The 72,089-nt window shown below is 34.8% G+C and overlaps 5 protein-coding genes and 1 non-coding gene across 9 annotated transcripts; 3 read left to right on the top strand and 3 right to left on the bottom strand.

Annotated features, from left to right (window-relative positions):
• Window positions 1-17,854: 17,854 nt before the first annotated feature.
• On the top strand, window positions 17,855-18,702 carry LOC145824073 (uncharacterized). Its single transcript, XM_082923662.1, has 2 exons — window positions 17,855-18,432; window positions 18,672-18,702. The coding sequence occupies exons 1-2, from the start codon at window positions 17,855-17,857 to the stop codon at window positions 18,700-18,702; spliced, it is 609 nt and encodes a 202-aa protein (XP_082779788.1).
• Window positions 18,703-26,825: 8,123 nt separating this feature from the next.
• On the top strand, window positions 26,826-45,044 carry LOC114266564 (uncharacterized). 4 transcript variants are annotated; one of them, XM_082866289.1, is made up of 12 exons: window positions 26,826-27,148; window positions 27,256-27,384; window positions 28,942-29,136; window positions 30,034-30,081; window positions 30,153-30,281; window positions 32,639-32,763; window positions 34,781-34,891; window positions 39,143-39,251; window positions 39,718-39,836; window positions 40,497-40,650; window positions 41,613-41,757; window positions 44,617-45,044. In XM_082866289.1, exons 1-12 carry the CDS (start codon window positions 27,035-27,037, stop codon window positions 44,688-44,690), a joined length of 1,452 nt encoding a protein of 483 aa, XP_082722415.1. In that variant the 5' UTR covers window positions 26,826-27,034; the 3' UTR covers window positions 44,691-45,044. The 4 variants fall into 4 exon arrangements, with proteins under 4 accessions (XP_082722415.1, XP_082722418.1, XP_082722414.1 ...); XM_082866292.1 differs by having other exon boundaries at window positions 26,883-27,148; window positions 30,174-30,281; XM_082866288.1 differs by having other exon boundaries at window positions 26,883-27,148; window positions 28,942-29,145.
• A 2,561-nt stretch (window positions 45,045-47,605) lies between these two features.
• On the bottom strand, window positions 47,606-50,717 carry NDPK2 (nucleoside diphosphate kinase 2). The gene is made up of 7 exons (XM_028207480.2): window positions 50,357-50,717; window positions 50,216-50,272; window positions 50,020-50,106; window positions 49,286-49,366; window positions 49,071-49,183; window positions 48,877-48,926; window positions 47,606-47,967 (listed from the first exon to the last, which is right to left on the bottom strand). The coding sequence occupies exons 1-7, from the start codon at window positions 50,597-50,599 to the stop codon at window positions 47,900-47,902; spliced, it is 699 nt and encodes a 232-aa protein (XP_028063281.2). The 5' UTR covers window positions 50,600-50,717; the 3' UTR covers window positions 47,606-47,899.
• Window positions 49,578-49,677, top strand: LOC114266605 (U6 spliceosomal RNA). The gene has a single exon (XR_003630693.2). It is a non-coding gene; the product is annotated as a U6 spliceosomal RNA (small nuclear RNA).
• An 8,080-nt stretch (window positions 50,718-58,797) lies between the features above and the next one.
• LOC114266590 (uncharacterized) lies at window positions 58,798-59,631 on the bottom strand. Its single transcript, XM_028207517.2, has one exon. The coding sequence runs from the start codon at window positions 59,629-59,631 to the stop codon at window positions 58,798-58,800; it is 834 nt and encodes a 277-aa protein (XP_028063318.2).
• Window positions 59,632-60,096: 465 nt separating this feature from the next.
• LOC114266591 (uncharacterized) lies at window positions 60,097-69,679 on the bottom strand. Its single transcript, XM_082923660.1, has 3 exons — window positions 69,523-69,679; window positions 63,862-63,984; window positions 60,097-61,268 (listed from the first exon to the last, which is right to left on the bottom strand). The coding sequence occupies exons 1-3, from the start codon at window positions 69,677-69,679 to the stop codon at window positions 60,097-60,099; spliced, it is 1,452 nt and encodes a 483-aa protein (XP_082779786.1).
• Between the last annotated feature and the right edge of the window lie 2,410 nt (window positions 69,680-72,089).

Genomic DNA, 72,089 nt, shown 5'->3' with positions numbered 1-72,089 from the left:
GATTCTTATGAAGAGTATCCTGCTATACTCCACTAGGTTAGCCTAGATATAAGAATCATTAAAAGTTTTACTTAACCTAAAATGCTGTAGACATCATTATTTTATCATAGAAATGGGTAGGAGTTAGACTCCTAGTGATCCTTCTGAGTCATTCACAACTCGGTTGTCCCTTTTAACCTAGATCTTGGGATCTCCAGTCAACTAGGTTGGGTTGCCGTTGTGGTAACTCTTATTTAATAGGCTTAAGTCCCATTCTTCTCGATGAATTTTCAACTAACTCTCTTGCTAACCCTTTGGTTAGTGGATTCGCTATGTTGTCTTTAGACTTAACATATTCTATGGAAATAATTCCATTAAAGAGTAGTTGTCTCACGGTGTTATGTCGACGACGAATGTGTCGTGATTTACCGTTATACATATGAATCTGTGCTCTACCTATAACTGATTGACTATTGCAATGTATGCATATAGCAGGCACCGATTTTGGCCATATTGGAATATCTTTAAGGAAGTGGCGAAGCCATTCTGCCTCTTCCCTTACTTTGTCTAAAGCTATGAATTCTGATTCCATAGTAGACCTAGCAATACAAGTCTGTTTGGAAGATTTCCAAGATACAGCCTCCCCACCAAGAGTAAAGACATACCCACTGGTGGACTTCGAGTCTCTAATATCCGATATCCAATTTGCATCACAGTATCTTTCAAGTACTGCTGGATATCTAGTATAATTCAGCCCAATGTTACGAGTAAATCGAAAATATCCTAGAACCCTTATAATTGCTTTCCAGTGTTCTACTCCCGGATTACTCGCATATCAACTTAATTTACTTACTGCATAAGCTATATCTGGGCGAGTGCAGTTCATCAAGTACATTAAGCTTCCAATAATTTGGGTATATTCTAATTGAGAAATACTTTCCTGTACATTTTTAGAAAGATACAAATTAATATCTACAGGTGTTCTAACAAGATGATCATCATCTTTGCTGAATTTGTCAAGTATTTTCTCAATGTAATGAGATTGTGACAAAGCATAACCTTCTGATATTTTGGTAATTTTCATACCAAGAATTACATCAGCAATGCCCATGTCCTTCATGTTAAAATGTTTATTCAACATTTTCTTGGTAGTTTTAATCATGTCATTATTACTACCAATGATGAGCATATCATCTACATAAAGACATACAATGACATAACCTTTATCTGTGTTTTTAATATAAACACATTTGTCACACTTATTAATTTTAAATCCATTTGACATCATTGCCTTGTCAAATTTCTCATGCCATTGCTTTGGCGCTTGTTTTAAACCATATAATGATTTAATCAATTTACATATTTTCTTTTCTTTTCCTGGAACAGAAAAACCTTCTGGTTGTTCCATGTAAATTTCTTCATTTAACTCACCATTTAAGAAAGCGATTTTCACATCCATTTGATGAATTTCTAGATTGTATAGAGATGCAATGGCAATTAGCATTCTAATGGATACTATTCTAGTAACCGGTGAGTATGTGTCAAAGTAATCAAGACCTTCTTTTTGTCTAAAACCTTTGACCACAAGTCTTGCCTTGTATTTGTCTATTTATTCATCTGCTTTCAATTTTCTTTTGAAAATCTACTTGTAACCAAGAGGTTTACAACCTGGTGGCAATCCACTAATTCCCAAGTGTGATTTTGCAAGATGGATTCAACTTCACTATTGATAGCTTCCTTCCATAAAGGAGCTTCAGGACTGAACATAGCCTCTTTAAAAGTTAAAGGCTCATTTTCTAACAAAAATGTTAGAAAATCTGGACCAAAAGATTTTGAGGTTCTGGCACGTTTACTACGCCTAGGTTCTTCTTCCTCATTTTGATCTAACTCTTGTTCTTGATCATATTCTTGATCCTGACTAGTAATATCATTATGAGATCTTTTATTGTTACTAGTCTCTTGTCCAATCTTATTTGGAAATACATGTTCAAAGAAAGATGCATTCCGAGATTCAAAATAGTATTTACGTGCATTTCGGAATGTTCTGATTTATGAATCAAAAATCGATATGCACTACTATTCTTGGCATAACCAATGAAAATGCAATCAATGGTCTTAGGACCTATCTTAGTCTTTTTAGGACTAGGAATAGCCACTTTAGCCAAACACCCCCACACTTTTAAGTATTTGTAGGATGGTACTCTTCTACGCCACAATTCATAAGGTGTTTGATTCACTTTCTTTCGGGGTACTTTATTTAAAATATAATTAGCAGAAAGTATTGCTTCCCCTCACAAGTTCTAAGGCAATCCAGAACTGATTAACATGACATTCATCATTTCTTTTAAAGTCCTATTTTTCCTTTCAGCAATTCCATTTTGCTGATGTGAGTAAGGAGTGATGGTTTGATGAATTATTTCATGTTCTTTACAAAACTCACCAAAAGGTGATTCATATTCACCACCTCTATCACTTCTAAGTTTCTTGATTTTCTTACCAAGTTGATTTTCAATTCTTATATTGAATGAAAGTTTCCAAAGCTTCATCCTTGATTCGAATTAAATAAACATAACTATATCTAGTATAGTCATCTATAAAAGTGATAAAATACTTTTTCCCACCTTTAGTTTGAATTGATTTAAAATCACAAATGTCACTATGAATTAATTCAAGTGGTTCCGTACTTCTTTCAATTGAATGAAAAGGAGTTTTAGATAATTTTGCCTTAACACAAATTTCACATTTATGATATGAATCAATTGCAAATTTAGGTAAACATTCCATATTAATTGATCTACGCAAAGATCCATAATTAACATATCTTAGTCTACCATGCCATAAATTTGAAGACTCAAGCAAGTAAGAAGAAGATGTATTATTATTAATAACTGAGGGTATAACAGTCATTACATTCATTTTGAAAAAGCCATCAGACATGTAACCTTTTCCTACATACACCCGTTTTTGGTAAGTACAAATTTTTCACTTTCAAAAACTAGCCTAAACCCATTCTTACTCAACAAAGATCCGGATACAAGATTCTTGTGAATGTCCGGTACATGCAGCACATTGTTAAGAGTGAGTTCCTTTTCTGATGTCATCTTGAGAACAATCTTTCCTTGTCCTTCAACTTTGGAAGTTGAGAAGTTGCCCATAAAAAGTTGTTCACCATTGCCCACTGTAGAATAAGATGTGAACATCTTTTTGTCGGCACAGATATGGCGAGTAGCACCAGTGTCCAACCACCATTCTCTAGGATTTCCAACAAGATTTGCCTCGAAAACAACTGCAGAAAGATTTATGACATCTACACCATTGGAAATTTCATCCATTTCGGTCATTTTGGCTTTAGCAACCTTCTTACTTGATCTTTCTTTGCCTTTACATTTGTAACGGCGATCTTTGGCCCGATGTCCCTCTTTGTTACAAATGTAACACATGCTATTAAACTTGTACTTCTTAGTTTCCCCTCCTTTAGATAGCATTCTCTTCTGCCATCTTTTAAAAACAGTTCCTAAGAACTTCTCTGGTTTTCCACCATGATTCACTGGCACAGTCCCAACATAAGGAGAGGTTGGCGTAATGGCAATCACCATACCAGTACTGGTTTGAACATTGGTTTGACCAGTTTTAGTAGCCATCAATTCTAAATTATAAAATAAAATTATAATTAGAATTTTATACTACACAAAAAATTTAAACCAAAAAACACAGAATTTTAAATTCTGTGAAAATAAAAGAAACAAGAATTGTAACTTTTATTTCCAATTAATTTGAAAATAAAATAAAATTTTATTTAAACAAATTAAACCAAAACTACAGAAATAAATTCTTGTTAAAATAAAAGAAACAAAACAAAATGTAACTTTTATTTTCAATTAATTTGGAAATAAAATAAAATAAAATATATTTAACCAAATTAATTTCAAATTTAGAAAATTAATCCAAATTCACAGAATTAAATTCTGTAAAAATAAAAGAAACAAGAATGTGACTTTTATTTCCAATTAATTTGAAAATAAATTAGAATTTTATTTAAACAAATTAATTCTACACAAAAAATTAAATTCTGTAAAAAAATATATATATATAACTTTTATTTTTTCAATTAATTTGGAAATAAAATAAAATTTATTTAACCAAAATAATTCCACACAGAAAATTAAATTCTGTAAAATAAAAGAAATAAGAATATAACTTTTATTTTTCAATTAATTTAGAAATAAAATAAAATTTTATTTAACCAAATTAATTTCACACAAGAAATTAAATTCTGTAAAATAAAAGAAATAAGAATATAAATTTTATTTTTCAATTAATTTAGAAAAAAAATAAAATTTTATTTAACCAAATTAATTTCACATAGAAATTTAAATCTCTTGTTACACTTCAATAATTAAAATGCTGAAACAGAATTTTAATTAATGAAAACTCAGAAAATAAATTCTAAAAACCAAAATTAATTTTTTGACAAAATTCCACAAAAATATATTCTGAATTGTTAATGACACCAGTATCGTACTACTAATTGTCAAAGAAAAGAGATAGTATATTACTACTATCTGTCAAATAACATATAATCACTATTTGTTTTTCCAACCAGAATATTATTTTGTAAATCCACAGAAAATAATTTTCTTAAAAGAAGAAAAGGAAAAGGAAAAGGAAACAAACGAAAAATTCTGTAAACAGAATAATTTGAATCTGTCTTAAGATTGTTGGATTAATCTTCTGTGTAAATAAAATAAATTGAAACTAATACAAGCAAAATAAATAAATAACATACCGGATTTATTTTGTCGAACCAAATAAAAATTACAAGACCAAGTCGAGTGTGTGACACTCTGTCCTTAAGACAGATTCGCCCCGCTACGGTGCTTACGGTTGAGTGGCGTCTATCTCCCAAGATATAATGATCTTCAAAAACTTGTAGTAGCACTCCACACAAATTTTTACGGCGAACCAAACCTTGTGTTCTATACTCTCTTAATATTATTCTAAAACTAATAAATGATGAATAAATGCAGTAGAGCAAATGGACAGCAAAAAGACCAAATTCAGACTGATTTTCGGATTGGAAAACATGCTGGACAGTGCTGGTATATATAGAGCCGAACAGGTGTAGAATTCTGAACTGAACAGATGGGTATTTGAATTGAACATGTGCTGTTTGAATTTAAACAGATTTCCAAACTGTTTCAATAGATAAACTGCTGCACAGTTATACCCGGAACTACTGGGCAGTTTCTGAAAGTTAAACAACTGAAAACCAGTTTAAATTTGTTGAGAAATTTCGAACAGAAGTTGTCTTAAATGTTGGACAAAAAATTAGAATTCAAATTTGAATTAAATTCTTGCAATATTATTTTGAAAAAATTCAAATGAATTTTATCCAAAAAATTAATACAAGAACCGACCCGACCCACACTCGTGCCCAGCATGGCTCGGCGACGTGTGTGGTGGTTTGGGCTAAAGTTCACTTTGTCCATAACTCTCCCATTCTACAAACTTGGGGTGCCCCTTGGGCCCAACCCACGTATTGTAGGCTAGAGCTTATAAACTCAACAAAACTTTCTTCAAGTTTCAATGTGGGACAAGTCTCACAAGGAAACCAACATTCAAAACTTAAATGTTCAATTCCACGAACCCGAAAACGACGTTATATTCTCATTTACCCATAAATGGTTTTGACAAACCGTCTTTACGTGTGACTTGCCACGCGGCAAGGAACACTTCACCTTTTCGGATCCGCCCCAAAAGACGTTCGGGGCCCACTCAATTTTGGACTCAAAGTCGGTTCAAAATATGCCTATATTAACCATTTTTTCTAACATAAAAACATTGATAACATTTTATTTAAAATGATAAGATCTAAAATTACATTATTTTAAATAAATATTTTGTATATAAATTTTATTTGTATATGGTTATGATTACTATAAACTTAACATGAAAAATATTGAGAGAATTACATTACAGTTTTGTATCAGAAAAATAATTACATAATTATTGAAAAATGTATAACTTTAATTATTAATGTTGATAATTTTTATAGAAATAATATTCCCCAAAATATTTGGGTAAAATGCAACAACAGTGATAATCTAACAGAGTTAGTTCCACATTGCTACACCAAAATGTTAACAGTCACTTTAAATAAGGGAGTAACGAGGGGTGCTCTTTGTAAGGGAGTAACGAGGGGTGCTCATTTCTTTTAGTCCTTGCCTTATCTGCATGAGAGGGAGTAGAGCTGGAAATGAATATAGTTGTCAGGGCATCCCATCATACTCCCTACAATAGTTTTGAAACTATTACAGAGAGCATCAGTATTAAATTTATTTTTCATTAGTTTTAATAAATTTTTTCTAAATTAATTTTTTGTTAAATTTACTATAATATCTCAACAACTTTGTTGAGCCACTGTTCATTAACTACACGATTTTTTATTATATTTTCTGGAGTAAAATTCGGTCAAAATCTTTAAACCGGTCGTCCACCCGGATGTCCCGTGAATACTTGTAACAGAAAAAGAAAAATGTCTAAAATTAGCCTAACCGGTCGACCGGCTAGTCAACAGGTCAACGACAATTTTTTTTTTTTTTTTTTTTTTATAGAATTGTTTAGGTAGTATCTCATCAATTTAATAAAAAAATAAAAAATAAAAAATACAATAAGAAATTAATATTTTAATAAAATTGAGTTAGAATAGAGAATTTGATACAGTGAATACTAAAAAGGTGACTAACTAAAATAACAAAAGTGAATTTTGGGTTCTAATTTGACTCAAAATTTGTTGAGCTTGATGTAGATACTCTTAATAAATAGGTTTTTGCCCGTCTAGTTTACAAAGGTCTTGTTTAGCATATAATAGTTTTAGTTTAAAAGTCAAAAAATTATTAAAAAAATCAAAAATTTTATAATTTATACCAAAAAGTTAAAGATTCTTTTTTTTTTTTTTGGCACATCTTTTTATAAAAAATTAAAAAGTCATTTTAGATATACTAGTTTTTTTACCTCATATTGTAGTTAAAAAACCAAAATATTACTAAAAAAGTTTGTTCTCAAATGAGGCCTAAGTTGTTTGGAAATTGGTTTTTTTAGTTAGTTTTTTGTTTTTTTTATAACTATTTTGGGTTATTTTAAGAAGATGATTAAAAATCATATTTTAACTTTTAACCAATTTTAGGTCATATCATCTCTCATATTTTTATACGTTTTTTTTTAAATAGAAATTAAAAAATCAACTTTTAACTATCTTTCCAAAACAATCCTTTAGCTTGGGACTAAAAGTTTGTTTGGTTTGGATTTTTTTATTTTTGTGGGAGAAAAAGTGAAATGATTATGATTTAGACGTGACATTTTGTTTTATTGATTTATTTAGCCTATTTTATTTTTTTGTGCTTTTTTAACCAAAAAGTTCTTCCCAAACAAGCTCTAAATAAATGTGTCACGACTCGCTCCCCGTACTCAAGGGTTAAGTATCGTGATGACCAGTAACTGAGGTTACTTCCGGCCAATTCCTAAACAAATTAATAAACGCAAGCGAAATAAATATTTAAATGAGGGTACCAAAATAATTCTCAGAGTTTTTGTTTTCATTACAAAATTTACTGACAAAAAAGGTCCATATTTACATATAAAAAATATCATAAAAGTGTTGTGTGTGTTTATTCTGCAGCCGCGGGGTCTAAGACTTTGCAAAAGCTATTTCTGAATTGCACTGTTTCCTGAAAATTAGTAAATAGCTATAAGCACATGGCAGAGTGAGAAACATTATACTAAGAGTATAAAGGACACGAAATAACCATAGATAGTTAATTAGGCCAAAACATTTACATAACTCAGTTTGGTAAATAAATCATTGGTAAACAAATCATTTAAATGGTAGAAACTGAAATACAAAAATTATATAAGTAAATAACCATAACCATGGTACAGAACAGAACAGAGGTCGCATGAGTAACAGAACACAGGGACGGATTCAAAAAGTGGCTCGTACGGATTCTAAAGGTGGCTCCCACAATAGTGTAGCACTTAGTTTCGCACAACACTTTGTTCCGTACAGAACAGAGGTTAATGGATCTATGACAAACAAATGATCACAAAGTGGTCAAACAGAGGCCAATGATTATTTAAGTCCCCCAAGGCATGGGACCCCCGTGGTGATACTTACACAACATAATTGTTTATAAGGATATAGTCAAATATTGTTTAAAACATAAACAAACATATCCATGAGTTTCCTTTTAAGCAAATAGAGTTCAGAAAATAATCTACGTAACTGAAATAATAATATAGTTTATAATAATTTATAAAATATAACTTGTATAATATAAATATGGTAAATCAAAACATACATAAAATATATTATAATAATTCAAAATATAATATAACTCACCTTAATTTTAATACCTCACTTTTTCTTTATACTATCAAAAATCCTTTCGACTTTCATTATTTTCTTTTCCTTTTCTTTTACTTCTTTCTCCCTTCTTTTTCCTTCTTTCTCTCTTCTTTCTTTTCTTTTCTTCTCTTCGTTTCATTCTTTCACAGGTTGATCAACTCTCCCTATAAATAGGGAGATGAGACCACTCATCAGCCAACACGTGGCCGATTCAAATACTCCTCAGATTCTTTTTGATTCACTCGTAAATTCATATTTATCTTAAAGAAATAATTAAGATAATTACACTTTGACCCAAGTTTTTAATATAATTATATAAATAATTTAATTCATAATTAAATTACACTTTATTTTATATTAACAAAAAATTAATTATTTATTTTACTACCACACTTATTATTATTATTATTATTATTTATATTTTAATCCCTAAATTTTTAATAATTATATTATTTTACAAAATTACACATAATAATATATAATAAATTATATATTTTTCCAACTGTGATTCAATAATATTAGTATAAATTCTACAGAATAATTAAAAATTTGAGTTGTTACAATCTTCCCTCCTTTCAAAATTTCGTCCTCAAAATTTGCCATAGGTATAAGCTATTCGCTGCGTATTCTGATAAATATGTATATATATATATATATATATTAAATGATTAATATGATAGAAAATATTACCTAAAAAAAAAAATTTTTACCAAAAATCACCCACTGTCTATTGGTCAAAATTTGTTTTGGGTCATAATGAGAAATAAGGAGCGTCTTTAAAAACTTTTGACTCGTTTTATTTACGATAAAAATAAATTAAAAAAAAAAATAGAATGAGGACACAATAACAAAATCATATGCAAGAGCTGAAAAAAATTTAAGATGAATTTTTCATTGATGGGAAATAGTTTCAAAATTAGTATCTTTATAATTTGAACCCATTTTTAAAAAACGTCAAAATAAATTTTTTTTTAAATACTGAACTGAAAATTATATGTATTTAATTATATTATAATTTTGGTGGATGCTTGAGCCCGACATCCTTCTTTTCTTATCCTTGTTTTACTCTACCAAATATAAATTATATATAATATCTTTCACAAATTAAGCACACTAAAAAAAAAATTATTATATATATATAATCATATAAAATTATAATATAATTAAATCGACTAACAAAATGTAATATTTAGGTACTAATTACCCGCTATCCTACTTCTTCAATGTGCGTGTGTTCTATACTCCAATGATAATTTTTATTTTATTTTATTTATAAACCATTGCTCTGATACCATTTGTCACGACCCGCTCCCCGTACCCAAGGGTTAATCATCGTGATGGCCAGTAACTGAGGTTACCTCCGGCCAATTCCTAAACAAATTAATAAACGCAAGCGGAAGAAATATTTAAATGAGGGTACCAAAATAATTATCGGAGTTTCTATTTTTATTACAAAATTTACTGACCAAAAAGGCCGATATTTACATATAAAAAATATCATAAAAGTGTTGTGTGTGTCTATTCCGCAGCCCCGCGTCCAAAACTTTTCAAAAGTTATTTCTAAATTGCACTGTTTCCTGAAAATTAGTAAACAGCTAGAAGCATATGGTAGAGTGAGAAATATTATACCAAGAGTATAAAGGACACGAAATAACCATGAATAGGTAACTAGGCCAAAACATTTACATAACTCAGTTTGGTAAATAAATCATTAGTAAACAAATCATTTAAATAGCAGAAACTGAAATACAGAAATTATGTAAGTAAATAATCATAACCACGGTACAGAACAAAACAGAGGTCATAGGAGTGACAGTCAGAACAGAAGTACAGATTCAAGAGGTGGCTCGTACGGATTCTAGAAGTGACTCCCACAATAGTGTAGCACTTAACTCCGCACAGAACAGAGGTCAATGGATACATGACAAATAGAGGACCACAAAGTGGTCAAACAAAGACCAATAGTTATTTAAGTCTCCCAAGGCATGGGATTCCCGTGGTGGTACTTACACAACATAATTGTTTATAAGGTCAAAGTCAAATATTGTTTAAAACATAAACAAACATATCCATGTGTTTCCTGTTAAGCAAATATGGTACAGGAAATAATTCACGTAACTGAAATAATAATATAGTTTATAATAATTTATAAAACATTATTTGTATAACATAAATATGATATATCAAAACATACGTAAAATATATTATAATAAGCCAAGATATAATATAATTCACCTTAACTTTAATATCTCAATCTTTATTTCTACTACCAAAATTCCTTTCAACTTTCATTATTTTCTTTCTCTCCTCTTTTTCCTTCTTTCTCTCTTCATTCTTTTCTTCTCTTCGTTAGACCACTCATCAGCCAACACGTGGCCGATTCAAATCCTCCCGGGATTGTTTCTGATTCACTCGTAGATTCATAGCTATCTTAAGAAATAATTAAGATAATTATATTTTGATCAAAGTTTTTAATATAATTATATAATTAATTTAATTCATAATTAAATTATACTTCATCTTATATTAACAGAAAATTAATTATTTATTTTATTACCACATTCATTATTATTATTATTATTTATTTATATTTTGACCCCTAAACTTTTAATAATTATATTATTTTACAAAATTATACATAATAATATATAATAAATTATATGTTTTCCCAACTGTGATTAAATAATATTAGTATAAATTCTACAGAATAATTAAAATTTTGAATTGTTACAAAATGAGCTTGACTTCAATTTTTAGGCTCATTTATTAATCGACCCGAGCCCGAGTAACTCTAAACTCGACTCGATAAGGCTAGTGAACATAAAAATGAATAAATTAATATTTATTTTTAATAACATATCAAATAAATTGTCAATAATTTATTTTATTTTTCTCTTGTATTTGGTATTTGTATAAATTTACATATTTGATTGATGAAATTTGTGATTAATATAAGTATTAGTATATATTTTACTCATAATTTTATAATTTTATCTTTAGTGAGTAAATTAATTTAAGTTTTTTTTTTTTTTTTTTAACTCAAACTTGGCTAGTTTATGTCATCGAGTTAGCTCGAACCGAGCTTGAGTTCATTAAATATTTGACAAACCGAGCTCAAACTCGAGCTTGATTATTTGAGCTTATTTTTAATAAACAAGCTTGAACACTCAAAAGCTCGGCTCGACTTGACTTAACTCGTCAGTTCAACTTATTTGTAGCCCTAGAAGGGAGCTATGTATGAAGGGATTCATTGCATTATATATATTTTTTGTAATTCGATATCCAGTCCATTGGACTTTATTAATCGGTGATTAGTTGGTCTAGTACTAGTGGAGTTTCCAATTAAAGCCAAGGCAAAATTGCATCTAGAATGGTTCCAATAAATTGTTTGCACTTAGGAAGTTTCAAACTTGAGACTTTGGAGTAAGTACACCCCCATATTATTTATTTATTTAATATTTTTTTTATTTCTCCCCAAAAATAATACAGGGGCAAGTTTTGTTCAATAATTTTTTAAAAAGTATAATTTATCCCAAAATGATGTCATTTTGAGATATTATAGAATACACTACAGACTATCCAAATTCTCATTTGATTGTAGTTTAAAAGTTAATTCTTCAATAGAATAGACAAATTCATTTTTGTCAAAATATCCACTTTAACCACTATGAATCAACTCAAAGTGTATTCAACTTCTAAACTATCGATTAAATTCATTAAATTCTTAAAGTATTTATTCAAACCTATTTAGTCCTTGAAAATATTACAAAAATAAAATATAAGTCTATAAATATTATAAATTAGTAAAAAACCTATCTAATTAAAATTTTATTTAAAAAAACTCTTAAGTTTTTATTGTGTCTTTGAAAAGTGGACGTTTATAAGAGTAAAAATAATTATCTATACTATTTTCTTACTTATCTTCTACAATGACTACATGGCTGTCTTTATCTAGTATTGATAAATTATATGTTAAATTTCATTTATAACCTATAATGGGATTTTTATTGATAAATCCATTTTAGAGTTGTTATAACCCATTAGATCCACAAAGGATTATTATTACCTGATTAGTCCCATATACTTTTCTTTTTATTCCATGAGGTCCATTTTACTAATTTTATATTTTTACCTGGACTATTATGTCCTTATATATATATTGTGTTAATACACATACCACGTTGTCTCTTTTTTCGTTGATTCAGTTTTGGTAGTTTCTATCTTCACGCTTTTGATCATCATTCTAATTCAGATGGATACGTTTTTATTTTGCATGCTCATTTCAAGGCTTTGATGTGCTAGGGTTTCATTGTTACTATTGTAGTATGGTTCGATGATTTTCGAGCGAAGGCGACGAATTGGACGGTGTTCGGTTATCACATTTTTTGGAGTATAACTAGTTCAAATCAATTTTTTTCGAGTTACAAGACGAGTGTAGGATTGCATGATTAAGGTTAGTATCATTTTGGTTATGAATACATATTCAGTTTATGTTTTGATTTGTCTGATGGATCAGATGCTCTATTTTTTGATTGATATGGATCGAATGCTCTGTTTGTTCAATTATATGCATTTTACGTGGTCCTGTGGAGGAGAGGTCATTCAAATTATGTGAAGAAGGTGAATGTTCTCATTTTATTTTGATGTTTGCTTAATGAGGCTTTGTGTGGGTGATATAATTCAGAGTATATGATTCAATGTGAATGTTTACATATTGTTAATGTGAAGTAATGGAGGGTTGCTTGCATATTGTGTATTGTCACCTTAATGTGGTGTTGTTATTTTGACATTGTAAAATATTTTATGTTGTGTAAAGATGGTGGTGAAAGTTTTCATTATGAATTTAGCACTTGAACTGTGCACATAGGCATTTAATTTTGCACAATGTGAATTTTCATATCGTTTGGATTATTGTTGACTGTTGTATTGTTGTGTTTTTACAAGAGATGGATACTTTTATGATGTTGGTGTGCACATATGGTGGCAGTACAACTGTAATAAATATTACCCTCGCATTGTGTTATTCGTATTTGGTGAAATGTTTGTGTGAAAAATGGGGTGAGTTGTCTACTGGTTTTATTTCATTGTTCTGTCAGCTACCTGGGATTAATATGTATGATTTGGACAATGAGGAAGAATTTCAGAACATGTTATTGCTTGCTAAATCAATGGGGGTACAACATGTAGAAGTTGTCGTTGAGTTGAAAAGTGATGTTGGTCAATCGAGTAGCTCTGGGTCGCTGCGTGTGGGAGGTGAGGAAGAAATTGATGCACTACGGAGATTTTGTCACCATAAGGAGAAGGTGTTGTTGTCAGCTCTTTGGGCAAATGGTATTACGCATGTGGGACAACAGTTTGTTGGAGATACACAAGAATTTCGGGATGTTTTATATAAATATGCCATCCAATGTGGGTTTCAGTTTATGTATATCAAGAATGAGACAACAAGGGTTACTGCGGTGTAACAACCCTCACCACTGTTTACTGATAATACCACTGATTACTGCTAAACTGTGACTGAACATGATTAAGTAACTGATTTGACTGACATTCTGAACTGATTGATTGAGCGTACTAGTTTAAACGCATTTCTATCTGTTTGACTGTTAATTGATCTGTTCATGTTTTAAGTTTAAACTGCAAATTGAAGGCCTTATTAGTGGCCGAATCCGAAATTGATTAGTGTATCACGTTAATTAGAATTTATGTGATCTTATGGTATGTTTAATTGGAAATTGATTTGGTATGATTAAATTAGATTAAATAAAGTTCAATTACATTAGTTTGCATTACTACCATTTTTCCATTGGGTGGGCTAATGCTAGGCCACTACTTGTCACACTTCACACATGATTGATACATCACACTTCAGCTCTCTTCTTGTAAACGTTAGAGTGAGGGAGACATTTGGGAGAAGTTGAGTTCAACAAGGAGTTTTGTTTGGAACTTAGGAGAATTTGAAGCAAATTTGAGAAGCTAGGCCCCTACACCTAGGATTCAAGATTTAAGGTAGGGAGTTCTTCCTCTTAATTATGGATTTGAGTTGATTCTTGCATGGTTCATGAGTCATTGTTGATTTAAGTCTAGAGTTGGTTTTAAATGGTTGAATTGAAGCTTGAATCATGCATGCATGTACATGTTCTAGCATTTTGAGGTTGTTTTCATAGAATCCTCACATGCATGTCCATAGTTGGGCTATAGTTCATGAATTCATCATGTTTTTAGGAGTTTTGACTCATTTGATTATGTATTGGAAGCTTTGATTTCAATTGAGCACATGCAAGTCACATACACTTTATGTTCTTGAAGTTTGTTTGAAATTGTGTTCAATTCACTCATCTTTGGGCTTTGATTTTTGCAAATTGATCTTTGAAACATGTGATATTATGAGTTTTAAAGTGTTTTCCAGTAAATTAGCCCAAAATGATCAAATTTGATGCTTTAAATGTTGAATTTGAGCTTGGAGGTTCAATTTGGAAATTCTAGATTTTGGACCCATGCTCGAGCGTAGGACTTCACGCTCGCGTGTACACTCTGAATACATGCATCTCGCTCGAGCGGAGAAAGTAACGCTCGAGCGTGAAATGCGTGTATCTAGTACTTTGCACGTGTTTACAGTCCGCTCGAGCGAGAGAATTCACCCTTAAGCGAGGACCTGAGTCTCACGTTCGAGCGTAGATCGAGCGCCTATCGAGCGTGATTTTTGTGCATCCAGTACTTTTACTGTAGTTTATAGTCCGCTCGAGCGAAGAAAGTCACGCTCGAGCGGGATCCTTTGTCTGCATGTCCGTTTGAGCGTAAAAAGCCACGCTCGAGCGAGACCCCTGTTTTCTGAAAATTTCGAAAAGTGTTTTAAAGTGCATCTTTGCATCCTCATCCTATCCTAGGCATTTCTAGGCCTAGTTTAAGGCATCTTAATGAGGATATTGATGTAGAACCACGTCGAGTCAAGATAGGGACTAAGTTATTGTTTCCCAAATGTATAACTTAGTGTGTGTTTATCCTGTAACTGTGTAGGGTTGGCATCCGAGGACGCTTACTAGCCTATCTGTAGCCCAGAACTCTGTGAGTAACAATGTTGTAAAGATATGTTCAATCATGAATACTCTCTGAACAATCAACTGTACTGCTTTCTGAAATGATATTTCTTATTGAATGAATGTTTGTCCTATTTGTGAAATGTATTCGTGGCATCCATAGCAATTTACTGTTACTGCTACTATTGCAGAGATCTCTGTCGGTTCACGTGTTGAAACCACTATTGTTTACTGATATGATGGCCATCAACTGACTGTTCGGTCTGTTAAGACCTACTGTATTGTTTGCTATTGGATGTACCACATATGACTATTATGGTTTATAAATGACTGTTATGGCATGAAATATGAGCTACAAACTGAATGACTGATATACTATTACAATTGACTGTTTAAAATACCGAAAGGACATTCATTCTTAACCTCTTTACGCATATGTTATTCACTGGGCTTTAGCTTACTGTTTATATTTATATGTATGTGTTCAGGCACTGGAGCGGAGTTAGGAGCGTCGGGTTAAACTACCTTTTTGTCAAGCTAACCAACGTGCCTCACTACGAGGTTCCAAGTGCTGCTAAGCTAAGGCTGCTTTGGGGTGTTTTAGATTCCCCCTTTCTGTTTATATTTTGTATAGACTGTATAGACTTGTACTGTACTGTTATAGTAGGGATTTGGTCTCTAACCTGAATGTCTGTATATGATGTATGTACATATTGCTTTTGTTTCGAATGGGAATATGTTATGAAAAGTCTTTTTGCATACAGACTGTCACAACTCATTGGACATCTTTTTACTAATGTTTTGGCTTCCGCCAGCCCCTGTACTCTGTATTACTGTTATTATTGTTAAGCAGGCCATCGGTAATCACGGATTACTGGCCAGTTACGGTGCTAAACCCATAGGGACGGGTTTGGGTCGTGACATGCGGTGTGTGCGATGCGTGAGGAGAGAGGCTGCTTGTGGGCTATACATTGTAAAGCACAACGAGCAAATGATTTTTTCTACATCAAGAGGTTTAGTGATATGCATAATTGTGGTATGGATGTCTGAACATCGAAGAATCCGAGAGTTAATTCTGATTTAGTGTCAAGTACCATATCTGAAATTGTGAGGAACAAGCAGCTGGCTCGGCTGTGTGAGGCGGTGACTATTTTGAAGAGGGATTATGGGCTAAATGTGAGTTACCACGTGGTATGGTTGGGTGTAGAGAAAACAAATGCTATTATTCATGGAAATCACTCATTATCGTTTGACCAGCTGCGGTGGTATTCAGATGCTGTGATACGTTACAATCTGGGGAGTTATGTCAATATTGACTATGATGCGAGTAGTCAACAGTTTTGTCGTTTCTTTGTATCATTCACTGTGCGTATTTTTAGGTTCAATTCTTGTTGGCCTTTATTATTCATAGATGGAACATTCCTCAAAGGAAAGTACAAAGGTCAGCTACTTGCGACAACGGCGAAAGATGGAAAAATGGTTAGTATTTTTTTTAGCTGTCTATTCATGTAAATATTCACATTGAGCGGCATAGTGTGAACATATGACAAACGACTACACAGTGTGTTCCACATTTACACTGGTGTCAATGTTTACATCAACACACATTGATGTGAACAACAACATAATATGACTGATTGAGAAATTAATAGTAATGTGAACATTCACATTAGTATACATTGATGTGAATGTTCACACCAGTGTCTACTAATGTGAGTTTATCCATTAATGGACAGTAATGTGAATATTTACATCATTGATGTTTACGAAACCAAATCCAAAAACAACAATAGTAATAGGGCAATGTAGATATAAACATTCATATGACCTGTTTCCTTTATATTGTTTTCTATTTACTTTGGAATATTATGAACAGTTGTTTAATGGTATTGTGTTATAGGTCTATTTCTTGTTGCATTTGCTATTGTTGATTCAGTGACCACGGCTAATTGGTCGTGGTTCTTGCACGAACTTGGGAAGGTTGTTGATGGTAAGTGCCATATTACTTTTATTTCGGATCGTAATCTTGGTCTGTTAGAAGCTATGCCAAAGGTGTTCCCATCGGCTCACCGCGGTTATTGCTTACAACACTTGAAGAGCAATTTAAGAGACCGGATGAAAGGAATTGATAATGGATTTAGGGATCACCTAGTTAGTAGTTTGGGTGACTGTGGTAGGGTTTCATGAAAAACTTGCGAAATTAAAAGAGGAGGGTAAGCAACGAGCACATAATTTTTTCAAGGACTTGGCACCTGAGCACTGGGCAAATTCATACTTCAGGTAATAGTAGTTTCCTAATGTATTCCATTTGTCAAGTTTAGAATGGTAGCGATGTGAATTTTCAGTTATTTTTTGTGGCAACGTGAAATTTCATATTCAGTTTCGAAGAAATTAAATTCAATATTGTACAATGTTTGTGACGTTGTGTAAGGGCATGCGTTATGGGGAGATGACATCTAATGTTGCAGAGTCATTTAATAATTGGATTAAAGAAGCACACAATCTTCCTATCACTCAAATGGTGGACACAATTCGTACTCTGTTGATGCGGCAAATGTCTACACGGCGTGACCAAGCAAACAAGTGGAATGAGCTTATTTGTCCTACATTCGAAACAATTCTTCTTGATTTGTTCAACGACAACAGGTCTTGGCAAGTTAGCAAAGCCAATGAGGATGTGTTTGAAGTTCATTCGATACTATCTGTTACAGTTGATATTGCAAGGCGTACGTGTTCTTGCTTCAAATGGAAAACCAACAGATTCCCATGTGACCATGCTGTGATTGCTATTCAGAAAAGTCGCTACAATCTCAATGATTGTGTGGAACATTACTTTCATGTAGAGACATATCGTGCAGCCTATTCGGGTGCCATATTCCCTATACCATCAGTGGAAAAGCCGTCTTTTGATCCCACAGACTTCATTATATACTCACCAACTGTGAAAAGACCACTCAGAAGGCCGAAAAAGAATAGAATCCCATCAAGGGATGAGCAACTGAAGCAAATAAGGTGCAAGAGATGTGATAAGTTAGGAAGCCATAATCGAAAATCATGCAATGAGCCGATATAGGGTGTATATTTTTCATTTCAACATTGTGTTTTACATGAGATTTTTATATTGATTTTTGAAATAAGATTGTGTTGTGTTGGCAAACATTGTGCTGCAATAAGATTACGTTGTATTGACAAACATAATAATGGTTTGGCAAACTTAGTATTTGATTTGTGTTTTTTCTTTTTCTTTTTAGGTACCAAACTGATATTTTGTTGATGTTTTAATGATGAATACATGATGTGGACATTCACACTTGCGTAAAAGAATCATATTATGTGAAAACTCGCACATGGGTTGAACTTTTTTACATTATTGTTGTCAATGTTGACGTGAATATAAACTGTGATGTGAACTTTCACATGCATAGAGATTGATATAGTGTGAACATTCACAACTGTTATGAATAAGAACAAATGTGAATATTCACACTTGTGTATGTTATCCGTAATGATGGTCATGTAAACAATATGTACATTCCTGCACAAAATATGTGTATTATAGAACAATCGGGTTCAAATAATCGCATAAATTATGCACATCACAACACAACAGTATATCATAAGTGAATATGAACATTCACATCAGTGGTGCAACTGTGAACATTCGCATCTGTAAAACATTGGTGTATATGAACATTCACATTAGTGGTACAGATATGAATGTTCACATTTGGCAGAGATGAATAACATTCACAACTGTTATAAATAAGAACAAATGTGAATATTCACACCTGTGTATGTTATCCGTAATGATGTCATGTAAACAATGTGAACATTTCTACACAAAATATGTATATTATAAAACAATCGGGTTCAAATACTCGCATAAAATAACATAATAACACCAAAGGTAGATCAAAATTCACAAGTGACTTTTTCCCATTAATAGATGTTGTATCACTGATTTACAATCAATTGCTGTGTCAAAATGTCAAAGCAATTGATATTAACATTCATATCGAGTGTTGGTTAGTTTGTAGGTGGACACTCCCTACCTATAGGTTTTAATGATGCTCTGTTTTCTTATGATTCAAAAAACTATGTACTAATAAGTCTCGTAGTCCACACCATTCAGAATTAGTGAGGTTGCCAACAATTTCTTCATGGTATATGTACGCCCGCATGATGTAACATACTGCAGGTCCGCAGTCCACCCTGTAAATGCAAAATGGTTTTGATTAGCACTTGACATGTATGTTTGCATAATAGTTATGGAGGATTTGTGAAAAATGTAGTGAGGCTTATGAGTCGTAGCCCTGCCGAGGCCAGACATCAACTGATATGATTGGTTGTGACGGATATTAGCCTGCTAACTTAGTCTATAGCGGTGATGACTCGCCAATAACACGCACAACGTTCTCGATGTACTTCCTCCATGTAGGAAATTTCACATTAGGCACCAACGAACATATATGTGTGTACATTCATTTTTGGAATTTAACGTATGACAACAATTCATATTTGTGTACATTAAGAGCCACTTACAAGTTCCTATGCTTGGTCGATATACGGGTCATGTATGGCTGTCATTGGGCGTAATGAGTTATAATGTCTCCATAAATTGTCTTTAGCATCATACACAACTATCGTCCAGTGAAAGTCATGGTGCAATGGGACTAGTAGGTATCTCTCTCCTTGGTAGTTTTTCACATGTGCATCAATGTGTTTACTTCTTTTGCGAGGATGGTACTCTCGTATCACTTTCTGTACACATTGGACAAATAATTAATGGACTGTGAAGTTTCAAATTCACATTAGCAAAAATGAAATGATAGATTTTACCAAACACATGCTCGTGAAGATGAATGACGCTTCATCTGAAGTTGGGTTGACCACTTCTTGTTGTTCATGTAATAGTTCGGCATATGCATTTATGAGCTGCACAAACATAGGGTCGTATTATATTATTTGTGGTGGGTGAATAATGTGTGTCTATGACTGTGTGTGTGTGTGCGTGTTTATGTGTATATGCATGAAGAGTGAATCGTCTTCGTAATGGCATACATTGCTGTGTATCAATTCCTCCTTGATAAGGTTCACAATGTCATCAAAATAAACGTATGTGGACTTCGAGTCTCCCTTCCACACAAGCAGCCTGTGCATTTTAAACAAACCAATGTGAATATCAACATTGCACAGTTTTGAACAAATCAAATAAATAAGCACGTAGTGAATATTCACAATTATGGAATGTAAATGTTGACATTAGGCGTTTATACAGTCACTTACTCATCGCCTCCACTCTTTTGTAAAGCCTGGACCTTTTGCTTGTCTTGTTTGGACATCATGCTCCAGACTTTGAACTTGTTGGTCAAGGTCAATAATTTTTTTGGGTGCTTTGCTGGTGGGTGTTTGTCCACATCTTCAACCATTTTGATTGTATGGGGCTGTTTTTGGCCAGGTAAGTCTGGGTATTGGAAGTCAGGCAAGCGATGCTTTTTTCGATCTTTCTTCTTGATATGTTTCACCCTAGAAGGTTGGCTGAGATTGTGCTGCATTGGGGCAGGGGGTTACTTCTGCGTCTCGGCTTGCGTGACAATGTGGACTGACTAGTCATCGTAAAGGTCCTGAAGAATTATTTTCTCGCATTCAAAGTCGATGGCCAGCTGTGTTAAGTTCTTAATTTCTTCATCCTTCTGCTTTATGCACTTTTTTATTTCAGTATTCATGTTGGGTGGGCTTGACTGGTTGAACAATTTATGTTCAAGATAAGCTATGACTTTTACCCTTAACTCCCATGAGAATTGAAGGTGTTTGTACTTTGCTTCCCACAGCCTTATGATGCCCCAAGCCTTCTGATTTTCTTTGACAAGCATATCGATGATGTCGGGTTAGCTTCTGTTTGCTATGACAATAGCTCTTTCATCATGTGGGCTGCTAAACGGAATGTGAATGTCCTCATTACTGTCATTTAGCTCAACTCCATCTCCAGAAAATTGGGAGTTGCTGCCATTGTGTTGTTCTTCCTTGATGTTAGAGAGGTTGGAAGATGTGGTGGTTGGTTCATAAATTTCGGGCTCCACCTTCAATGTTGTACACCTGAACTTCTGTAATTTTATTGGGGTTGCAAAGAGTTCGCCGGCATAAACCCAAAAATGAAAAAGTTATGTTACTTAACGTATATATTTGGGTGGTGTCATAATGTGAATGTTTTGATCAATAGTTGAAGGTCATACCTCATTAAAACCAATATTAGCCAAAAAGGTGGTTTTCATCTTCTTTTGTAAAGGAGTCAGATCCCACTTGACATAGCGAGGAATAGCATTGGGCTTGTGAGGTTTTAGGATGGTTGTGTGCTCACACAACAAATACTTCAATAAAACAACAAAGACATATGTTATTTAGCATTCGCATAGTAATGTCAACATATGTGAACATTAATAAGAGTGACATTGTTGTGAACATTCACAATAGTATACCATGAGTGAATATGAACATTCACATCAGTGGTACAGATGTGAACATTCACATCTGTGAAACATAAGCGCATATGGACATTCTTATCTGTGGTACAGATGTGAATGTTCACAGTTGGCATAGATGAACAACACTCAAGGACATGTGAATGTTATTATTTGAGAACATTGGTACTTACCATTAATAACATGACATAGTCGGTGACTTTTGTCAGCTTTTTGTCGTTTTGGGAAATGAAGGATGTCAACGTTGTTCTAATTTGCTTGGCCCAATCATATTCTTATATGCTTTCCAATAGGACCATATGTGCGCAGTAGCCCCATCCTATTGTCTCATCACTTGTCGAGAAAAATTTTTTTTGGCAAGCATACATGCAAACTAGTTGGGCGACTTCTTCGTTGTCATCTTTCTTTTTGCCTTTCAATGCCTTGGTCAAAAGGGTGCGTATCCATTTTGAAGTCAACTGGCTGACATTTTTGCACCTTTTGTTTATAATGCCAGTCTTTGGTTTCGCACCATATGATATGTCTATTGGCTTGGTGTCACAGTCCACACCAAAAATCAGCTTGATATCGTTGTCGTGTATGTTCATCTTCTTCTCTCCAATGTAGAAAGCATATTTTGAAGCTTTGTACATTTGTAGGACATGCACAACAACATCATCGTACTTCATGCATTTGTCAAGGTCGATCTCACTGTTTCTCAATGCATCTAATAAATGCTAGAAAGGTGTTTGTCACTGGCAGCCAAGCTGTGCTTGTGTGAATTTGGTACTTTTCATTAATTTCACAAGTCCAGTCATGTTAGATCTGTAGTTGACACATCGCATGTCAACATTTCTGCTAGTATTTGATTATGAGCTTTCTTTCTTAACATGGTACTCATCTCTTTTTCTTTTTGAGGTTTTCTTTTGTGCAATATCTGCAAAATGGAGCATTTAAAAAAAATTAAGTTAAGGCTCATGTGATTAGCATAGTGGAACAGATGTGAACATTCACAGCATTGCCATTGATGTGAATGTTCACAGTTGTGTGCATAGGTGTGAATGCCCACAGTTTTGTGTATGGATATAAATATCCACATCTGTACATGGCTGTAGATGTTGACTGTGTCGGCACAAACACAATGTGCATATTGTGTGAGTGTGTAAAAATCAATGTATGTTTATACAACCATGAACAACATTCAAGAAGATGTGGATGTTAACACAAACATATAAAAGGATGTTGTGAACATTTGCAGTCCTAATTTGTATGGCAATGTACGTTCTTACTACAATCATGCAATGCCAATCTTATTATACAACCTCAAAATTGAAATACAATTTGAAACATGGGATAACAAAAGTGATGTATTTCCTCTAAACACAGTGGTTAATGTTCACAAAGTGTCTAATTAATTTACACATGTAATGAATGTTCACAACATAATTATGTATCACAATAACATCTAACACAAGGAATTTTAAATGTGAATGTTCACTACGGTTAATAACAACAATTTGATAGAGGGGGGAAGGATAGTGTTAATATTTGCAGGGACTGTATTTCATGCCATTTTCATGTAAAATAATTAAGAATTGAAGGTTCATGTTATTGGATCACCATTAACAATCAACAATACCAACAAGACAAACATTCACAAATAGGGAAAAAATTAACTACAATATTACAAAATAATGATTGGCCAAACATTTTCAATCCATGTGAATGTTCACAGCTTTCAACAACAACAACAATAATATCTGAAATAATTTGATTATCCAAACATTTTCAATCCATGTGAATGTTCACAGCTTTCAACAACAACCACAACAAAAACAATTTGGTTCGGTCAGCATTCTTCCAAACTGTTTGAATGTTCATAGTTGTGAACACAACATAATGGCAACTGTAATGTTTTTGATTGAAAAAATAATATAATTAGGGATTATGATTGAGGAGTTCAGATTAAAGGTTAGGGTATGAACAATATGGACTCTTATATATTGTATGAATAAAAACAGGGGATATTTGTAAAAGTTCACAATATTGTTTGTTGAAAAAGAGATTTAGGGTTTAAATGCACGAATGAGTAGATTACTTATGTTTTTTGCCCATTTCGACGATTGTTTTGTCACAAATTATTGTCGAAGGTGATTTTGACGAAGATAGACCTTACGGATGTTCAACAATGGTGATTCCATGATTTCGGCGACCGACGGTGTATGGATGGCGAAGAAGATGATGAGGCGATGTGACGCGACGATGAACAAAGACAGTCTTCTGGGCATTGAGATGATATGGAATACGACTTTGGATTTTTGGAATGGTGGAGATATTGTACGTGATTTCCTGCAAGAAGAGAGGGGAAGAGAGACGGTTATTTTGATTCAAAGAAAGGATAGGCGCATGTTTGTTTGAGGGTTTTTTTGGTCTTTTAGTATGAAATGAACCTAATGGAATATTGGCTCTGTTTGGTAGAGCTGTGGGAAAGTGCTTATAGCTTATGCCTAAACAGCTTATAGCTTATAACTATGAACATAAGCTGATTTCTGACTTATAAATTAAGTATCTCCTGCCCTACTCAAAGAATAAGCTGATTTCTGACTTCCAAAAAGCTATAAGTTATAAGCTATAAGCTAAACCAAATACATCAAAATAGCTTAAATTAAGCTGAAAGCTGAAATAAGCAGCTTTTAACCTACACCAAACAGGCACATTATAAAACACTATGGATCTTATGGAATAACACTCTTAGATAATGGATTTACTGAAAAAGCACCCTTTATTCTATGTATGATCTATAATTAGTTTTAAATTTACATCTTATACATTAATTTCAAGATAAAATTTTGATTAACTTTTCACGGTAATTATAGGCAAATTAATTGACTTATCTTGAAATTTAATAGTTATACTAACAATCCTTTATAGGTTGATTAAAATGACAAAAATTAATGCAAATGGTATGAATATACAATGATAAATAAGTTAAAATATATATTTTAGTATAAAAAAAATTAATTAACTCGTTTGCTTTTGATTTTCAGAAAATAGTTTTCAAAAATTTTTACCTTTTTATTTTTTATATTTTAATATTTTCAATGATTTTTTTAAAATATTTTAAGTGTTATATGAATCAAAACATTAATATTGAAAACATCCCTTTTCAGTTTCTAAATAATCAAAAATTTAAAATATATTTAAACTATTTTTGTTATTAAACAAAATTGTACTAAACAGTGGGACAAAGGAGGCTGCTTTCACAGCAACCGCTGTGGCGCCCCGATTGAGGTTTATTTCAATTTTATTTTGATAATTTAAATTGTTCATATTATAAGATTTATCAAATATATTATTTATATAAAAAATGAGGTTAATCGGATATGCATAACCTTATGATCGGACCATAATTAGTTTTTAAAAATTTATCAAAATTATGTTAATAGTTTGTTTTTTTTAAACATAAATGTATTCTTGTTATAAGTTATAAATGTCTAATTGATTTGATTTTTTTGTAGATGGTATATTTGATAAACTCTACAATATGAATTATTCAGATTATCAAAATAGATTTAGAAAACACTTCATACAATGTTGTGCCTAAGGCACAACACCATCACCTGATTCTAACTGTAGTCCATACTCTAAATTAAAATAAATTATAAATAACTCATTTAAGTTGCACTAGATAGACACATTGTATATAAATCATCTTAAATTATAACTCATTTTTCAAAAACTCAACAATTATCTATCTCAAAGTATTATCTTATTACATTTCGTTAAAATTTTGTTATGAATTTAAACGGAATTAGGTTGCGTGTGAAATTCATGACACATTTATTGATTTTTGAGAATAATAATGCACTTATTTAATGGGAATAATGCTTGGGACCCCCTTTTGGGGGTCATCCCTCACCCCCTTTGCCACGTGGCGGGTGGTGATTGGAGGAGCAGGAAAAAAAAGAAAAAGAAAAAGAAAATGTAACCAATGAGAGAGAGAGGGGATCAAAAGGGGTGGGGAAAAAGGGGGGATGAATCATTGTTGTATTTAATGGTCTCATTTGTACTTTGCCTTTCTTATTTTAGTACACAAAATGCAAATAAAATCATTAGATAAGTGTATTATTATCTTAAAAATTGTGTGCAATGTGATTTACAAAAAATCTGCTTATGTAAAAATTCTTAACAAAATTGTAATAACAAAAACCAAATGTAACAAAATTGAAAGATACAAAGTGCAAATTAGTATTAAGATTGTCTCAAATGTTGAATAAAAAATTTCATCAAATTTAAATAAAAACTTGATTTGAGACCGTTCACTCTAATGTTAAAATTAAAATTTTTTATAAATTTTTTTCAAATCTTTGATTGTTCAGAGAGTCGTCCGGACATGAAAAAAAAAAAATTTTTGAGTGGCCATTTGGAAGAATGTCCAACTTTTAATGGTAGCCATTTAAATTTAATGAAAGAAGAAAAAATTTCATTCATCTGATGAATTCTCTATTTGATTGTGAAAGAATTAAAATAAGATTCTCTAATAGCTTAAAGAGGTTACTGTCCTAAAGGCAGTGACTTTGGTTTAATTTAAGATTAAATTAGATTGTGTTGTTAGATTCGTGAGGGTCTACCATGGGTCCCGTTTTGATAATCTGAACCGTTCAATGTGTAGAACTCGTCGAGTACTATATGCCTATAAAAAATCACGTTGATTGGATATCGATAGCTATGTGAACAAAACAGTTTTTTATCAACCGTTAATTGTTTCACCGTCCATTTTTTTTATACAAAACTGATTTGATCACATAGCTATTGATATCCGATCAACGTGATCTTTTATAAATATGTAGTACTCGATGAGTTCTACACATTGAACGATACAGATTATCAAAATGAGTCCAAAACATGAGCCCTATAAACCGAACTAAACGATCTAATTTTGATCTCAACTTAAGACAATCTGAACCCTTTTCTAAAATATTCAAAGAATTCATTGCCTCTTTTGCTTTCTCAGCCACAATTGCCAATGTCAATAACCACTTCTGAACCATGAAGTGAGAGAGAGAAAGAGAGAGAGCCTGCGTCACCAAAACAAGAGACGCACAGGGGCTAATATTAATCCAAATATAGCGCCAAAACACAGACACACACACACCATGCCTTCTCTTGATCTCAAAGAATTTCAAGAGAAGCTCTCCACTCACTTCCGCCCATTGCAACGCTCCTTTCAGTTCTGGGTTCGAGCCGCTGATATCTACACCGGTTACAAGGTCTCTCTCTCTCTCTCTATATATATATGTGTGTGTGTGTGTATGTAGTGGGAATTTCAATGGGTTTTGATTTGATGTTGTTGTTTGAGTTTGTTGTGTGCTTTTAGGTGTTTCAGCTTCGAGTGTGTTTCGAGAAGGATGTGACGAAGCAAGAGGCAATGTGGGAAAGACAACACGAGTTTGCCGCTGAGAAGATATATAACATGTGCTCTGACCTTGGTGGCTTTTTTCTCAAGGTACAATTAATGATTTCACTTCTTATTATGTGGGTTTTTGATTTTGTGCTCTTCAACTTCTTTTCTGGGTGTTGCAAGATGTAGTGTACCAAAGGGGTTTGTTGAATTGTGCACTGTTTATTGGATTTTGCTATTTTTGTTTTAATTCTCCAATTGGGTTTCATGATTTAGGCTCTTTTCAATGTTTTATCTGGTTAATTTTCATGGTATAATCAATGATTGCACTTCTTATTATGTGGGTTTTTGATTTTGTGCTCTTCAACTTCTTTACTGGGTTTTGCATGGTGTAATGCCTAAGGGGTTTGTTGAATTGTGCACTGTTTATTGGATTTTGCTATTTTTGCTTTAATTCTCCAATTCGGTTTCATGATTTAGGCTGTTTTGAGTATTTTATTTGGGTACTCAAGAGACTTGTTATTAATTCTCACGGTATAATCAACGGTTTCACTTCTTATGTGGGTTTTTGATTTTGTGCTCTTTATTTCGTTTCTGGGTTTTGAATGGTGTAATGATGCTAAGGGGTTTGTTGAATTGTGCACATTTATTGTATTTGGCTATTCTTATTTTAATTCTTGAATATTGGGTCTCTCAGATTTAGGCTGTTTTCAATATTTAATTTGGGTACTTGATAAACTTGTTATTAATCTCATGGTTTATTTAATGGTTTCACTTCTTATGTGGGTTTTTGATTTTGTGCTCTTTATTTTGGGGTTGTGAATGGTGTAATGATTTAGGAATTTGTTGAATTGTACACTGTTTATTGGATTTTGCTATTCTTATTTTAATGCTTTGATTGAGTTAACGATTTAACCTGTTTTTAATATTTAATTTGGGTACTGTACTCTAGATACTTGTTATTGATTCTCAACGTATAATAAATGTTTTCATTTCTTATGTGGGTTTTTGCTTTTGTGCTTTTCAACTTCATTTTTGGGTTTTGAGTCATGTAATGCCCAAGGGGTTTGTTGAATTCTGCACTATGTATTGGATTTGGCTGTTCTTTGTTTTAGTTCTCCAATTGGGTTCTGCAATTTAGGCTGTTTTCAATATTTAATTTGGGTACTTGAGTGATTTGTTATCAATTCTCATGGTTTAATCAATGATTTACTTCTTATGTGGGGTTTTGATTTGGTGCTCTTCAATTTTGTTTTTGGGTTTTGAATGGTGTAATGCCTAAGGGATTGGTTGAGTTGTGCACTGTTTATTAATTCTTCAATTGGGTTTCATGATTTAGGTTGTTTTGAATATTTAATTTTGTACTCTAGAGACTTGTTAATTGATTTGCATGGTAAGATTTTACTTCTCATGCGGGTTTTTGATTTTGTGCTCGTTTTTGGGTTTTGAATGGGTATAAATTAATGCCAAGGGATTTGTTGAATTATGCACTATTTATTGAATTTGACTATTCTTATTTTAATTCTCCGATTGGGTTCACTATTTAGGCTGTTTTGATATTTGATTTGGTTACTTGAGATACTTGATATTGATTGATAGTTTCTGTTTAATGATGTTTATGGTGGAGATTAATTTACTTTGTGGGATGGGGTTTTGGTTTAGGTTGCCCAAATCATCGGGAAGCCTGACTTGGCCCCGGCTGCATGGGTTAGAAGGCTTGTTACGCTGTGCGATCAATCCCCTGCAACCCCATATGATGTCATCCGAGTGGTGCTCGAGAAGGAGTTGGGTCAAAGTGTAGATGGATTGTTCGAAAGATTTGAAGTGAATCCTCTTGGTTCTGCTTCTATTGCACAGGTAACTGAGGTCTCTGACTAGCTCAAAGATTCAATGAGTCATTTGAATCATTTTTAGAAATTTTACTGCTAGAGAATAATTATGAACTTCTATCTTGGCAGAACTGGAGTATTGTTAAATTTTTTGAATAGCTCTGCATAAAATAAAATGTATGGATAAAGTTGAAAACAGACACGAGTTTCTGTCAACATCCATGGATACATTTGTTTCTATGTAAATGCTATGAATCGATGGTATTAAGTTATTAAGACATGTTACCATGAAAATGAATAGTAGGATGCTACAAAAAATGTTTAATTTCTGAGAACTCAATGGTTTGAAGGTAAAGATGTTTAAATGGCATTATGGAAAATTTGATTGTCTCTGATACTAGTGATAGAGCGTCATATATGTGTATGGAAACCTGCCATTCACCAAAATGAAGTTAGATCTCTGGTTATGAACTTAACTAAAATGCTTTTGAGTTCCACAGAAAAATCTTCCTATTGGTTTGAAGAAAATTTGTTTACTGACAAGTGTTACTGAGCTTGATCTGGCAAATATTTTCCTCTCTTTTTTTTATTTTTTATTTTTTACTTTTACTGTTTGGTATTTTTGTAGCTACTTGATATTGATATATTGTAGAATCTGTATTTAGAAAGAGACATTATTAGAAGTCTTTGTAAAAGACAAAACCTTATCAGGACCTGTGTAGTTCAAGGTCATTTTGGTTCCTATCCATTTATTTATAAATTGACAAGACACAAACAGTCATAACTTTCACATGACAAAAGGAAACCTCATCTCAACCTTGTTAAGGGGTTGCTTTCCACAGTGAAGTGATTTAGGATGGAATTTTGTAATAATGCTCGCGGAGAGTTACACTCACACCTTACTTATGTTTCATACTCAATTTAGGTGCACCGAGCGAGATTAAAAGGTGACAAAAGAGATGTTGTTGTCAAGGTAAGGATACTTCAACTTTAACTTTGCTTCCCCTATATGTTTTACAGGTTTAGACTGATATGGTGATGTAGGTGCAACATCCTGGTGTTCAGGAGTTGATGATGACAGATATTCGTAACCTGCAAGCTTTTGCATTATACATGCAAAAGACAGATATCAAATTCGATCTCTTCTCTATAACTAAGGAAATGGAGAAACAGGTGTGCATAACATTTCACCCTGGTATTTTAAATGATTTTGTGGCAACAACTTGTGCTTTCTGTTCATAAAGCCCATTAAACCTGATCATAATTTTGTCTTGCCGAAGAAAAGGGAAAAACGTAAAATTGGAGAGAAAAAACCTGAGGATAAATGTTGAATGTGCTTTACTGTTTTTATCTTGTGATGGGATATTATACTACAAGATCCATCAGTCTTTTGATACCCTACTTGAATAATGTACATGATGATTGAGTGATGACATAATAGTTGTTCAATCAATAAGCCCAATACAGTGCTATTTATTGAATGGAGAGTGTAGGATTATAATCTACTTGAGTTTTTAGATTGAATTCTTAAAGTTACTCTGAGTAAAACTGGACACTATTTGAATATAATATTTTTTTTATTATCTAGGAAGTTTATTTGAATGATGCTGGTTTCTGATATTTCAAATATTTGACGAGTCGACTGAGCACAACTTAGTAGATTTTCCATAATTTGGTTAAATATTTTCAATGTTTTCTATCAATTATATGATAATCGCTTATGGAGGACAGACACATACATGGGCACAGACATGACTAAAAACAGATACTTCAACCCAAAAGCAGTAGGAAGGGATACAATGAGGACACAAATAGATACATGATTATAATATCATATCCATAATCACATGATTATAATATTACTACTCTCATTATTTTCTTTGCAACTACACTTTACTCATTTTCAATTGTGTCTTTTTCATCCTTGATTGGCACTGGCCTTATGTTTTTGTCAAGGACAGAATCAGAGAAGTGTTGGCCAAGTGGCCCAAATGATGATGTCTAATTCATTTTGTTGGAATGTCCCAGACATCCGATATGTTTTTATGATTGTTGGAGATGTGTTGCTCTCCAACATGTCAGTATAGAAGTTTCTGTACTATGTAGACCCTTACACTTTGTCTGGGGGAGGATGTCTTGGTGTGGAATGTTGTGGGCGCTAAGGGGTAGTTTTCTGTTTCGTCGTTTTATCGGAGTTTGGTGGGGGAGGTGGGGAAGGACTTTCCTTGGCGGAGTATTTGGGTGCCGGGAGCTCCGTCTAAGATGGCTTTCTTTTTGTGTACGGTTGCTTTAGGACAGAATCTTACGATTGATAATTTGGTTCAGCGTGGTAATATTATAGTGAATCAGTGTTATATGTGTTGTGCTCATGCGAAGTCAGTGGATCATTTGTTTCTTCATTGTTCAATGGCTTCGCAGTTGTGGAGGGCTTATCTGTTTTATCTTTGGGATTGCTTGGGTATAGCCGAAGGGGGTGATGGAGATGCTTTGGAGTTGGAGGGGGGCTCGGGTTGGTCGTCGCCGGCGGTGGGTATGGTTGTTGGTGTCGTTATGTTTGTGGTTGGTTTGGTTGGAACAGAATCGGTGAACGTTTCAAGAGGTTCATCATTGTGTGTCTTGGCTAGAGAGTTGTTTATTAATAGTTTTGTATAGTTGGTTGGAGAGGAAGGTTGATTCGGATGTGTTTGTTTTCTTAGATTTCTTGAATGATGTTATTGGTTAGGTGCTGTTAGTTTTTTTCCTTTGTATGGGGGTGCCTTTTGTATTCTTTGCATCTTCTTGATGCTTTCTCAATAAAGTTTGTTTATTTATCAAAAAAAAAAGAAACAAAAAAAAAAAAGAAACTTGGTTTAAAAAAAAACTTGGTTCCTTTCCATTTATTGCTATGAGCCTCTATGCAAAACACTATTAAATTTCAAAATGAAGTCTGATTAATGTAACTTGGTGAGTTCCTGCCAATTCAAAATCAGATTTGGTTCCTCGCCATTTCTCATATCATAACGAGTCAGATGCCTTGGTATAGGCTTTTAAAGGATTAGCTGATGTTTAGAATTGGCCATGGTGTATTAGATATTCAAATGAATCTCAAATAGTCTGTTTCTTACTGCCAAATTCATCATGATTTCTAGGATTGTTGCTTTCTCTAATTATTATGATTAGCATTTTGGAAGTAATGTACATCTTTTTAGATAAGAGAAATCAAAACTATTTTCCTTACATGAGTGACAATTTATCCACAATGCTAACAAAATGATGTTTTGGTTATATTTATTGTTTAAATGTTCAAAGAGAGGTCTGTGGTTACATTGAACTTCATAATTTTCGTTATTTCCTTGATCGCATACGTCCAACTCCAAGTTGTATCAGTGCTAAATGAACTCATATCCAATCCCATTTGTTGGTTGAATTTTATACCGTTAATCGAGTTCTTTCCTGATTTAGTAAATGCAGGCTTTTTCTTTGTGTGAGATTTTATCAGAATCAGATCATGTTTTTGGATGATAATCTGGTTTTCATTTCTATCATTCAAGATCGGGTATGAATTTGACTTCAAGAGAGAAGCTGATGCTATGGAAAGAATTAGGCATTTTCTACATGAGAACAATAAAAATTCTCCTGTTATGGTGCCAAGGGTGATACGGAATATGGTCACTAGGTATGTTATGCCATATTTCGTTTTCCTCTAGCTTGCTCTGCAGAATTAACTAGGACCTAAATATTTTGCATTGTTGTATTGTAATTATGAAACTTTTTAATACTGAACCTTGTTAAATGGTTGGAAAGAGGTATTTTATGCCCCTGTGGGAATTTTAATATTACACTTCATTTGATAATGATAATTGCATATTTACTTACAACTTAGTGACTTTGTTTCTGATTATGTCACTTTTGGTTGCCTATGGTATTTAGGTTAGTTTGATTTGAGCGATCTTCATGCAAGTGTCTAGAATGTTCAATCCTCCAGTTGGCTGTTTATTTGCTGAGAGCTTAAATTAATGCTCAAGAATATGATCTTTGAAGGGTATAATATAAAAACAATTCATGATTGTGCCTTTGTTCTATTTTCTACTGTATGAATGAAGAAGCCAAGTCTCTTCTTTGTGAAAAAGGATTTTCGTCAAATTCAATGTAGGATATTGGCCGAGTTTAGTTCGAGGATTTGTGAATTGGCTTTTTCTTGTCACATTGTTTACTTTTTGTCAGAATTGATGTCTGCAGTGCAATATAGTTTGATTGAATACACAAACACACTCTGAAAGGAAAATGTTATCATGTGCATGAACAAACAGACACTTGAATACGAAGGCACACTATGATCGCTGCTCTTCTCACTTTACATACTCAACTTAAATAGGTAAAACAGTGAGAAAACATTTGCATGTTAGAAGGTGCTAAAAACAGTGGAACAGGGTAATAATGTAGTTAGTAAGAAGAGATGTAAATGCTCATGTTTCATCTGAAAGAAAAAAAAAAAAAAAAAAAAAAAAGAGAAAAAGAGAAAAAATTATTGTCAGGATGAAGTGGCAGAGGAGACTACTTTAGTTTAAATTTCAAAAAATCAGAACTGGAAAACTGTGAGGATGTGAATTTCACTAGTAAGAGGGGATCTAAGAAGCACGGACACTTCTAAGAAGGTGACGTATCCGTGTCGGACACCGACACTCTTTGGACACTCTTAGGACACGTGTCCGATACTCTTCAAAACGTGTCCTATTTTTTAAATATTTTTAAAGATCCGGACACTCTTTGGACACTTGGAGGACACGTGTCAATTGTTTAAACACATGTGTCTATTGATTATACATATGCAAAACTAATTATAAGTTTGAACAAAACAACTTAAGATATAATAATAAAACAAAAACCATATAAATTTATAGGAAATAGTGCTATATTGCATTTTTTATTATCTTTGAATGATATATTCATATATATAACATATAATAAATATATAAAATTATATATTTAATGCGTGTCCTCCACGTGTCGTGTCCTGCATTTTTTTAAAATTAACGTGTCGGCGTGTCCGTGTCGTATTCGTGTCGTGTCACGTGTCCGTGTCCATGCTTCTTAGGAGGGGATGATTTGTTCATTTATTTCTCTTTTGGGGGGAAGAATACATTAGAAAGAAGATATTTAGATTTTTATTTTTCATCCAGAAAATATGATGTCTGACAGGATGGAGTGGCAGAGAAAAGTATGTAGTTAAATCCCAAAACTTAAGGTCGGATGTGTTATCATTATGATGTTTTGGACAAGCATTCATTCTGCTGACTGGAAAGTTGGAAAAAAGCACTGTGGATTTGGAAATATTCTCTGAAAATATTAACAATAACATGGTTGCAGAGGATAAACATGAGAATCGTTGGTATAGGCTCTCTAGTATAGCACCCTACTCTTTCACTGTTTAAAACATTGGTTAGATTCTCCTACTGTATTTAATGGTCTTGGACTCTGCAATTAGATTGATTATAAATTCCCAAATTTACTTTACTTTTTTAGCTACAGATGCTGGCTTATGTGTTCTTGCAGTGAATTTAACTTTATTTTTTTAGCTACTGATCTGCTGGTTTATGTATATTTGTGATTCTGCATCACTTCATTGTTGATGATTCTGGAAGCACTTTTTACTTTACCTCGCGGTAATTAAATGTGTTTCATTGTTTTGTTAGGAGGGTCTTAGTAATGGAATATATTGATGGAATCCCAATTCTAAAGCTTGGAGATGAAATAGCTAAAAGAGGCATAAATCCTGGTGGTAAGATCGCAGCTGCGGCAAAGAGGTAAGCCCATTGATTACCTCAGAGAGTATGAAGTCCTTTTCTGCCAATTTTTTTCTTGTCATAATCCCCATTTTTATGCAAAAAGTTCATATCATCTACTTTAAATCCATAACTTACTAGCTTATATCTTAGTTTCTTCTTTTCCTAGATTGGTAGACTATTTGCTTAATTCCCATCTGTTAAAATGTACCAAAACCTACCACTACACCTACTCCACCCACTTCACCTACTCCACCTACTACTCCACCTACTACATACCTACCTTCTCTAATCTTCTATATATAGGACTCATTGTAAACACAACATATATCAATCAATAATACAATTCTCTATTTCTTTTTATACATTGAATTTTACATGGTATCAGAGCAGGTTTAGAACCTAGTATTTTCGCTTCCCCGGCGGGCGGCAATCTCACCTTAGCCGCCCGCCGGACCTCAACCTAGTCCGCTTATTTTCTACACATACCTTCCCATCATTGCCCAAATCCTCTCTCCCTCGGATGTGTAACCATTAATTTGCTCAACATCTTTGGCATCTGCTTCCAATGCCCTTCTCCTTGCAACATTGACGTAGTGGCCTCTGTGTGTAATTCACCCTGGCCTAACCCTTTCAACAGTAGCTCCAAGGGCTTCAAGTTCTGGGCCAGCAGCTCGGTGTATGGCTCCATCAGCACCACCACCTCCAAGCATCAGCTCATTTGCTGGATTGACTATGGCGTCGGAAGAGCCGTCGACGAACCATCGAGTGATGTCTCCCTTCTGGTTTTTGAGAGCGCTGGAGGGGGACAGCAGGAAGTGGCCGATTCGGTGATCGGCATCTCCGCCGTTGGACATCTTGGAACCCTAGCAGAGCTCGATTCTCCACCGTTAGCTAAGTCAGTGCTCTGCTCCATTTTCGAAATCGGTCTGGCTAGAGTTCGAAGATTACGGTGGTGGTGGTGGAAAGTTCGCCGTGTACGGCGAAGATTTCTAGGGCTTGAGCTGCCAGAGAGAGAATTGGGAAATCCAAGGATACCCACGGCTCTCTCTCACTATCTATATAGCAGAACTGGTTCTCGCTTTAGAATACCTGCATTCTCTTGGACTCGTCCATCGTGATTTGAAACCAGACTACTTGGCACCTGAGATTCTTCTTGGAACTGAGCATGGTTATGCTGCAGACTGATGGTCAGTGGGGATTATCCTATTTGAATTTATCACAGGAATCCCACCTTTCAATGCCGAAGCAAAAGCAAAAGCTTTAAAGTTCTCTCATCACGTTATTTCACGCTTTACTTTTATTTTAATATATATATATTTATTAAAATAATGAATCATTAAACCCAAATCATGTGCTGGTTCCACCCACATTATTTCCCACTTTTCTTTTATTTATATATATATATATATATATCTATTTTTTATTATAATATATTTCCCCTACTTTTATTTTATTTTATTTTATTTTTTTCTATCTTTCTTTTTCCATCACTAATTCATTATTCTACAACTCGTTAAAAAAAAAAAAAAAAAAAAAAGAGAAAAAAAAAAAATCACACCGATGTTTTTCATATGACCCATCCACCAATATTTTTCTCTATTTTCTTTATCCATTGTTTTATTTTATTTTATTTTTATTATTAAACAACACAACAACACAAAATAACACCAACCACATTCCACAAACTTGTCATTTCTTCATGCCGGGGATCAACCCCGATCATAATTTTACAAAAAAAAAAAAAAAAAAAAAAAAAAAAAATTCACACAAACAAACAACCAAAAACAAAACAACTACATTCACAGGCGGGGATTTTCTTCTCTACTCTGCCGCCAGTCTCTTCTTCTTGCCTCCGTCCTGCGCGGCCCTTGACGGTGTTGCCTCCGTGCTTCCTAGACCACCAAGCAAGTTGCCTCCTCCCTGCTCCTCCACTACAGCATACGGTGGACCTCCAAATCGAAACATCACGGTGGCCTTTCGCTTCAGCTCCTTATTTTCCGCCTTTAGCACACTTATCTCTGCTCGCGCATCCTTATACATGCGTTGGAGCAGAGCCAGTTGGGCATTTAACTGTTGCACCTCATTTGTCCTACTCTGAAGCCGGTGCGACAAGTTTGTGACCGCCGTCATGGTCTCCACACATGACTTCAAAGTATACTGATTGGCCTCAATATCAGTTTGCACCGTCATTTTTTGCTCCACAGACCGCATCGGAAAGTTCAACGGAGCAAAACCAGAGGTGTTTGGTTGAGGTTCACTGGCCACCGCACCAGTTATTTCTTTTGTGGACTCGTTCAGGTCTGGAAAGAGCGTGAGCAGACCACGGGAAGAGGAGGCCATGTTCTGGGTAGCTGGACGGGAAGAAGAGTCCATGTTTTTTGGGTTGCTGAGTGTTTCAGCGAAGCAGCGATTTCCGACTGGTACTTTCAGAGAAGGACTGGGCAACAGAGTGTTACAGCGTATCTCTCTCAGAAAAGGAAGAGTTTTTCAGAGGATTTTAGCAGGTTTTTTTGTCTCACCCTCTGCCTCAGCCTCAGCCTCCGTCTTGGTTAAATAACCGAGGCAGACACGCGCATCGCGCGCCACTTGACGCCAGACGACAAAACGGGCGCGCAAGCCAATGTGGTGACGCGCCTCGCCATCATGTCCGGCACATCTTTTTATGACTTGGGCTCGCCTTTTGATGGCACTCCTTTTTATGGATTGGGCACGCCTTTTGATGGCACGCCTTTTGAAAGATTGGGCACACCTTTTGAGGGTGCGACTTTTTAAGGGTCCGACAAGACTCTGTAAACTATCCCGACATTGATTCCGGTTAGCTCCTTCATGGGTCCGACAAGACTCTGTAAACTGTCCCGACATTGATTCCGGTTAGCTCCTTCATGGGTCCGACAAGACTCTGTAAACTGTCCCGACATTGATTCCGGTTAGTTTTCACAAGGGTCCAGCAAGACTCCGTAAACTGTCACAACAATTGTCACAACATTGTCTGCTACAACGGTCCGACATGACCCCATAAACTGTCTCCTACATCGGTCCAACACGAGCCAGTGTCTTCTACATCGGTCTGCCATAACCATACAGTCTTCTACAACGGTCTGACATGACCATACAGTGTCTCCTATCTATTTTTTATTTTTCAGATTATTTTCTTGTTTTGTTACTCTCTCCAAACTCAAGTTGGTTAGTTCCTATCCCCCTTGAGTTTGCGGGGGGCTGTTAAAATGTACCAAAACCTACCACTACACCTACTCCACCCACTTCACCTACTCCACCTACTATTCCACCTACTACATACCTACCTCCTCTAATCTTCTATATATAGGACTCATTGTAAACACAACATATATCAATCAATAATACAATTCTCTATTTCTTTTTATACATTGAATTTTACACCATCCTTTGAGCCAGTTTGGTGCAGCTTTTGGAGTTGCTTATAACTTATTTTCTTTTATTTTTTGAAAATCTGTGCCAGATCGTTTGGTGGGTGTGGCTTTTGCTTATAGCTTATGAGACAAAAAAATAGCTTAAGTAAGTTTAAAAAAACTGATTATGTGAAAGGTATGTAATGTGTGCCTTTAGCTTCTGCTTTTTGATTATCAATTTTCACCTTGAGAAAAGTTGTACCAAACAGGCCCTTTATTCCGGTCATTAATCTACCTCTTCAAATTTTCTTCCTTAGGTTGTGTCAAGAAGCAATTTGTAGGATGAATAACTTCCAACAGCCACATCAAATCATGGTAAAAACTTACATGGCCACTAGGATAAACTTTTTCTTTCAATCAGCTAGAAGAACCCAATTACATCTAGGGCTAGTTAAGCTGTAAGAAATTTTGGGCAGTTTTCCACAAGATGAGGTGCTTTAATATGTTATTGTAGAAGTGTGAGAGAGGTATTCAAACATGTGAATGGCCTCATCTTTCAGGATTTCTTTTTTGAATGCAAGTATTGCCTGGTATTGTAAATACCCCTGAGATGGATCCTTACACCTTCATCTTTATTAGTAAACGTGCTTGCTTTTTCTAGGTACCTTTTCTGACATTGTCTAGGCAAATTTCATGATAATATTCAAATGACAAACTAAATTGCACAAAAAACCCTAGACCAAGGGAAATCATTTCACCTTGAATGTGGTATCCTCTCTCAAAAGGCATCTCCACAGCTTCCTTCTTCTTGTACTTTGCTTTTCGTTATTGGCTATCCTTCAACAACAATGCCATAATTAGATGAAAGCATAACGCTCTTACTAAAATATCTCAAATGCAGGAACATCCTTAAAAGTTTGGCAGTTGCTTATGGACAAATGATACTGAAGAGTGGTTTCTTCCATGCAGATCCCCATCCTGGAAATATTCTGATCTGTAAAGGTTCCGAGGCAAGTAGGCAACCAAACTTTACTACCTTAAAACATTCAACATTGCTTCCGTCTTCCCAACCTTTTCTCCCCTATACTTTTTCTTTTAATGGGTAATAGTCTGAGTTCTATTCTCAAATTAGTGATTATAGTTGTTTGGTTTCAAACTAAAAAACTGTTTTTGAGTTTTTGTGATTCTTTTTGTCTTTAGCAAACTTTTTCCATAGTTTAGTCAATTTTTTTTTTAATGTGTTTTAGATGCACCTAATTTTTTTTTTTGACTAATATATAAAACAAGTTCACTAAAGACAAACTCGAAAAACAAAAAACTCAAAATCAATTTTCAAAAACTAAACCAAATAACACTATAAGATGATTTAGCAAAAAATTCGATCAAATACTTGGTTGCTTCACATTTCAATATCATTTATCGCCATGTTTGTATTCTAATATCTAAAATATGCATCTTCCTGTCATCCCTAATCAGGTTGCCTTGCTTGACTATGGGCAAGTGAAGGACCTTCCAGACATTTTAAGGCTCGGATATGCTAATCTGGTTATTGCTATTGCTGACAATGATGCTGTAAGGGCATCAGAGAGCTACAGGTAGTAAATTTTACCCATAAATTCCTTGTTTATGTACTAAAATCTAAGGTCAGTGGAATTGTGATGATAAGCTACTATTTTGAGGATTGTATGTGGTAGTCACACACACACACAAAATAAAACAAAAACAAAAAGAAACAAAAAGGAAGAAGAAAAGAAAGAGAACGAAAGAAAAATGGGGGTGGGGAGGGGGGCGAGTTCTATTAATCCTGACTATTATATGCATGTGTTGTAGCTATTCAATTGACTGAAATGGGTTGATTTTTTTTCACCCGAGGTTTGGCTTTAGTAGAGATACCTCCCTAACATTTTGGAAATTGCAATGACCCCCTTGTCAGAATTTGTCGGTTTACCCCCTTAATAGAAAAATTAAAATGACTTTAATGCCTTTGCTTGTTGGTGCCATTGTCGCGATTCATCAAACAAGTTAATTGATGATGCCAGCAATTGGTGTTAGCACCTAACAATTAGTTAACGGAGCGGGCAAACTGTAATGAGATTATAAATTTTAGGGAGAAAAATGTAACTTCTAGAACATCAGGGAGGTATCTGTATTAAAACGAAATCTAAGGGGGTGTAGGTGTAATTTACCCTTATTTTTTAATATCACTATTAATTATATTGGGTTTGAGTGGTGTTTGGATTGTATTCAATTATTAGGGAGCTGGGCATACATACCTTAATCAATTGTAAGGATGGACAAAAGGAAATGCTTAAGTTGGCACAGACAATGTTTGATACGAAGCTACCGCCTGGTGTGAAGATGTTGCAACCTTTCTCCGAAGAATCTTCAATAAAAAAAATTGCTGTTCAGGTATGCATTATATTCCTTGTATTCATTAGCCACGAGGTATGTGATATCTCCCATTTTCCTGTACTTTGGGCATTCCACCAGAAGCACATTAAGGTGTCATCATTTGCTTATATGATTGTGTTAGGTTTTATGTGTGTCATGTGTTATCTTAGTCCAAGGGGTATTTGTGTACTTTGGGTCTTACTAATATAAATATTAGTCTAAGAGAACCCTAATTCAGAAAGGGTCTCTATATTAGCTGTACATTGTGTTCTCTTATCTTGCTCTTTCTCTTCCATATTTCTTTTCTACGGTAAATCTAATAGATTGTTTGTTAGTACACAACATCAATGGTTAACATTTCTATGCCATGTTATGGGTATATGGGTACATCACATAGAAAGGAAATTATTACTTCTGCATAGCATTGAAAACTAGTTTGTGGTGTTGCTATATTAGAAATGAATATTTTTATTTGTAAAGATGTTATGGTTGTTCGGTTTTGTTTTGATTTTCTATTTTTATTTCCTGAACAACACAAAAACTTGTTTGGTGAATTGTTTTGTAAAATTATTTTTTGAAAGACTACCCATTTTTCGGAAACACCAAAAATTGTGTTTTACTTTTCAAAAATTATTTTCACACAATGAAAACAGTGGGTTGTTTTGAATTTTTCATTGATTTTTTTTTTTCCTTCTTTTTTTTCCCCTAAAAGAACCCACAGCCAAACATTCACATTATTGGTTAAGACTTCTTAGGAAATATATTCAGCCATATTTAGGGTGAATGACATTTGTTCTAGTAATGCGGTTGTGCATATTTGAAACTGTTTTATTTGCTTATAGCAAGAAACATTGTTAAAAGACAGTAAAAATTTGATGACTGGGTTGAACTTGGTGAGAAGTCTAGACACGAATTCTTCATGCCACTATATTCCTTGGTGTAATGAAACTAATTTCCTTATTTTGTTATGGAAATGTTAGGCTTTTCCAGAGGAACTGTTTTCTGTTCTTCGCACGGTGCATCTTTTGAGAGGACTTAGTGTTGGTCTAGGAATCAACTACTCATGTGCCGAGCAGTGGAGACCAATTGCAGAAGAAGCATTGTATCTTGCTGGCAGACTAAAAGGTAGCTCTTGTTAACTCTTGATATTGAATCATTGAGAGGCCAATATGTTGTCCGATATTAAAATTATTCATCTGTGCTGTTGTTGACATGGCTGTTGAAATTTGTCCAATTTTCTTTTGTTTTTTTCCTCCCTTCTCTTCATGTGTGTGTGGGATATGTTGCTTAGAAATTACGAGGCTAGCCTATTATTGCTCCTCTGATATGCTGTCTATGGATTCCTTCTACCACGATCAATTACCCTGACCTCTCCTTATGAAAGAGAGTAGCTGATACTGCTAAGCTACCCATGCGCCACTTTCTTAAAAATGTGTTTTCTTATGAATGCGTGTGCAAGCAATTGTGTGGGTGTGGTACATTATTATGAAGTAGAGAAATTTTTTTGCTTGGGTGCTGCCAATAGCTCTTATACAATTTCTTTGGATCCCATCCACTTAATTTCGAACTCTATAAAGTTTCTTTGGACCCTCTCTCAAACCCTAGCCGCCGCCACCACCTCCCTTAGCTCTAGCCACCTTCCCCTCCCCTTTCCATCCTTCGGCGTCACCTCCCAGCCCCCACCTTTTGGTAGAGAGAGAGAGAGAGAGAGAGAGAGAGAGAGAAATTGTGCAAGGGGGGGGGGGGGGGTTGCAAGAATGGAGGTTTTCGGTGGTGGGGAGCCTTCGTGAACGGCTTAGAGAGGAGGGGTGGTGTGTGCAAGGGCAAAGGAAGGTGGCTGGAGTTGATGGAGGTGGGTGGTGGAGGTAGGGATAGAGATGAGGGCAAAATTGAAATTTTATTTTAAGGTAAAATTTTGATAATTTTTTTTTTTTTTTTTGTCTCCAAATAGTGGGGGGTCCAAAGAAATTCTTGGGGTGCTATTAGCAGCACTCTTTATCATTATTATTTTTTGTGTAATTTATTTTTTTCCTGATTAATAACGATGACTTGAGTTTGCTGCAATACTCTTTTATCTTTGTTTTGCAAGGACTCTAATTCCATGGGGGGTGATTCTATTTACACACCAATAATACTCTTAGGGCATGTTTGATTGGAAGGATTAAAACATAGGATTGGGATTATTAATCCGTGGGCCCAATCATCCTATGTTTGTTTTGACATTTTGGTTTAGGATTATTAATCCAATGGATAATTAATCCAACAAATTTGTAGGATTATTAGTAATGGGGTAGGGGTGGGATAACTAATACCACACTAATTTAATAGGATTATTAATACCTCACTATTAGTGCTGTGAATCAAACATGGCCTTAGGGCATGTTTGATTGGGTGGATTGGAGCATGGGATTGGGATTATTAATCCGTGGGCCCAATTATCCTATGTTTGTTTTAACATTTTGGTTTAGGATAATTAATCCAACGGATAATTAATAATAATCTTACAAATTTGTTGGATTAATTATCCATTGGATTAATTATCCTAAACCAAAATGTTAAAACAAACATAGGATAATTGGGCCCACGGATTAATAATCCCAATCCCATGCTCCAATCCACCCAATCAAACATGCCCTTAGTACATACCATTAATAAATTAAATTTGTATTTCAATAATATCCTCCAATGAAATGACGATTAAGGACAACAACAGGTGTATTCTACCCATTCAAAAATTTCATATTTAACAATACAAAATACTCTTCACACACCATCATTCCTATAGGATTTAAGGTTTTGACATAAACCAAACCAAACCAAACCAAGCTTTAAGCCCCATCAAATGGGGTCGGCATTTTAAGTTTTGACATATAAATATTATATTTCTTCATCATCTTCACCATTAACATACACTTTTGATATCATTCATTATCAATTTGCTCACTTCATTCTCTTCTCCATTATACTTATTTTTCAAATTCAAAACATTATTACCTCTGAAGATTTAGGGTTTAAGAACATTAAAATCAATTAGATTTGAAGATTTACACACCATGGATGACACTAAGATGGTTGGTTCCAATATAAATATTGAAAACGTTACTTTGAACATTGAAAATGTTAGTTTATGACTTAGTTTTTTGATTTTTTATTCGTCTTGTTCGTACGTTGGGAAGATGAGTTTGTTTGTTGTATTCGGATAATTAGAGTTGAATTTTTACACAATGTTCGATTATTTATATTTGAACAAAACAAATTTGTTCAAATTATTAAGATTGACAAAATATTGAATGTTCAAACATAAAAAAATGAACATTTTAAGTTAGTTCAGTTAAAAAAAATTAAACTTTTATTCATTGTTCAAATATAAATTTTTGAACACATTAAGTTTATTCAACTCTGTATTTATGAACATGACTAATTTGATAAATTCGAGACGACAATGAGAGATGAGAGTTCAATACCGACAATGAAGATCCAACACCGGCGAAGATGGAGGCCAAATGAAACACTTTGCCAATGATTTGAACCGACGAGACGACGAGATGAGACACGACGAGAGTTCAACCCCAACTATGGAAATCAACACCGGTGAAGATCGAGACTGAATGAAACCTCCGTCGGCGATGGAGATCAAGACCGATGAAGATGGTTTCTGTTAGTCTCTATTCTGAAGATTATGGGGGTTTTGTTGTATATAGTGGTGAAGATGAATATTTTTTGGTGTGTGTAATGGTATGTATTCAAATAGTTAGTGTTGTGTTAATATAGGGTTAGTAATGGAAAGTTAAGGTGTGAACTTAGATTTTTTAAATCTTAAAAATTATTTTGTGTGTGTACTAAGTAGTGGGGTGTATTGAGAGTATTAGTGGTGTGTAAATAGAATCATCCTTCCATGGGACATTTGAATGCTCCCTTATTCTATAAATCCGTCTTCAATTACTGAACATGTTCATAATATTTTCAAAAACGCTATTGTTTCAGGTAATGATCTCAAGACTGTAAAACGTAGACATGGTCTCTTCAAAAGAATATTTGGGAGAGTGGTGGGATTGTGAAGACTGAATATATGCAAGCATGAATCGACCTGGAAGTCTTATGGTGTTCCAATTCTATTGTTCGTTCTCTGGTAAAGTACAGATCGGTCCTTTGGTAATTGTTTGATATGAAAATTTGCAAAGTAATTGGAGAGTCATTTTCATCCTTCATTTGCAATTAACACAAGTTGGTTTGTAGATTGTGCTTTTATGTATATCAGAAGAATGACATTGCTAATTCATTAGCACAAGCTATTCTTGTAGCTTTGTGCTTTTATTATGCAAATATTAAAACATTTGGCATGGCATTGTAAAATACAACCATTCATTCTTTTAACATTTTGATCTCAAAGTATATCTTCATTCTTTTGACAATTGTTCAATTCTCTGCAAGATACACTGATTGATTTTCAATAGAACAAGTATGCAAATTAGGTATTGATTTTTTGGATGTTGTGCAAAGTTGAAATTTGATTTTAGTTCAAGGGTAAATTAGACTTCTCACCTTACGCTAGTTAAATCTTACTTTGGTCTTTCAACTTTGTGACAATTTTTTATACTTTTGGTCAAGTTGTAATATGAACTTTCTGTAGATTGATGTTGAAATATCAATATAGAGCTTGAACACCAAGAGAATTGTAACTTATGTTAATTGTTTATGACTAGTTCTTAGGTCAGTCTAGTTTTATCCTGATTTTCCACTAACATCTCTTCTGGGAATTGGCTTTTTTGGTGATTTATTTGACTTTTTGATGATTGTGCCTCTCACTGCCCCCATCTCTAAAGGGCTTATGTGTTTTTTTTGAGGTGGGACAAATTAATGGGTTTGATAATGACTTTTTTTTAATTGTATTGAAATTTGTGAATTATTGGGATGTTTGATTTTTTTAAGTAGTTTTTTAACTTTTTAAAGTGATTTTTTGACTTTTTTTTTTTTTTTTTCCCTTTATTATTATTATTGTTGTTGTTGTTGTTGTTGTGTGGCTATTTTAGTTAAAAAATTCAAGTTGCAGGGGCTAAGTTTCAAAATGTAACCACCAAAGGAAGAAAATTACTAAGGGCACTTGAAAGGAAGCAAAACTTAGTGGAAAATGTATATCATGCTAGATGTATTTTTGGTAATAAATTGAAATCAATGACCGGAATTTATTTTCTAAAGTTTCTGTTTGTTTGAGTTTTCAAAATTTGTTTTTAAATTTATTTTTTTTGTAAAACTAAAGATTAATTTGACAAACAAAAAACATATTTTAAAATTTTATAAAAATTACGTTCGTCTAAAAAAGAAAAAATTATATGAAAATAATTGATGTTTTTCAATTTTTTTCTCTACCAAACTAATTTTTGAAAATCTTTTAGAAAATAGATTTGAAAATTCAACCAACCAAACAGAAGTCCAACAAAACCAAGTTTGAAAAGTTTAAGGTTATTAATCGTACCCAACATTTTTTCCCCTTAGTAGGGGATAACTAATAAAACGGTCATTTTATTAGAGTAAAAAATATTGTAGAAAGTAACGAAAGAAAAGTGAAATTTATTCATTTATTTATTTTTGACAAAGTGAAATTTATTTTCTTTGTATACATTTACTTGGGATGAATTTTTTGTGTGAAAAGGCTGCAAGTAGATGGAGAAGCAAGATAAATAGTTGGCTTTTCACGAGTAAACCACAAAAAAAAAAGAAAAAAAGAAAAAAAGTATTTTTCTAAGGAAAAATGAAGCCAAGTTATCATGTTAAAACATCTCTAATGATCCATTAAATATTTTATTAAATTTGAGTAAAAAAAAATATGTATTCAAAACACAGATTTCTAACTTTATTCTACCCTACCATTAGAGATTGAAAGAAAACTTGAACTAGTGATTACTCGAAACAAATCAGCATTATTTATTCCTTAGCTTCATTGGTTTTTTTTTTTTTTGGTTTTTTCTCCATCTCTTACCTTTGCTGATTCCCTGGCTTCAGCCTTCATTGGTATCCTTCAAAATCTCTTCTTCCTCGGATTCCTTTGCACTGCTTGACATTGCTCTTGTGTGGACATTTTTCAAATCTTCAATCATTCCTTCTTGGTCAGTGCTTTTGCCACTCTCCTCCACATGCAAATCTTCCTCAGCTTTTCCAAAACTCTCCACCCCATCTTCTTTGGTAGCCCTTTAGCTTTCTCCACTGTTTCTACTTGGCTTCTGTAATGATCTTGAGAAGTTCTGGAGGCATAGCTGCTATATCAAGCTCCAGGCAACCCTTGGATTATCTGATTTGCATATATGTATTGATCAATTTGCTTTTCTGTATTGGAGAATTTAGTTTCTATTGTTTGTGAAAGTCTTCTTTAAATTAAAGTGCCTCATTGGAGGTTGTCTCAGATCATGATTTTTTGAACCAACAAAAAAAGTAGGTCAAAAAAAGATGCAGAGGTGGGCTCCGGGGGTCAACCGGGGGTTGACTAGGCGGTCGACCAGTCAATGTAAATTTTTCACAAATTATGTCTTGAGATAGTTATGTGGGGAGACATCCGGCTAGATGTCCAGTGGATCCACACTCAATTGTTATGCACAGTAAATTGCTGAAAGGTGCAAGACATCCCCAGTTCGGTAAAAGATTTGGAATGTTCTTAATTTGATACAAGTTTGATAAAACCATTGGAAACAAAAAAAGAGTATACTTTTTCACCAAATTTGAATTTGGTAATAAATTTGGTTAAACGCTGGAGATGGCCTTAATGTGTAATATTGAAAATTTTACTTTTTTTTGCACTTTTCACCATTTTTATGTGCTAAACAAATGCAAAAATAATAAAGAGCAGTCTCTCTCTTTCATCCTAACCAAACTCACCCTAAGCCCCATCACTGCCAACACATTTCTGATGGAATTTTTATGCAACCCGTCAATCAGTAGGAGGGAAATAGGAGAAAGGAAAACTGCATCAGACAACAAGAAGTAAAACTCGAACCCAAACATTACTAGGACGTCACATTAAACATGTCATCCACTGGACCAACCCTTGGCCTTTCCGATGGAAGTTTAACGAGTTCAAAAGTTGCAGTTCAAATGACAGACAAAAGGCCTGGAGTACTAGAGTTATCCAACTTCTCTAAGGAAATTAGTGGTATGCCAACTACATGAACTGTTATCAATCATAGTGCTTCAAATCATATGGAATGAATTGATCTCATTGTACATATGGTTGAAAGAAATCTCCAAAACTGATTGAATCTACAAGATGGTTAACAGATCACTCCACCAGCCATGGTGCTTGAGCCGGTGTCCATTCACACAATTCACCTTCCTTAAACCAGAGATCTGCAGTGAATTTTATAATGTCAAAATTGAAAGTTTGTGTATGGGAACTTATTGTCTTAATCCAACAGTCATGCAAAATTGTATGGAAAAGTTATATAACACCCTGCTACTATTTCAGAAATTTTCATCCTATGGTGGTGTTAGGGATTTCATTTGGAAAAATATCAAACAAGTCTTACTTTTCCCATAAAATTTTCATCCTCACAGGCAACTCGCCTCACTGGTTTGTGCCTTTGGGTTCTAACCTACAAGGCACCTCCACAATGGAGGTGTCTTGCGTCGTCTTATAAGTCCATCCTGGTCAGCTTTCACAACCGATGTAGGATGCCAACAAGTCCTATTAACACTTCGTTGAAAGAGCTAATCCATGTGTAAATAGGACTTAAATGAAAATTCTATGGAAAAAATTAAACTTACTGGGAATTTTCACATTTCATTTTGGTGCTCTGTTAGGAGTAGTAATGGTAGAGGGTGAAAGGGCATGAGTGGTGGTATTGATTATGTTTATAATAACAAGGGTTAATGAAGTGTCATAGACAGTTTTTTATTTTATTATTATTGTGTCACAACTTTCACTACTATAGACTAAGATGAAAAAGAATAACATAGGGAAAGTGCATTTTCGCAAAATTTGAATAAAAATAATGAAATGAAAGAACATGTGGCGAGACTGAGGCTTTGGTTATGATGGTGTGTTCAAGCTCAAAGTACAGGAAAAGTTTTTTTTTTATTATTTTTTATTTTTAATTAATAAAAAGACAAGTTAAAAAAATAGTGGACAAATGAGAAATACTTAAATTCAATTCCAGCTCAAACCAAGGAGATAACCATCATGAGATCATTCCAAGATCAGAACATTTTGTGCTGAATTTAATTCAATGATTGACATCAAAGCATCAAAGACTTCACCTATTTCACGCTTGCCGTTCTCAGGGCTGTCACTTCCATGAACCACATTCCTGCCAAAGGAGTTTCATAAGACCTCATGTCTCTACAGTTTAATTGCTCTCGGAAACAAATTTGATACTTCATGATTCAATGCAACATAGAAGATATAGAAATATTGAAAAACATAATTTCAAAGTACAATCAAGAGGCCCCACCTTCCCATTTGAACAGCAAGATCCCCTCTGATTGTGCCTGGTTCAGCTTGAAGAGGATTTGTTGCCCCTATTAGCTTACGAGCTGATGCAACAGCGCCAACGCCCTCCCAAGCCTTTGCCAAAACACAATAACCCAATGTTCCTTAGAAAATCATAAATCAATAGGAGTATCTTGGATTGATCTATTCCCATGAAAAAATCGAGGAGAATTATACCATACACACAACGGGACCAGAGGTAATGTAATTGATCAGTTTGGGGAAGAATGACTTGGACTTGAGATCCTTGTAATGCTCCTAGAACCCATTAAATTTAAACAAAAGTACAATAATTAGCTCAAAGATATACTCTTTTTATTACAAGATACGGCTATACTATTGTATCAAGGGTATAAGTATAACTCTTTTAGTCCGTTCGGTGTCCTTTGTTATGTCCATTTTTCTTCTTCTTCTTCTTGGTTTAATAATGCAATCGGCAATATGGGATAAGTTTCGATTGTATAAAAAAGTCCCTTTGGGACTTCCAATAAAATTGGAACAATACAGAGAAGATTAGCATGGCCCCTACACAAGGATAACACACAAATTGAGAAATGTCCAAATTTTTTACTTATCAAGAAAAAAGTCAATTGAATGGAGCGAAAGCAACCACTTCGAGGTAAGCAACAATGCATACATAGGGCATATTACATGCTCTGCATATCCAGTTAGAGAACAAACACAATGACTTGAATTATATCATGCTCTAATTCCCATAGAACAACTTACACAGTTACATACTTCAATTTCCCAAAAATACATGAATTTTTTCTCAGACCCAAATGAAGATTACTACAAACACACAACAGAATCAATGTAATTCAAACTAGATATAAAAAAAATCCAGACATGGGTTTTCTTTGTCAATATCAAAAAGCACAAATAAAAGTAAGGATTTTCAGAGCACAGACCTCAGCCAATTCTTTAGGGCATTGGAAGAGCTTCAAGGCTGTTAGCTTAAACCCCTTCTTCTCAAACCTAGAAATCACCTCTCCAACCTACAAAAATTCAAACCCACAAAAAGAAAATTGCAAACACACCAGCAAAACTCAATTGTAGTGCTAATTCTGCTAAAAATGTCTCAAAATTGAATCAGATTGAGCTTACGAGACCACGTTGAACCCCATCGGGCTTAACCATGACGTACGTCTCTTCCACTTGTTCCTGAAAAATCAAGACAAAAATGAGAGGTGAATTCAATTGGGTTTTGAGTAATTTTTGCAGAAATCGAGAGAGAGAGAGAGAGACCATTGAAGCAATCAAGTGGGGGAGGAAGATGTGGGTATTCTTGAGGGTATGGGGACGAGATGGGGAATGAGAGAAGAGATGGGACGGAGAGTGAAATGCGGCGAGGTTGTGGTGGTTGAAGCGTAGGTTGAGATTGTGAGATAAGCTGTTTTTGCTTCTTCTTCTATCAGCTGCTGATGATCGAAAGAGAGAAGATGATGAAGCACATGATGGACTTCCTCCATACACAGCTAGAGCTTCCATTCTCTCTCTCTCTCTCTCTCTCTCTCTCTCTCTCTCTCTTCCCCTCCCTCGCTCGCTCTGTGTGTGAGTAAGGATTAAATTGCAAATTTTATAATTTGAACTTGAAGAAGGGCAATTCTGGCCCCAAACCTGACTATTTTAGTTGGTTTTTGTTTGTTTGTTTGTTTTTGTTTTATTATTTATTTATTTATTTTTGACTATTTTATAAGATGAAAAAAAGTTATATATGAGATAATTTATAATTTTTTTAATAGTTGAATAGATGATTGTGAGAGGAAAAATGATTAATTGATATGTAAGGGCATCTCCAATGGTTCACCAAATATTTTCATCAAATATGAGTAAAAAAATGACAAATTCCTCTATTTGATATCGACTGCTCCAACGGATGGATATGACTTTTCATCAAATCACCGGTCGATCGAGCGGATGACTGACCGGTCGACCAGTCACTGCAAAAAATAAAAAAAACAACAATTGAATTATTTATTATAATAATTATGAGAGAAGAGAAGCATTGTTTGGTTGGGAACTTCGGAGTTACAGAAAAAAAAGAACAATAAGAACAAGATAAGAGAGAAGGTCCAAATCACCACCACCATTGACACTGAAGCTCCTTATCTCCTAGTGAGATTTGGGCGATGTAACTAAAGGAAGATTTCTTTTCTTTTTCTTCCCAAATGAAAGCACCTCTTCCATTTCATTAGCATCTTTCTCTCTCTCTCTCTCTCTCTCAAATTCAAACAAAAGATGATAGAAATATTCAATTTTAGGAATGGTCTCAGGTTCTAAATATGGGTTTGTTCGTAGAAGATCTAGAGATAATTCTAATTTATTCTTTAGCTTTGAGATTGAGAACACTCTAGCGTCAAAAATGAGAAAGAAACATAAATTTCATTTGTTCATTTCCATTTTTGAAATAAATTCAAATCACAATCTCTTATCTTTGGTAAGCATTATTTTCTCGGTTGCTAAACAGAGGAGGAGGAGGAGGAGAAGAAGATTGGGGAAGAGGATATCAGATTCTCAGTCAGAGGAGGAAAGTGAGAAATTTACAATTCCCAATAACATGGATAGAAATCCAAAAAAATTAACCCAACAATGAACCCAAAAACATTACAAAATGAAGATTAAATTTTGAAACAACTATACCTAAAATAGAAAAACAAGATGTAAAATCAATGACATATGTGACACTACGGACCATTTTTGTATTACCTGAAAGCTTCAACTTGCTTGAAGAAAAAGATAATCTCTGTTTGATAGCAGATTTAAAAAGTGAATTCAGAGGAATCTTCAATTTTTTGTGTCTTGAGATTATAATATTCAAATGAATAATGTTTGGTAGCTCGAGGATTTTGCCTCCCGAATCCCCCTAATGCCCAAAACGACGTCGTTTTGGGCATTAGGTTTTTTTTTTTTTTTTTCTTCTTCCATTTTCGATCTGAAACCGATCTGAGAAGAAGAGGGGAAAAAGGAGAGGGAGAGGGAGAGGGAGAGAGAGAGAGAAGAAGAGGGGAAGAGGAGCAGCCGGTGGTCGTCGCAGCTCCCCGCCGTCGTCGCAGCTCCGACTCGCCGTCATCACCTCGCCGCCAGCTCGTTGCAGCAGCAGCTCCAGCTCCAGCTCCGGCCGTCGTCTCCGCCTCTGCCTCCGGCCCCGCTTCCTCCTCCCCTGTTATTAGGCCCCCTCCAGTCCTCCTCCTCCTCCTCTCCTCTCCTCTCCTTCTTCCTCCTGATTTCTGCTTCTGAAAAAAAAAAGAAAAGAAAATCGGCAACGTTTTCGATTAGGGGGATTCGAGCTACGTAGCTTTCGAGCTATGTAGCATGACTGTATTCAAATTGATATGTTGATTTCTAAGAAATCGAGAACGTTTGAATTGTCGGGATTCATATTCGATTCTGATCTTGCAAAACCCAGAAATTGATCTCCTAGTTCAGATGTCATCTAAAAACTGTTTCAACGTCTCTTGGAAATGCACCTGTCCAACAAAAATTGAGTTAACTACGACGCAAGAAAAGAAAAACAACTTGTTAAAGTTCATTCTCTGGTAGCCATTAGCACTCACTCACAAGTAAGCGGATGATTGGGTGGACATCCGGTGCCCAAAAATAATAGTCCTAAATAGTGAAATGCTGAAAGGTCCCAAACGTTCTCAATTAGGTGCAACATTTTTGATATTCTTGATTTGATACGTATTTGGTGAAATCATTGGAGCAAGAAAAAAAGGAACTTTTCATCAAATTTGAATTTGGTGATGGATTTGGTACACAATTTGAGATGGCCTAAGGTGTGACATTTTATCTTATTGGCTATTTTAGTCTTTTTTTGGTCTTTATTAGATATTTTAGTGAGAGAGTTGCTAAATGCCCCTACTTTTTTACTTTGGACTCCCAACTTCTTTGAACCCTTACCACCAAAATTGTTCCATTCTTCATTTTTGTTTGTACCCCTACCATAATCCCACATATACGCTCACTCCAATAGTTTGTCTCTTTTCTCTCACTTCACCGGTCCCCCAACCGTAACCCACTTTGGCTGACGACCTCCTCTGCCATCATAGCCTCTACCGGCAGCTTTCCTGTCGTCGTACGTTCATTTCAAGACCAGACCCACCACCATGACCTCTCATTCATCCACCATTCTATACCAACCTCTATCATCATCACTTCTCTTCACCCCAACGAGGAGTGAGAGAGTCTTCTCCATCTAGTCTCATCGACCTCTCTCTTCGTTCTTCCACTTTCTACTTTACCCTTCTCTCTCTCTCTCTCTCTCTCTCTCTCTCTTCTCTTCTTCTTCTCCCAAAATCCTAACAGTCGAACAAATCCCTTATGTTCAACACTGTGCTACTAAACCAAAAGGATTAATTCAACACCATGTTTCCGAATCCACTACTCTATCGTGACCTCCCTATCTATTGTGAGAGAGAGAGAGAGAGAGAGAGAGAGAGATGAAAACCTAAGGTTTTTAGAACAAGAAGATGGAGATGGAGAAGGGAGCCAACGGGAGATATGGGCGATGAAGAAGGGTTAATGGTGGTAGGGTGAGGCGGAGAGGGGCTCTATAGCAGCAGATAGGGGTCACGGAGAAGGGTTGGGTCGTTAAGGCTAGCAGTGATGAGCTAGCCAGTGGTGGGTGGAGGTGATAGCCAGAGTTGAAAGAGGTTAGGGTTTGGGAAATTAAGGTTAGAATATTAGGGATGAGGGTCAAAGTGAAATTTTATGTTAGGACAAAATTGGAATTAAAAAAAAATGGGTTCTAAAAAGAAAGGTAAAAATAAATAGCGGCTCTCTTTTAACAAAGATCCTTTATGCGAAGCCATCCAAAGGGTGGGCTGGCCATAAATCTTATTGGGTTGGGCCATGTAAAAAAATCGAGTCTAAACCCAGTCTGACGTGACAATTGGTATAAAATTTTGGATAAGTTATAGTAAATTTTCTTTAATTATGATTTATTTGTATTTTGTTTGTCTAAACTTTAAAACTCACAGTTTACCATCTAGAATATTATCTTGTTACAATTAATATTTTTTGTTAGCATTATGTTAAGAATTTATACAAAATCAAATCATGTGTAAAGCACAATGACACATTTGCTGAATTTTTAGTGTAATAATACTCTTATATGATGATTCCATTTGCATTTTGTCTAAGATAATGGAGACAAAGTTCAAATGAGATCACCAAATAAGGTATTATTATTCCAAAAAAAAAAATTAATAACGGGTATTATTATCCTAAAAAATCAATAAATGTGTCATGTGTTTTACACATGACTTGATTATGTCTATATCCCTAACAAAATTTTAATGAAAAGTATTAATTGTAACAAGATAATAGTTCAAGAGATTAACTGTTAAGTTTTAAAGTTCAAGGAGCAAAATGCAAATGAGTCATAACTTAAGGAGATTTATTGTAATTTACTATAACTTTTTTAAGGATAATTATATTAGTAATATTTATAATTTGTCTTCTATGTCATTTTGTATTTATTTGTACCTATATCTTTATTTAGTGTTATTTTGGTCAACTTGATTATCTTTATTAATATTTGTATGAAAATTAACAATGTGAACTGCACATGTCATCTCTTCAGGGAAAATTTGAGTTTGGAAAGTTGCTAAATAAGCAGTTTATTTGTTACAAGTTATCATATCACTTTTCTATTTTTCTATATATATTTTCTTAGAAAATTAAAATACAACTAAATAATCAAATCTCAACCAATCATTGCCCATAATATATACACAAAAATAGGGGAGACTAGAAGCCATGAGGTATTGGGAGAGGGAGGAGTCAATGGGAGTTTGTCACGACCTAAATCTGCCCATGTAGGTTTAGCATCGTAACGGCTAATTACAGATCAGAGTTGTTATAGAGTTGGTGCGAAAAGAAATTTTTTTATTTTTTATTTTGTAACAATGACATTATTGTAATAAAAAATTGTAAATAAATTAATTAGATAAGTTTATCTTTCATTAATCCAATGATGTTGTAATTTTTATCACAAATTATATTACTCATTGAATGGCGATATATATCTAATATCAACTCGTTGGGAAGGGAAATAAGATGATAAAAGTGGGTTAGGGAAGAGAAAAAGGCTACTCCAAAAGGGTTGGTCTAGTAGTCAAAGTGCGAGGGTGTACTTCCTTCATCAATGATTTCAAGTTTAAAATCTCTTAAGTGCAAATAATTTCTTGGAGTCAATCTATATGGGACTTTGCACCAGCTTTAATTAGAATCCCACTAATATACGGTAGGATTGATCTTTCAAATTAATTGATCCATTAGGTCAAATACCAAGTTATTAAACAAGAAAAGAAAATTACTTGTCAATAAATTTCCATTAAACATATTACTCTAGAATAGGAAAATTGGCTAGGCACAGTAGAATATGAAACACTCTCTTCAAAAGGGGTCGATCATTTTCTTGAACTAAACATATCTTCTTTCTTCTAATTTTTTATTTTTATTTTAAAAATATGAGCATTCACTATAGACAATCAAAGATGTAATTGGGGAAATCCAAAATTATGCAACCCCAACAAGCTTACAAATATAAGCTAATTGCTGAAAAAAAAGGGGGGCAAATAGAGCCTATATGAGCCAAAGTCAGTCAAAAAGCTCCGATGAGACGAGTACTATTCGGAGCCGATCTGGTGTTCGGAGGAGTTGCGGTCGGAGGCAACGTGCATTGTGCAAGGCTGGCTTTGGTCATATTTTTGTCGTTGTAAAAGCTCATAGATTAGGAAAGTGTTGTTCTCAGATAGGATTTGTGCAAGTTGGAATTCTCAATGTATACATATATTTATGGTGACTATGTCCACAACGGGCCAAACAAGGGTATTTCGATAATTTCGTCAGTTAGGGCTTCCTTCGTACACTACTCCTCATATGAAGTACTTTATGACTCTTTTTTTTAATAATTTTTTGACTTTTTGTACTATTTTAGTGTAACAACCCTCGTCACTGTTTACCGATTAACCACTGATTACTGCTAAACTGAGACTGATTATGATTGGTAACTGAATTGATTGGAATATTGAACTGACTGACTGAAATCTGGAACTGAATTGATTAAGTATATCTGTTCAGTTGTATGTCTGTCTGTTGACTGTTTGATTATCTGTTCATGCCTTTGTGTTTAAATTGCGAATTGAAGGCCTTATCGGCGGCCGACTCTGAAATTGATTGATGATTTGTGTTCATTGGAATTTATATGATTTTATGGTGTATTTATCTAAAATGTGATTTGGTATGATTAAATTGGATTAAAATGAGTTAAATTACAAGAGTTGGACTTAATTTCCATTTTGCCACCTAGTGGACTTTCATGAGCCTCTTAGTTGATCTCTAATGCTAACATTACAACACTTCATCAGCCCATTTTTCTTAGACAAAACCGACTGAGAGAGAGAGGTAGAGGAACTTAGCTTCATCTTGAATTCTGCTTGGAAATTGAAGGATTGAGTGCATATTTGAGCTTGTATATCTTGCATCCTAGACCTAAGGTAAGAACTCATCTTCTTGATTGCTAAATTAAGTCTTATGTTGCATGGTTCATGTCTAATTGAGGAGCTAAGTCATAATTTAGTTCTAACATGTTGAATTATAGCTTAATTCATGCATGCATGTTTGAATTGTGAGTTGTGAGTTGATTTCATGGTAAAATGTTATATGCATGTTCAATTGAAGTTATGTTCTTGAGTATTGGTTTGGAATTGAGTTGTTTGAAACACCCTTGGGCTTTGATTTTACAATTGAGCTTTGGAATCATGTTAAACTATGAGTTTTGGGATGTTTTCTGGAAAATTGGCCCAAGAGGATCGAAATTCATGTTTTAAAACTTGGTTTTGAGCTTGAGGTTCAAATCTGGAAATTCCAGATTTTGAACTCACGCTCGAGCGGGGTGACTGGCGCTCGAGCGTGGAAATCGTGCTCCCAGCATTTTGTTCTATTTTGAATTCCGCTCGAGTGGAATAACTAACGCTCAAGCGGGACATTGTGTCTCATGCTCGAGCGGGTGTCGAGCGCCCAATCGAGCGTGATTTTCACCTATCCAGCACTTTTGACTGTTTTGCAGAACGCTCGAGCGGGTAAGTCTATGCTCGAGCAGAAACCCTTGTCTGCATGTCCGCTCGAGCGGAGTAACCTACGCTCGAGCGTGACCCATGTTTTCTGAAGATTCTGAAAATGCTTTTGAAGTGCATCTTTGCATCCTCATCTCATCCTAGGCATTATTAGGCCTAGTTTAAGACATCTTAATGAAGATATAGATGTAGAACACACCGAGGCAAATTAGGGATTAAGTTATTATCTTTCCCAACTGTGTAGCTTAGTGTGTGTTCAATCTGTAACTGTGTAGGGTTGGCGACTGGGGACGCGCTCTAGCTTTACTGTAGCCCAGAACTCTGTGAGTAACAACTGTGTAAAGATATGTTCAAAAATAATTATCTTCTGAACAATTGAACTGTACTGCTTTCTGAACTGATACTGTTAATAGAATGAATGTATGTCCTCTATTCTGAACTGTATTGTGGCATCCTTAGCAACTACTATTACTGACTGTTATTGTTACAGAGATCTCTGTCGGTTCCCTTGTTGGAACCACTACTGTTTACTGATTGATGGCTATCATTTACTGTTCGGTCTTTTAAGACCTACTGTTTACTGTACTGTTATGCTAACGGATGTACCACATATGACTGAATGACTGATATACTGAATTAACGAACTGTTTTCATTACTGTAAGGACATTCATTCTTAACCTTTTTACGCATTACGTTATTCACTGGGCTTTAGCTCACTGCTCATATATATATGTGGGTGTACAAGCACCAGACCGTGGTTAGAAGTGTCGGGGTAAGCTCTAGTTTTGTCAAGCCAGCCACTGTGCCTCACTGCGAGGTTCCGAGCCTGTCAAGTGGTGTTTTAGTTCCTTCTTCTGTCTCTGTAACCATTTTGTTTATTATACTGTACTGTTTAATAGGGATTAGGTCCCTGAACTGAATGATTGTATATATGTACATACTGTTCTGTACTGTTCGTGTATATGTGTATGGAAAGTCTTTTTGACATACTGACTGTCACAGCTCATTGGACATTGTTTATTTACTGTTTTAGCTTCCGCCAGCCCCTGTACTCTGTATTACTGTTCTTCTGTTAAGCAGGCCTTCGGTAATCTCGGATTACTGGCCGGTTACGGTACTAAACCCATAGGGGCGGGTTTGGGTCGTGACATTTAGAGTATGCCAAACACTGCCTTACTCATTTATTTATTTATTTTTTAGTTTTTAGATGCATCTGTTTAATTCTTCTCATTTCTTTCTCTGTAATTTAATTTAAGCCTCCTTTATTCTTTCTAACTTCTCGCTGTTTTCCACTCTGCTTGTAGCCACCCAACTTTCGTCCCACATCTTGTGTGAGTCCTCAGGATAGGCAGTTGACAGATATAGGCAGGGACGGATCTAGGAGTATGACTTTGGGGGGGGGGGCAAAGTACGTTTAACCTCTAACCAATAAAATTTGAAATTCAATACCAATTTCTACTAGTATGAAAAAAATCATTTACGATAAAATATTGAACTATATGTTCCTTGTCAACATAGTTGAGTACCAAAAGATGATCATACAATTGAGAATATTTTTTTGCCCATATTCACTTACAAAAAGTAGTAACTATTTCTACATGCATTTATTTACTAAAATTAGGCATCTTCAATTGAGCTCGACGCTCTTTCATAATATCAAAAGCATCGATGATAGAGTCTACATCAAACCCTCGAGAAATGTCCTTTTCAATGTACGTAATCAAGTAACTAGCCAGAAAACCATCTTCCATCCTATTGCGCAATTTAGACTTAACGAGTTTCATAGCTGAAAATGCACGTTCCGATGTAGCAGTTGAAACAGGTAATGTCAACACAAGACGGATCAATCTATCAATAAGAAGATAACTTGTCGACTTTTTTGTTTTTGCCAACATTTGACACAACTCAGAAATGGTTGACAGCTTCTGAAACTCGGGAAGTATGGAAATATCAAGCTTATAGTTTTCCAACTGATACTTCAAATGTAATTTTTCTTGCTCGGAGAAATCCATGGGATAAAATTTATTTGCAAGTTTGCAAATATCCTCAATGTTGAATGATCTATAACCATCCCTAGGATCCAAAGCTGAGCTTAGAATAAGCAATTCCATTACATCTTCCTTAAACCTATTGTTTAATTCTTGTAACTGGGAATCAACTGTAACCATAAAAATATCAACTCGAAAATGATGTTCCATGGTGAGCTGATCTCTTTCAGAACGAGACCGACCTCGGCCTCCTTTATAAGGACAACTCATATCAGGAATCTGTATACCATGATCATTAGAAAATAATTTAATTTTCTCCAACAATAGAACCCATCCATCTTCTCCAAATTTTTGAATAAGTATCTTCGTTGTAGACACCAAATGCATTGCATTTAATATATCTTGAGATTTACTTTGCAAAGCTTGGCAAAGATCATCAGTAATCTCCATGATATCCCTAATAAGATGTAAGATGAAGACAAACTCAAAAGATGTAATGGAATCATAAACTCTATCTGCCTCAGCTCGTTAATTCGATTTGATTCCATCATTAATTATGTTTCTTAGGACTGCACAAGTAGCACTGAACATGTTTATCAAAATACAAATGGAACCTAAATGAGAACCCCATCGAGTATCTCCAGCCCGTTTCAATGTTCCAATCTGATTTTTTCCTTTACCAGTCTCGAATTAATCATCAATGGCAAGCTTTTCAGTAATATCTGTAACCTGAGCAGCTCTTAATTGATCATGTCTTTTGCAAGATGAGCCAACTATAGTAATTGCTTGAGTCAAGTAAGAGAAAAATTGATTGATAGATATAACCTGTTTAGATGCTCCTACTAAAGCCAATTGGAGCCGATGAGCAAAGCAATGAACATAATATGCGAATGGACACTCAGAACAAAATAGAGCCTACAACCCAGTCCATTCTCCAGACATGTTACTGGCACCATCATATCCTTGACCACGAATATTTTGCACACTAAGGTTATGACGAGAAAGGACAATACAAATTTCTTCTTTCAAAGTTGCCGACGTGGTATCTAACACATGAACTATGTCAAACAAACGCTCTTTTATAAAACCATATTTATCAACAAATCTTAAAACAATTGCCATTTGCTCTCTTTTCGATTCATCTTCAGATTCATCAACTAGAATGCAAAAATTCCCATCATTAATCTCCTCACGAATGAATCTTTGTATCTTATCAGAGAAAATACTAAGAATCTGCTTTTGAATCCCATGGGAATGATAGGAAGCATCTTGAGGAGCATTTTCCAAAACCACTGCTGCCACATTCTCATTATAAGAAACCAAGAGCTTTATCAACTCAATAACATTCCCTCGGTTGTTAGATTCGTGGCGTTCATCACGACTTCTGAAAGCGCAGGCTTGGAATGTTAACCATTTAATCACATCTATCGAGGTCTTCAATCGCAAACGATTTCTAGCAATTTGTATGGAAGTTTGTTTTTCAATAATTGTCTCAATATGTTGCCCTTGATTTGTTAAATCACAACAACATTTGATAGCAACTCTATGCAATGAGTTAGGATCCTTGCCCATATGCGATAACAAAGGACAATTCTTCCCTTCATTGACTTTCTTCCAAGAAGAAAATCCCTCGATTGTAAAAGCACTAGATCTAGGGCGTCCAGTTGGCTTAGTAAAAAGAAAACATGGAAGGCTAAACGCACGATTTTTTGTTGGAGAGTATTCCAACCAATCCAGAAATAACTTGTACCAAGAATCTAAAAAACGACGCCCATTCTTATCAGTTTCAAAAGGTTGATTGTTCGGAGCCTTGGGTTGATATGGCCCGGATTTGATATAAGCACGTCTGATCTCATCACGTTCAGATACCGGGTAATCCCATATTTGTTGACGCAACCCCGGATCCCTCACCAAAGAAGATGTATCAACATCTTTAGATTCGACTCTTGGAAGTTTAGAAGGACGTTGTTCTAGAGGAGTTGAAGTTTCAACATTATTGGTGGAACTTTGAACGATATTTTCAGAACCTCTTTTCTTAAAAAAGAAATCATTTTTTTTGTTCGCCATGATTAACTTAACAATTGTACCTGAATCACAAACTAGCAGACAATTGGACCACCCATATTCAAACTTCAATCAACAGACATAAATATGAAAACAATCACCTCAAATAAGCCCATTAATTCTTAGACAAAAATAATAATTGTATTTGAATAAAAAACTAACAGACAATTGGGGCACCCCTGTTCAAATTTACAAAATACCCTACTGAAGAAAAAAAGAAAACATATTGCATAAATCCCAATTAATCTCAGACATAAATTATTGAAACTTCAACCAAAAAAGACAGAAATATGAGTATAATATAAGCTCAATCCATCACTATCTCACAATTAAGCCAACTTTTGCAAATTTATTTAATACCCTTCCCTCTAAGCATCCAAAATCAACAAATTAAAGCAAACCCATATATGATATAACTTTAATCCCAAAAAAGCCACAAAGATCAACGATGAGAATATTAAAGTTGAGAGCATATTTATTTGATTACCTTCTTGAGGAGTCAAGACAAGGGGCTAGGCGTTGCACAGTTGCACTCCGTAACCGTATCGCTCGTCTCTCTTTATGCTGCCTCTCCAGTTGTTTTGTTTACTTTATTTTAATCTTAGTGCTTCTTTAAATCTTCCCCAACAAGTCTTAGCTTATATATATATATATATTTAAAAGTTTCATATTTTACACTTCGACCCACTAAAGTGTCTAAAATTTTGCTTTTATTTTAACCTAATTTAAAAAATACATGTACATGAAATTTAAAATAGATTATTATATATGTTAAATAATTCAAAAAAACAAAATTTCCAAATAGTTTAAAAAATTGGGGGGGCTACTCTATATAATTTTGAAATTATCTAAAAAAAATTTGGGGGTGCGAGCTCTTATAATTTTAAATTATTTTAAAATTTCTAGTATAATATATGATATTTTTCAAATTTTTGGGGGTGCGGCCGCCCCCCTCCCCCGCTAGATCCATCCTTAGATATAGGGGTTCCCAGAGAGGGTATGAACGAACACATAGTATGTGAAAACATGATAAGTTATCCAAGAATTTTGAATTTTGAATTACTTTACAGAACCACAATGAGTCGATTATTTCAAAAAAGTGTTTTTAAAGGCTCAAGGCGCACTAAGGTGCTGAAAGTCTCTTGAGGCCTAGGCGCAAGGCGAAACGCGAGCTTTATTGAAGTAAGGCGCACAGTCTTAGTAAAAATAGATAAATTAACATAGATTAATTATTCATAGTATTAAGACAATTTTTTTAAAAAAAATAAAAAGTAATCAAGACAAATTATAGAATAATTATGCACGAACTTTAATTTGCTCATCAATTCCTTCTCTTCACTTTGCAAACACTTTAATTATGTAGCAACTTTGTTTAAACTGTACAAATAACACAATATTATTAAACGCAATTAGTTGATTTTTTTTCATATTAATTTTTTATTTTCATATATTTGAAGCTGGAAACAAATTTCACATTAGTTTTATGACAATAAAATTGTGTATAGCTTTTAAAATTATTTTCAATAGTTATTTATGTAGTTGTTTTATTTGAATTGAATGTAATTACTTTTAATTGTTTTTTGAATTAAATTTTGATATTTAAAAATTTGAATTTATAACATAAATGAAAAGAATTAATAAAATAAGTGAAGCGAGAGAATAAGAGAGATAAGAGAGACAAGAAAAAGGGTTAGAAAAATGGAAAACAATTTCAGTGTAATGTAATATGTGATTAATTAATTATTTGCAATTTTTTTCCCCTAACAGAGAGAGGAAAAAAACAGACCAACAGTGTAATATAATTTGTAATTTCAATGTAAAATAATTACGAATAATTTGTATTTTACCAACAGTGTAAAATAATTTGTAATTTCAGTGTAAAATAATTACAAATAATTTGTATTTTACCAACAGTGTAAAATAATTTGTAATTTCAGTGTAAAATAATTTTTAATTTCAGTGTAATATAAGTCTTATTTGTATTTTTATTTTAATTTTTTTCAACAGAGACTGAACTAAATTTAATAAGAAGAAAAAATAGAAGAATAAGAAGAAGAGAGAGAGAGAGAGAGAGAGAGAGAGAGAGAGAGAGAGAGAGAGAGAGAGAGAGTCAAAGTCGAGGTCGAAGAAGCAAACCAAAAAAAAAAAAAAACAGAGCAAGTCGAAGAAAAAACAAGCAGCGAAGAAGAAGAAGAAGAAGAAGAAGAAGGAAAAAAAAAAGGCAATAGATTTCTTCTTCGCTGACCAGCGAAGAAGAAAAAATAGAAGAGAAGAAGAAGAAGAAGAACTGACTTGATGAGCTGAAGTTGACGTCGAGAGAGGAGAGGAGCCCAGTCGAAGTTGAAGTCGAGAGAGGGGCTCAGTCGAAGTTGAAGTCGACAGATTTCTTCTTCGATAGATTAGGGCTTTGAGTGAGTCGTATATTGATTTGGATTGGGTTGTGTTGTGTTACATGAGTTGTAATTCTTTGTGGTTGGAGCCTCTCACACACAGATCACAACCGTTAGATTAGATTCAAGAAGAAAAAAATAAAGCCCCTTCAGGCTCGCACCTTACGCCTCGCTGCGCCTGGTCAAAGTCATGTCCAAGGTGCGTGACTCTTCAAACGCGCCTCACCTGGGTCCCCTTCAGACACAATGGGTGCGCTGCGCTGCACCTTGCGCCTAGGCGTGCTTTTCACAACACTGTTCCGAAGTAACTCTTCAGTCAGTTCTGGATCTACAATATTAGCTCCTATACCTGATACAGTCATAAACAAAGAAGATCATGAATTTCAAGATTTAAAAATAGATTTAAGTTGGAATATCCAAAAGTCCCTATTAAAGAAATCTATAAAACCAGTGTTTTAAAGTTATCTTTTAATATTGATTTACATGTCAAAACTGTTGAACAAGTTTATGCATTAACAAAAACCCAAGAAACCTATCACTTATTGACTAAAGAATCAATTGAAAAATATTTATCTACCAGTTATAATTTTATTCATATAGGCTTAATTCAAGTAGTAGAAAAACCATTAACTACTCAAGGACTTAATTCTTCCGTTTTATTATGTTTAAGAGATGCTCGATTTATTAATTACCATGCTAGTCTAATGAGAATGATGGAATCTGGTCTTCATAAAGGACCTGCCCATTTTAATTGTTTTCCTGATTTCACACTAAGTTTATGTGATCCTTACATATTAAAAGCTTTAACATTAAATATACAAATCTCTGGAAAATTTACTAAAATACTTGGTGGTGCTCATTCTATTGCTTTAATATATCTAATTTATTATAAATGCATCAAAACTAATCTTAATGTTCATGCTTTAGTTAAAAGCCTGAAAGATAAAACTTTCCTTATTCAAAGTAGTACTAATGAGTCCAATATTGATGTCCTTACCACAATTTGTTGGAATGACATAACCCTTCCCGATACTTGGGTTACAGTCAATAAAAATTATTCACACCCACACCAATCTAATACTAATGATGTCCAACAAATCCAACAACATGATGATATCACCCTAGTTTTAGTCAATTTTCTAGACATAGTACATCTAGTATCCCTATTGATGACGATGAAATCTTTAGTTCTCCTTTATTTACTCGAAAAGATTGAAAACTTCTTATTGGCCAACTCTCACACACTACTGATAGTAAGTCAAAAGGAATAGATGATTCCTCTTCATCTCAAATTAGTAAACCAGTTTATTCAACACACACACATTTTCTTGAAGACAACACTTGTAGACACCCCATTTTTGACGGCCCTTACAACTTGGATGTCATTGCATTCATACCCAATGATTAGTGTATTTGCTTGTCAAGTGCTCAGAATCCTCAGCGGAACGCCATAGCTTTGAGCCCTTCAAACCCTACACCCTTGTTGCCTCATTCTTGGACCAAACCTTGGATCTTCAAGCCTGCAACCCCTGGTGGCCTGCTGGCCACCTCTTTGGGCTATTGGCTATCACTCTTGGTTACCGGCCACCAATGATGGCCTGCCGGCCACCAGTGTTTTTTGCAAATATTTTGTGACAGCTATGCCAGTTGTTTGAACAGATGCTTGTATCTGCTCCCATGTGTATGGTTGGATGTTCTTGAGGGAAATTCATGTTTTCTATATATAGGAGACCTCCCTCTCTTGTTTTAAGGTTAGAAAAATTCTGAAGTAAATTTTTTCCTCTCTCTCTACAATTCTCTCACTCTCTTGCAAATTTCTACACTCTTGCCTATATACCCTTAACCTTTGCCTATACACTCTTAACCAAACCTCTCCATATTTGAGATGAGGTATCTTTGAGCTTAGTTGGAGCTCTTGAGGGTGTGTTTTCTTGGTTTTATTGCTTGGAATTGATTTCCTCTTCAAGAGGTATAAAACTTTGCCCATTTACTTACTTTAACTACTCTTTTTTCTACAATTTTCCAACTGTTTTTGGGCTATAAAAACTCAGTATTTTTGGGCTGAAACTTGGGTTTTAAGGCCATTAAATGTTGAGGGGTGGTCCACCCTTCTTTGCACCTTATTTTGAAGGCCTTTATCCTTGTGTTTTCCATCTTTTTACTATCTTTTTTTGAGCTTTTAAACACTCATTTTTAGAGTTATTTCAGTGGCTAAAATCATGTTTTGAAGTCCAAATTTGGAGGGGTTAGCCTCCCCTCATTGTGTCTTGCTTACTGGCCTAGCTTGTGCTATGTTTTAGCTTATTAATCTAGCTTTTTTTCCATCTTAATTCCAGTATATTTTAGGACTATTTTTAGATTCTTTTAGCACTTTTTTTGGTTGATAGTTGCATTTGAGCTTTGTATTGCATGCTTATAGTATAATTGTCCTCATGAGTTTGGTGTTTTAAGCCTTAGAACCCATCTTATTTGAGTTGATTGCATTTATTTATGGCTTTCCATACTTGTGATCACTCTTAATCATCTTTACAGCCTCCCTCCTTTCTTGGCTTTTTTTTTTTGCTTTGAAAGTGGTTTCAAATTACTTGTTTGTTTAAGCATGGGATTGAGATGTCATGCTTAATGGTTTAATCCCTTTGGGGGTTCATTACCAACAGTGTGATGTCTCTTTCATGTCCAAAGAAACACTTGATTTGAGCCCTCTTTCTATTAGAGGACTTAAACTCACCTTTAGACTCAATGAATTAAAGGATGGTTGGTAATTTAAAATGAAGTAATTAAAATGATACTAAAATGATGCAAGATAAGAATTTGGTTTTGTGTTTAATCGGACGTTAATTGAACACATGGAAGCTTGAGGCATTTCATACTCATTCGTGATGAGATGATTCAACTTTCCAAGGTCACCATTTCCCTTGATCAATTCATAAAAGGGAGGAGGTTAGAGTCTTATTTTGTTGCATTTATTGAACTTGCACACTTTGGTTCATAAGCCATTATGCAATGAAATTGCTTGAGTTGATGGTTTGTAGACCAAGTTTTGCCTTTTCTTTGATCTGTTCATGATAAGGATGTTTGTTCTCTGTTGCAGTTAGATGAACTGTGCAACAGGGGCCGGTAGGCCACTTTTGCAAAATCCAACAGTGTGTTTTTGGGGCAGAACAGAGACATTCTGGAAGTGGTCAAAGGTGTAAGTGTTCTACTGTGTAACAGAAGCTTTCTGGAAGCAAAACAATGGCCTTTTCAGGTAGAAACCGAGCATGTGCATGAGTATTCCTCGTGTACCGAGCTTGTTTAAGCCTAAATACTTAGATGTTTATTGTAATTAAGTAGTTGTAGCTAGTTAATTTTGTAAAAGTGTTGTAATTATTTTAATTGGCTAGAATAGTTAATTAATTTGTTGTAATAATTAGTTAAGTGGTTTAGCTAATTATTCATTTCGGTTTGTAATAGTTAGCTTAATTAGCTTATCTTTAATTAGTTAGCTAGTTGGTTTATTCGGACCGTCCTTCGTGAGGGCGCAAACTTGTAATAATGTGTATGTCTTCCAACCCTACGTCTTTCATCTTTTTATTTACTAGCTTATGATGGTTAGTTTAGGGACATCATGTTTTGTTTAGCATACTTCATATTTGCATCCACTTTTATTGCATGCACTGAGGCTCAGTTCATTATTCTAACTACATTGTTAGTTTAATACTTCTTTGAATACATGCTTAGACCGCATGCTATTTAATTGATCCATATGCCATATTAGTAGCCGAGCCTATTAGTTGCATATCGCATGTGTTCCATTAGTCATATTGCATAGTTAGGATTCATACATTTTTCTAACTCATTTCTCTTTTGGCTTGGAGTACTAGGTGAGCCTTTACTCGCATTAGCATATCGCATATGTGTGATTGTTGCTATGTTTAGCATGCTTGCCATGAGGCTAATTGCTTAAGTGCTATAATTGCTTGAATGCCCGTGGATGAAGGCTAATTCCTTGAATTAGAATAATTTGAGTAATGTTCATATGCGATCACTTTTTCAAGTGGTACATATTCGAAATAATTTTCAAAACGTACATGAATCAAGTGTTCCAATTCTTGCAAATTAGTCAATACTTGTGTGTGTGCATCATATAGTAATGCTAGCCTAATAAATCGGAACAAGAGTATATAATGTAGATAAGATTCTCATTATGATTAGTAGAGGCCGATCTTTGATCAGGCGAGCGGGGGTGCTCAATTCATGACCTTCCCCTCTCGTACCTAAGTTCCTGAGCTGAGACAATCTTTGTGATGACGGACACATGGCCTTTGGCATGAGTCATGGGTTTCCTAGATTTTTTAAAAATATTTAGGTGGCGACTCTGTATCTGGCAAAGCAGTTCATTTTTGGCAATTTGATTCAAAATTGATTTTCCAAAAGAATTGCCGGATTGGGACTCTTTAGTGTTTATCTATTTCAAATTGCACTTGTGGAATTAGATTCAGAACCGCAAGAGTCCGATACTGTAAGGGCTTATTCGTCTTCCGAAAGGAGGCACGAAAAGTTGAGCTACAGTTTCTGGCAACTCTGCTGGGGATTTAGAGAACTTGACTTGAAATTCATGATGTAAAATTTTATCTACACTTATATGTTTCTTTGCATTGTATTTGTATTGGTGCGCTTAAGTCGCTGTGTTTGCCATCTATTATTCCTGGATGGTTTGCCGGAGGCTTGCCTGAAAAGCTTGTCAAAAGGCTGACCGGTCACGGGCTCTGGTATGATTGCAACACAACCCTTGGATCTGGACTACCGCTGTTCCACTTGATCCTCCTTTCACTTCTCAGTGTTATGTGTGAGAGATATATTAGGTAGTCTTGCTGAGGTACCCTTTTTAACCATTCGGCCTAGTTGCATATCGAAAAGCCTTAGTGACTATTCCAAACTAGGACATGATGCTTACCCGAAATGCAGGACTGCGTGAAACTGCTTTGTTTCAATAGTGGACCCTAGTTCCTAACGAAACTAGGACAGGGTAACCCTACCCCCTCATAGGGGTGCTTTGGCTCTCTTTAACTAGTATGTGCTTTACAGTGAAACTGTACAAGAATGTGCATATCAGTTGCAATGTTGGTATCTATTTTGGGCTAGAATGCAGCGAGGAATACATTCATTCAGCTGTGATCATATTTATTTTAGTGAAATTGGGCTGAGGTGCTGTCTGTTTTCTCTTTTACTAGGTAGTCCTGGAACCATAGCTTCAGAAGGCTCCAATATCCCCCGGGTACTCTGGACTTGTGCCGATAGACTTTGTCAGGTCGGAAATTTAGTTTAGAGACAACCAGTGTTTGCTTCACTTTCACCGTTGGCATGAAGAAGGAGGGCCATACAGGGTTCACCAGTTCCATTGTTCCGACATTCACTAGTTAGATTACCTTTGTTTAGCTCATCCCGAGCATCTACCCCTATCATGGCTCAGCCTCTGACAAATCTAGAGAAATTATTACTCCATCTACAGCAAACAGTTGACTCCCTCCAGCATGACGCGACCTGTCAAGCCGAGGTTACGACCCGTTAGGTCGAGGTTATAACTAGGCTACAACAACCGCAATCGCAACGGCCTCGGCATCACATGTACCCACCGTGGCTATCCCTATGCTTGGTACCACAACTAATGCTGCCACTGCTCAAGATCCACAAATCGAGGATGTTTCGATTTTCCCAGTCCAAGCAGAACCCATCCCAGCACAAACTTTTAGAGCCCCAGTGTATCAAACCAAGGCACCGTTCGAATTCAAGGTTGATCTAACCGCGATCAAAGTCAACAAGTTGGAAAAACTGTTCAAAAAGGCACAGGGGGTCAACTCTATTCCAGACATAGAGGATGGGCACACCGAATCGACAGTTACCTTACCGGAGCGGTTCAAGATGCCGCATATTGACTGCTTTGAAGGCTCTAGAGATCCAATGGTGCATTTGTATCTGTTTTCTGATATCCTATGACCAATGGGTTTGACCCGAGTATAGAAGTTGTCACTATTCAACTGAACCATGTCCGGAATAGCTGCCATTTGGTATGCTAAATTGAAGGACTCTGTGAAACAGAGTTGGCAGGAGTTGGCTAAATCCTTTGTTGCCCAATATTCTTACAACACACAGATTGAGTTCATAACTCGTGATCTTGAGGCAACGCGTCAGGAACTAAATGAGGGCTTTTCAGAGTTTGTTATTTGATGGAGGGCAAAGGTGGCTATGATGGCAAGCAGGCATCTGGAGAAAGAGAAAGTTCATATAATTGTTAGAAATCTGCACGAAAGGCTATTGCAGAAAATGATAGTCCTCCCATTATTCAACTTTAAGGACCTCTATGAAATTGGGGTTCAAATCGAGGATGCCATCAGGCAAGAGATCATTGTGGAGGGTAATGAACCTATCAGGAAGAATGTTATTTACAACTCCAATGCTATTACTAGTGGTAGCACAACTACGAAATGTTCAGAAGTAAACACTGCCACCATGCCTATCAAAAACCCTTTTCCTGATAATAGCCAAAGACCAACAACTTCAACTCGGCCCTAAGCCTGAACTTTCCACCCTCGTTTCATGAATCTCTCTTAAGCTTTGAAAATGCTGCGAGAAAAAGGGCGCCAAAAGCTCCTAGAACCCCGACCCCTTCCAAATCCTCTTCCACCAAGATATGACCTAGCTAAATACTGTCCCTATCACCAGCAGCACAGTCATGATCAAGGTTTTGAAAAGCGGTTGTGGTCGCCGTAACGGTGGCGGTGGCACGGTTGCAGTTGCAGGGTATAAAGACCGTAGTGTAATGGTTGCAGTAACCGGAACTGTGAATTTTTTTATTTTTCGCACAATTTGACAAAAACTTACCGATACTCATATTTTTTTTCCATGATCATATTTATTGGGTTTAAAATAAATATTGATCAATTTTTGTAAATTTTTAAGTATGATCCAATATATTTCATATTTTTAAATCACTATAAATTGAGTTTTTTACATTTTATTTTAATAATTAATGATTTTATATTAAACAAAAAATCAATCTCTAATTATTATATATAAGATAAACAATGACAAAAGTAAGAGAATAAATAAGAGCCTAAATATATATATATATATATATTTTAACCAAGCCAAATAGATAATGACCACAATTATTATTATTATTTTCAAACAATATATAGATAGACACACACAAACCAAATGGTTGAGTGATAGCAACTGAATAGAATAGCATAGGTCTTACAGCTTCAACAAATCAATAACATGTTCTTCATCTTCCCTCTTCTCTCTCTATCTCTTGCCCCTTCATCTTCTCTCTTTATCTTCCCTCTTCTCTCGTCCCTCTTCCCCTATTTTCAGTTTTTTTTTGTGTGTTTTTTTTAAAAAAAAACAGTTCGGAACCGTTACGTAAGAGTGCGTAACAGATCGTTACGGTTGTTACGGTACCATTATGACTGCTACGGCAGTCGCTACAGTTGACACATCTGTGAATGTCAATCACACTGCAAAAACGGCCGTAATGGGTGGCGGTAACTATCACAACCGTTATGTAACGACATTACGTAACGGTTGCGGCCGCTTTTTAAAACCTTGGTCATGATACAAACTATTGCATCTGCCTCCGTCATAAGATTTAGGATCTTATTGACGAAGAGATCATAGCTCCACTAAAAGGACCTCAGGCTACCACTAACCCATCACCTCCACACCTCAGCCTAATCCATACACTACCATTCACCTATAATCCTAGCATATACATCACCCCAGCCCATTTACCTAAGCATGAGGTGTTCATTCTAGAAAGTACGGACTTGTGTATGATGGATGCACTTGAACCCCAATCATCTCAAACCCACTGCTTCTGAGCTAATGAGCATGATTGAAGATCTTCAGAGAACTGTGATAGATTTAGCCTTTGGGATTTTGGCTCCATTATCGACTACATCACATGCCAAAAATTTCACGCCAAATGGCTTCCCAATCTTAGGGCGAGCTGTAATTAAAAATGGCCAACCTGAAGCTATCTCAAGTCTGGGTGATGATATGTCAACAACTGGGCTCTGCTGCAATATAGCGACCCAATCCCTTGTTAAAGTGGAGGCAAAGGGCAAGAACAAGGCCGGGGCAAGTATTGATCCTTATGAACAGCTTTAGTGGGCTATTAAGGCGTTGAAGGTCAAAGGGCTGAACAAACAGCAAGTGCTTGCAGTTGTTGCAAAGATTGTGGATGATACTTTTGTAACTTAGGTTGGGAGCATTTTGAATCCAGGGATAAACCGTGAAAGGGCTGCTGTACCGGAAACACCTCTTTCAGCTCCAATCCTACACCTATAAGAGGTCATCAAACCCAGTCAACACTTGCCAACCCCTCTGTCAACCCTGGCAGGATTGGAAACCGCACCTTCAATCCCTTTTACATGACCTTGTCCAAAGCTCTCCAAATCCTTATAGAACAAG

Source organism: Camellia sinensis, chromosome 4 (genome assembly GCF_055761805.1).
Source record: "Camellia sinensis isolate YWXY chromosome 4, ASM5576180v1, whole genome shotgun sequence".
Taxonomy (NCBI): Eukaryota; Viridiplantae; Streptophyta; class Magnoliopsida; order Ericales; family Theaceae; genus Camellia; species Camellia sinensis.
Note: the sequence above shows the minus strand (reverse complement) of the source record. Positions and strands in the feature narration are given on the sequence as shown.

Coding starts and splice junctions, on each gene's coding strand:
- NDPK2 (XM_028207480.2), bottom strand. CDS start 50,599: ATGGAAGCTCTAGCTGTGTATGGAGGAAGTCCATCATGTGCTTCATCA. Junction 49,184..49,285: donor CTGGTCCCGTTGTGTGTATG/GTATAATTCTCC, acceptor GTTTTGGCAAAG/GCTTGGGAGGGCGTTGGCGC. Junction 48,927..49,070: donor CTTGCTGTTCAAATGGGAAG/GTGGGGCCTCTT, acceptor CTCCTTTGGCAG/GAATGTGGTTCATGGAAGTG.
- LOC114266564 (XM_082866288.1), top strand. CDS start 27,035: ATGCCTTCTCTTGATCTCAAAGAATTTCAAGAGAAGCTCTCCACTCAC. Junction 30,282..32,638: donor CTAAGGAAATGGAGAAACAG/GTGTGCATAACA, acceptor CTATCATTCAAG/ATCGGGTATGAATTTGACTT. Junction 39,252..39,717: donor TGATCTGTAAAGGTTCCGAG/GCAAGTAGGCAA, acceptor ATCCCTAATCAG/GTTGCCTTGCTTGACTATGG.
- LOC114266590 (XM_028207517.2), bottom strand. CDS start 59,631: ATGGAGATTACTGATGATCTTTGCCAAGCTTTGCAAAGTAAATCTCAA.
- LOC114266591 (XM_082923660.1), bottom strand. CDS start 69,679: ATGGCAGCTATTCCGGACATGGTTCAGTTGAATAGTGACAACTTCTAT. Junction 63,985..69,522: donor CGGCATCTTGAACCGCTCCG/GTAAGGTAACTG, acceptor TGACTGTATCAG/GTATAGGAGCTAATATTGTA. Junction 61,269..63,861: donor TGTGTCTGAAGGGGACCCAG/GTGAGGCGCGTT, acceptor TTTGTGATTCAG/GTACAATTGTTAAGTTAATC.
- LOC145824073 (XM_082923662.1), top strand. CDS start 17,855: ATGCGTTATGGGGAGATGACATCTAATGTTGCAGAGTCATTTAATAAT. Junction 18,433..18,671: donor GAGCAACTGAAGCAAATAAG/GTGCAAGAGATG, acceptor TTTTCTTTTTAG/GTACCAAACTGATATTTTGT.